At 35.1% G+C, this 72,089-nt stretch overlaps 3 protein-coding genes and 1 long non-coding RNA gene across 4 annotated transcripts; 2 read left to right on the forward strand and 2 right to left on the reverse strand.

The window, feature by feature from the left end:
- Nucleotides 1-4,477: 4,477 nt before the first annotated feature.
- LOC108344267 (uncharacterized) lies at nucleotides 4,478-6,321 on the reverse strand. Its single transcript, XM_017582731.1, has 2 exons — nucleotides 6,138-6,321; nucleotides 4,478-5,052 (listed from the first exon to the last, which is right to left on the reverse strand). Exons 1-2 carry the CDS (start codon nucleotides 6,319-6,321, stop codon nucleotides 4,478-4,480), a joined length of 759 nt encoding a protein of 252 aa, XP_017438220.1.
- Nucleotides 6,322-9,961: 3,640 nt separating this feature from the next.
- On the forward strand, nucleotides 9,962-12,783 carry LOC108343934 (trihelix transcription factor DF1). The gene is made up of 2 exons (XM_052867267.1): nucleotides 9,962-10,345; nucleotides 11,099-12,783. Exons 1-2 carry the CDS (start codon nucleotides 10,047-10,049, stop codon nucleotides 12,597-12,599), a joined length of 1,800 nt encoding a protein of 599 aa, XP_052723227.1. The 5' UTR covers nucleotides 9,962-10,046; the 3' UTR covers nucleotides 12,600-12,783.
- Nucleotides 12,784-28,434: 15,651 nt separating this feature from the next.
- On the reverse strand, nucleotides 28,435-30,186 carry LOC108344266 (uncharacterized). Its single transcript, XM_052867843.1, has 2 exons — nucleotides 30,103-30,186; nucleotides 28,435-29,973 (listed from the first exon to the last, which is right to left on the reverse strand). The coding sequence occupies exons 1-2, from the start codon at nucleotides 30,184-30,186 to the stop codon at nucleotides 28,435-28,437; spliced, it is 1,623 nt and encodes a 540-aa protein (XP_052723803.1).
- Nucleotides 30,187-38,653: 8,467 nt separating this feature from the next.
- LOC128193447 (uncharacterized) lies at nucleotides 38,654-39,217 on the forward strand. Its single transcript, XR_008244670.1, has 3 exons — nucleotides 38,654-38,759; nucleotides 38,826-38,901; nucleotides 38,990-39,217. It is a non-coding gene; the product is annotated as an uncharacterized LOC128193447 (long non-coding RNA).
- Nucleotides 39,218-72,089: the final 32,872 nt, after the last annotated feature.

Here is a 72,089-nt window from a genome sequence, read left to right on the forward strand (position 1 = left end):
ATTGTATTTTTAAAAGTGCTGTTATTACTGCCTGAATGTGCAATTATTGTAAACCTTGTTGGGTATGTGCTGATTTTAGCATTGTAGATAACCTTATTGGAATATTTTGAACTGTCGACTGGTATTTGATATAAATTGTGATTCTACTACATGGTCAAAAACTGTATAACAGACCTATAATTTAAGCGTTAGGTTCATCTTCTTGCATGAACTTTGTTTGTTTCTTTGTATGAAAATGGTTTTTAATTTCTATCTCTGGGTTTCTCTCTTGTGTTGGTTGGTTCCATTCCCTTTGTTGAGCAGGGACTGTCTATAATAGCCCTCCTTAATAAACTTTCAAAAACAGAGTGTGTGAGACCTAATCACAATAGCACATTTAAAATAAGTCTTATTTTTTGATCAAAAAACACATAATACTAAAGTAGCCTAAGAAACTCCAAAGACACTGTTCTAACAAGTTTAGAATGGTAAAACCTAGCTAATAAAAAAATGACACTACCAAAAGTACCTAAAACTCAAAATATGACAACCTGGAACCTAAAACTACTAAGTAGAATATGCTAAAAGTGCTAACAATGAAAACTGTTTTGAAACTGTCAAATAACTATCTAAACACGTTTTAAAAGATAAAAGAAAGATAAATATGAAGTAACAATTCCAAAATAACAACAAAAGCATAATTTGAGTATTGCTCACTTTAAAAAGTCTACAAAAGAGGTAAGAAATTGGTAATTCACCTAAAGTAGACTAACAATAAGTAATGTTAATATCCTAATAAGTCTAAAGTAGTGAAATGAAAGTAGGAAACTACTCAAATTAGAACAACTACCTTAAACTCAATGTTTGAGTACTTAGAACCTAAAAAAGTCTACTAAAACCTCAAAAGGTCTACTAGAAATGCACTAGACTGGTCAAATTTTACAAAGTTGATAACAGTTGAAAAACTGTTATTTTTACTCTTAATTTTGACCTTAAAGACAACCTTTATGATTTAGAAACTAGCTTCTAATCATGCTTTTGCTTATGTTTTGGAAATAAGATGGTTTCCCTTGTTTTTGTAGGTTTTAAGATGAATTGAATGGAAGAAGTGAAGTAGCCATAAGTTGGAGTCAGAAAAGGAAGAAAAAGTGCATAAAAGAAGAGTCGCAAGTACCGCTCAGCAGAAATTACCACTGAGCGGCACTCTAAAGACCCGCAGTCACCGCTGAGGGGCAAAACTACAACTGAGCGTCAAATAGAAGAATCGCACTTACCGCTGAGCGGAAATTACCGTTGAGCGGCCTTTTAATGGGCCTTGGGCCACTTTTCTGTAATCTTTAAGAGTCTATATAAGGTTTTAGTCGACCTAGGGTTAGTATCTTTTGGCAGAACGAAGCAAAATCACACTTTCTTCACCCCTTGGAGGAGGATTTTGGATGCTCAAGCTCCACTCTTCAAATTCTAGGGTTTTATATTTCATTCTTTCATTATTTTTCATCTAGTTTCACCATGATTATGGTAAACTAAACCTTTATTGTTGTTGGGGAATCAATGTAATCCTTTGAAACTCTCATGTATTGAATTGGTTCTTTAATTCATATGCTTTCTTTCATTAATTGTTAGGGTTTTTCTTCTATACTCTATGCATGCTTTGTTTAACTCATTCAATTGCATGATCATTGATTTTATTTTTATGGACACATATAGATAAATCTAGACATGAAGAAATTCTCCCAATAGTAATATTGCCTAGACATAGGGATAGGAGGATTGGTTGCCTTTAAGCTTCTGTGCGAATGTAATGCATGAATAATTGCTAGGGAGACAAGACATTGTAAACTAGTGATTAGGAGTAGGCTTTCTTCACCAAGACATTGGCTTTAAGGTAAATTAGAAAGTGACATTAACATTAATGAAGAAGATGAATTCTTGAATACATGAGAGTGGATAGGATGAATTGACAACCCCCAACAACATTATCATCATATATTTCAATCACGTTTTGCTTCTTTTGATCCAATTGATCAACACATGCATTCATATTTACTTTTCGGTATTTGCATATAAACCTACAAGAATTTGTTTTATAAGTCTTATTTAATCAACAAATCACATAATTGTTTAGGCCGTGAGTCCTTTGGGAAAGGATACTTGGTCTTACCATTTAATATTACTTGATACGATTCGGTTACACTTGTCGAGGGTTAACAAAAGTGCACTAAACTAGCCTAAGAAACTTCAAAGAAATTGTCCTAACAAGTTTAGAATTGTAAAACAATGCTAATTAGAAACTCACACTACAAAAACAACCTAGAACTCAAAATATGACACCCTAGAACCTAAAACTAGTTACTAAAATAGGGTAAAAGTGGTCATAATGCATAGTGTATTAAAGTACTAAGCAAAACATTAAAACAACTATCTACACAAGTTTTAAAACATAAAAGAAAGATAAAAATGAGGGCACAATTCAAAAATACAAAGAAATACAAGATTTGACTATTTTTGGACCTAAAATTACACTACAACATGGTAAATGTGGTAAGAATGAAGATGTGCAATCTATAAAAGACACCTAAAAGTATTTACACAAGTTGTTACCTCCTAGAAATGACTATGAATGGATTAAAGAATTGATTCCTAACACAATTTCTTGAAATCACAACTAAAACCTCAGAAGGTCTACTAGAAATGCACTAGAATGGTCAAATTTTGCAAACTACACTAAACTAGCCTAAGAAACTTCAAAGAAACTGTTCTAACATGTTTAGAATGGTAAAACAATGCTAATTAGATACTCAAACTACAAAAAAAAACCTAGAACTCAAAATATTACACCCTAGAACCTAAAACTAGTTATAGAATAGGCTAAAAGTGGTCATAATGCATAGTGTATTAAAGTACTAACCAAAACAGTAAAAAAATTATCTACACAAGTTTTAAAACATAAAAGAAAGATAAAAATGAGGTCATAATTCGAAAATACAAAGAAATACAAGATTTGACTATTGAGGACCTAAAATTACACTACTTAAAACCTAAAAAGTGTACTAAATAGGTGACAATTTCGAAATTGACCTAAAGAAACCTAAGACTGTGTTTTGTTCTTATCCTAACAAGTTAAAAGTACTTAAATAAAGCTAAGAAAAACGTCAAATTGGATCAAGTGGGCTAAATCTCAAAATTTGGCTACTTAAACCTAAAAAGTGTACTAAATAGGTGAGAAAATGGGAATTCACCTAAAGTATCCTAAGAATGTGTAATCTTGTCCTATCAAGTTTAAAGTACTTAAATGAAGCTAAGAAAGATGTCAAATTGGAACAAGTTGCTAAATCTCAAAATTTGGCTACTTGAAACCTAAAAAAGTGTACTAAATAGGTGAGAAAATGGGAATTGACCTAAAGTAATCTAAGAGTGTGTATTCTACACATCCTAACAAGTTTAAAGTTGTTAAATGAAGCTAAGAAACATGTCAAAATAGATGAAGTAGCTAAATCTCAAAGTTTGCCTACCTGAAACCTAAAAAAGTAGATGAAGTAGCTTAAAATCATTACTCAAACCTAAAAAAAGGTGTACTACAATTGCATACTGCACTAAACTAGGAAAAGAAACTATCCGCTCAGTTTAGGACGAGAGTGAGAGTTCACGAAGAACGTTCCGCACCGGTCGATTATTTGACCTAGGAATTCGTTTTGGAACTACCTAGTGGACGAGAGTGTCAGTCCTTGGGGACGTCCAACACCGCTTAGTTTAGGACGAGAGTGAGAGTGAGTTTTCGTGAAGAACGTTCCTCACCACTCGGTTTTTCTACCTAAGAATTTGTTTTGGAACTTCCTAGTGGACGAGAGTGTCAGTCCTCGGGGACATCAAACACCGCTCGGTTTAGGATGAGAGTGAGAGTTCGCGAAGAACATTCCTCACCGCTCGGTTTTTCGACCTAGGAGTTTGTTTTGGAACTTCCTGGTGGATGAGAGTGTCAATCCTCAAGAACGTCAAACACCGCTCGGTTTAGGACGAGAGTGAGAGTTCGCGAAGAACGTTCCTCACCGCTCGATTTTTCGACCTAGGAGTTCGTTTTGGAACTTCCTAGTGGACGAAAGTGTCCCTTGGTTTTGTGGAGTGGCCCGAACGGTAAGTTCCCGATTTGCCTAGTGATTCTTGTGCATGATCCTATCATCTGCACTGTGAGGCCATGGATGGCCGAGCAGTTGAGGCCGAATGGCCAATAACTTTGAAGCCGAAAGGCTGATCATGTATGATTTAAAGGGAACCATCCGACTTTATTCATACCAAAAGTTTAAACACGTAAGTCTTGTCAAAAGAATCTAATCGAAATAAAACATAACTTCAAAATTCAACTAAAGTAAACTTGAGATGAGTCGCATTCCCAGTGTTAGGAAGGACTTTTCATTATATCTTCTAGTCAATACGCCCCCGAATTGTTCGGTCAGAGCTATGACTGCAGCTGCGACTTCGCCTATATTTCCGCTCCTCCTTTCTACAGGGTCGTTCGGTACTTCATTGTGGAGACCTTGATGATCTTCTTATCCGTGGTATGTCCAAGGTTCTGATGGTTTTGGCAGTGCCTTCCTCCATCGGCATTTTTAGGTGAATGAAGTTTCCTAACCAAAAGAAGTTCAGTACTAAGAGCTTCCTCGAGGATTTTTGCTCTGGGTGCATTAATAGCTGTGTAATGACGAAACTCAGGCATTCGGGGCAAATCCTTTGGTCGAGACCCTCCTCCCCTGTCGTTGTCGCTGAACGTTTGTTTGTTGTCCCTTCTCTTTCCACCTACATCATCTTCATGTTGTTGATTTCTTTGTGAGATTCGCATTTCCTCCATACAGATGAATTCAGCTGCTCTTTCCTGAAGTTCATCCATTGTTTTTGGTGGTCGCGCATATAATTTTTCAGCAAAATATCCTGGCCTTAGGCATGAAGGCAGGTTGCTGATGATAAAAGTGTGATTAACATCTTTAACTCGTCGTGCGACTTCATTATACCTTTTCATAAAGGCTTTCAAAGTTTCGTCCTTTTCTTGTTTGGTGTTAACCAATTCCTTGGGTGTTATCTCTGATAAGTGTGAAAAAACAGATGTTTTGACACTTATAAAGGATCTCAATTTTGTAATTATTCATGTTATTACTCAGTGAAAAGTCGTAATAGGAAGTAGATTGTGTTGTAAATTATTGTACAGGAAAGGATGTATAATTGGAACTCTGTCAGCCAGTTCTCGCATAGCGCAAGCCAAAACTCGCACTGCCAGGATATATAAATTCGCATAGCGCACCATCACATGTGCGCTATGCGAATAACGTCAGTTGAGAGGCAGCAATTAAGTGAAATTCGCATAGCGCACACACACATGTGCGCTATGCGAATTAATGAAGTTATTGGTTTTTAAAGACGTGACAGAAAGGCAAAAGGATGCTCTGACACGAAAATAGAAAAAAAAGACTGGAGAACTGCTCTGGAGAACGAGGAGACCTCTCTGAAGACATCAAGACTGCACATCATGCAAGGAATTACGGAAATGAGTATGTTTGTGATGTCTAGGATAGGCTAAACTTTCATTCGTTGGAATTGACTGTAATGGCTGACATTTGATGTAATATTTCATGTTCAATATAAATTGTGTTCATATGCTTTTCTTGTTTACTTTTTATTTTATTTTACGGAAGTAAAATATACTTGTTTTTATATTCAAATTGTACTGGGAAGTAAATTTGAGTATTGACGCAAGAAAAGCAACCAGAAGGAGAGATGCTAGGAATAGTTTCAATTCTCCTGGTCATCAATAACATCAGTCTTAATGCAAAGTTTATGTTTAATTACTTAAGGAATTAATAATTGAACATAATTCTTTAGAACTTGTTTTAAGGAATTAAACCAAGATACTGTGATGTTGATGTTTGAACGCAAGTTATATTGCTCAGAATAGTTACTGTAATGTGGTCATGAAGTCAATTCCAATGAAGCTTTCTTTAAATTTTAATTTCAATTTTAAATTGTCATCTAGTTTGAAACTATTAATTCACTTATATTTTGTTGTTCAATTGATTTTGATAAATAAATTTTAATTGAATAACGTAACACAAATTCCCTGAGGAGAACGATACTTTACTTATCACTGTATTACTTGTAACGATTTGGTATACTTGCCAAAAAGTTATCAAGTTTGTCTCCGATTGGTTGCGAATTGTCTCCTATGAGGGTCTCTATAGTGGCGAAGCAATCCACTGTGTTGGGAGGAAGAGTGGTATACCATTCCAATGCCTTTTCCTTGAGTGATAATGAGAAGGCTCTACACATGACCAGGTCGTTGTTTGTATAGAATGCCATTGCGTTACCGAACGTCCTTAGGTGATTGTCCGGATCAATTGAACCATCATACTTATCCAATGCGGGAGGAGTTTTTTCTGGCATTGGAGTTTGCATGATGGTAGCCGTAAAAGGGAGTAAACTGGTAGGCCGAACAGTATAGGGGTGTTGGTTCCCTTCTACCTCGACCGTTCGTGTTGGTGTGATTATGGGTTGCTTCATTGTCATTCTCTCGATTTGATGCGGACCGCTCAGGAGGGACCAGTTTGGCCCTTAGCGCCGCAATCTCCTCTGCATGCCTCCGTTGCATCTCTTGTTCTGCTTGCGCCTACGCTTATATGGTCTACGTCTGTGCTTCAATCTGGACTTGTAACTCTTTGATTAGATCTCTGGTGCTCTGCTCTTCCATGTTTCTTATGGTCACCATTTGGGCTTCTTCTACTTGCTCTCGGCCCCACGATACTTATAAATATAAGGTTAACGTAAAAAAGCTAGGAACGTTCGACTAGATCTCAAATACTCAATTGTGATAAACAATTCACTAAACTACCCCTAACTTTAGCATCAAAGTGCCTTTTGCAGGTACTTCCCCCCCCCCCCCCCTCCCCCTCCCCCGGTTAAGAGTACAATCGAGCGATACAGGCAACTTAGGCATCAGAAGACAGAAAGATTACGTCAGAAAAGTACATCTCTCAGCTCCACACGTATCCCTACCAAAATACTAAAGAACAAATAAAAATAATAAAAATGAATCGAAACGATGAAGCGTGTTTAATTAGATGAAATTAGATATCCATTTATTGAAATATAATACATTATTTGAAAAAGTAACTTAAATATATGAATGATCTTGAATATTTATCCTTATAGTTATATCCATTTAATACTTAATAAATTATAAATATTTTCGTAATTTAAAACAAAAACAAATATTTGACGAATATAAATAGATATTATTCTCATTTCGTAATATTATATATACTTATAATAATATCCTAGTAATACAAATAATTGTCGTTAAAGACAATAATTGAGTCAATATCGACATTTTCAGATTTATGTGTTATGATAAGTATAAGTACGATTATAGCCAAAAGTAATTTTAATTAAAGCATAATATTAAAAGCATACCAAAATTTGTGTTTATATTTTGACCATACAAAAGGGGAGTAAATGAACTGGCAGGAGCCAACCATCGATCGCTCTTATAGACCGAAAACAATCCCATACCAATCTTTGAAAATTTCGAACTATTTTCAATATGAATTAAATACTCATTCCTCTAAAAATATCTCCCTAATCAGTAACTTTTTTTTGTCAGAATAGATAACTACAAAATAATCTCCAAGTTTTCATTCAAACGAGAAGTAATTAGAATGAAAATGAATCGCATAACTAAAGGGTAAGAACCACATGATTTATTACATGACTGTTTGGATTTAATAAATATTTAGATATGTAGTGTAAGTTAAGGTCTGTATCATTTATATACTTTAAATTAATTTTGTAAGGATTGATCTCATAATAACAGCGAATGGAACAATATGTTTAACAAATAACAAATATTAAAATAGATTCTAATATGATTATAATATCATGTAAAAAATTAAATTTTAAACTTAATTCAATTCTACAAAATCGTCTAATAAGATGAGTTTTGCATTCATTTATATATTTTAAATTAATTTCTTATTTTTAGTTTATATAAGACTTACAACCAGATCTAACATTAATTTAAATTTTATTTTAAAATTTATAAATAAAGATTTGAGATATTATGGAAAATGAATTACATTTGAAACGTATTTACTATTTGATTGTCGAATTTCGTTGATTTTAGAATCGAAATAACTTTCTAATATAACCAAACGAAATTAAAATCAAACGGTAAGAGAAGTTAAACGAACGAAATTTATTGCCATCTTCTGCAAAGGTAAAGAAAAAGGAAAAAGAAAATCAAGGAAATGCAGAAAGAGTCATGTGAATGGTATAAAAAGTAAGAAAAAATAAACTAAGCTAAAATAAAATCTGAAAGCCATGTTGTGTTCTTTTTCTCTGGTAAAGGGCATATAAACAATAATAATATTATTGGTTGATAAAGTCCATCACGTTGAAGCACGTTGTGGGGTCACTAAAAATAAATGGAATTCTTGAATTCAGAGTACAAAATAAGAAAAACGAAAGGCAACTTTATCAGTTTCTCCTCTTCCACATGTAATTGGAAAATTATTTGATATTTACACTGAGAAAATAAAACAGAAAAACCGACTCAATAACTCATTGTAAATTGTACTAGCATGTTATTCATCGGCAAGTCACTTCATTACCCACACTATTGCAAAATGGTCCCTAATAAAAATTCAAATAATTGGTCATCATAAAGCCTTAGAAGGTTGTTAGCCATCAAAATATTCATTCTATTTATTATGTTAGGTCGAATATAACTGAATTTGTCACCGGTTACTTCCATTTCATAAATAGACTTTGCCTATGCATAGTGACCTATATCTAACAAAAAAACCCATTAATTCATCATTATCAACAAATTAGGTTCAAATTATTATTTTCATAACCAAGCTTCAAACTCTACTTTCTCACACCACGTGCTCTCATCATCACCCAAATTTCCTCCAATTTATTATCCAAACTATATATATGTGCGCTTACATTACACCATTTCATTTTTATAACATCGTATAATCTTTAAACTAATTAAATTATGAATCCATATAGTTTTTTTAACTACTATATTTTAATTAATTTATGAAGAATTGGTTGAGAATATGTAAAAATGTGAAACTAATGTTAAATAAAATTTTGAAGGATTAAAAAAAATGCTTTCCACGGTCACATATATTGGAAAAGTCTTTAAAATCGGAATCCCCTTGATAGAATGAGTTCCACGAATTTATTAGAAGGCAATGATAATTGATATCAACCCTAGGGGCAAATTAGTAATTCCACAACGGCATTTGTGAAAACGGCCACTGAAATCCAAAATCCGCAAACGCAAAAGCTGACCTACAACAATGGGCCACAACTTATTATCTCCATCGTCGCTTCTGCGGTCTATTTCCCACTACAACTGTTAATTTCCTTTTTCTAAAATATTTATCGCAAAAAACAAAAATAAAAAAATAAAAATCTTTACGTTTTTTTTATATATTTTTTTCTATAATCATATATATAATATCTCATACTTTATTACTTTCATTTTTCTTTTCCTGGCACTTACGTGTGACACACAGATACGAGAACAAAGCGACTTTTCTGTCGTTTTTATTTTTAACCCAATAAAAAAAAAGTGAAGATTCCATGTCCTAATAATGAACGAGTTTAATTTATTTATTATATTATATATATTGTCCGAAAATGTAATTTTATTAAACATATAATGAAAAATTACTTTTTTTTTATGATATTAACAAAGTGGCACTATTCATCAAATATCTGTTTTAAAAGATTTCATAGGTGTGTATTAATTAAACTCATAATAAAATTAAAAAGATAAACAACACCCATGTACATCACATGGAATGAAAGTTGCTTCACCTTAATTAAAGTCTATTTTTTTTTTCTCTGCTACGAAATAGAAATAAATTAAACTCCACAAAATAAATAAACATATAATAACCTCAAGCATCCCATACTCATAAAAACCCTTATATAGTATTCACCTTGTCTTCTATAATTCATTTTTTTGCTCTAGCTGTAATTGCATAGGGACACAATATCTCTGTAGCTATATGCAGCTAGGAGACTCAAGTGTGTTGGAGATCTCCTCCCATAGCGAGCCCGAGATGGCGGTGGCGGCGGCGGCGGAAGGAGCGGCTCACGGCGGCGAGGATGACGGTGGTGATGATGAGATGATTGGGGTGGATGTGGATGGAAATTCAGTTGAAGGAAATGAAGGTAATAAGATGAGCTTTGGAGGGAACCGGTGGCCCCGCCAAGAAACTTTGGCTCTCTTGAAGATAAGGTCGGATATGGATGCAGTGTTTCGTGATTCAAGTCTTAAAGGTCCACTATGGGAAGAAGTTTCAAGGTAGATAAAACTATATATAATAAATATACTTTATATATATATATATATATAACTCAATTTCAATACATCTTTTCTCTCTATTCATCTCTTTCATTTTTTTCTTTTTCAAGTCACTTCATTCTTTCTTTCATTGCTTCTGAAGAGACTACAAAGTTCAATATATCCCTACAGATCATGCATGCAGATCTGTGAATTGGTTTTCAATTGGCAGTTCAATCAATTAAATATCACTTCCTTTTATTCCAAAACTTTTGTATATTCGAACTGTCGAGATTTTTTATTTTCTTTCATGCACCAAATCGTATCCCAGTATCAGTGAGATAGTAAATACTCTATATGAACTTGGTCTGCATAATTGACCTCAGTTTTTCATATCTAAGTTTCAGGTTTTGTTTAAAGGTAAAGGCATCTGTAAAATGGATCCGTGTTTGAAATGAATCATTCTGTGATTTGCTCTAGCTTTTAGGTCACTCTTCAATCAATCTAGTTTTTTTGTCTTATTTGTTAGATTCATTTAGGTAATATTGAACCATCTCTTCTGTTGTTAATTTAGTACATCGAGGCAAGTACATTTCGTTGTCTGAGATTCTACCTTGTTTATTTGAAAGCATTTGTTCATTATTTTTATTATTTATATATGATTTTATTTATCCGAAGCATTTTTTTTTGTATTGGATAATGTTGAATTTTGGTTTTTCTTTCTCTTTCTACATATATCTGTGTCTAATTTTATGCATAAATGAATGCACGCAGGAAACTGGCGGGGCTTGGATATCATCGAAATGCAAAGAAATGCAAGGAAAAGTTTGAGAACGTGTACAAGTACAACAAGAGAACCAAAGAAAACAAAAGTGGGAAATCACATGGAAAAACCTATAAATTCTTTGATCAATTACAAGCCCTTGAGAATCATCAGTTCACGATCTCTTACCCAACAAAGCCACAACCTACTTTGGCAACAACAAACACATTGACGTTGCCAGCTAGACAAAGTGATCATGGTAACAACAATGTTATCTCTTACGTCACACCTTTTCCTTCCACAAACCCTACACACATTTCTCCTTCACCACAAACCAATACCGACACCAACACAAACACCACCACAGTATCCACAACCAACCCTAGAGACACATCACCACCACAAACCACCACCGCCAACAACACCAACAACGACAATGTCACGTATTCTTTGCCAAACATGAACACCCCTTTCTCAACCACCACCACCACCTCCACCTCTTCTTCCACAGCATCTGATGAAGACTTGGAAGAGAGGTACCGGAGGAAGAGAAAGTGGAAGGACTACTTCAGGAGGCTCACTAGGAAGGTCCTCTTGAAGCAAGAGGAAATGCAGAAGAAGTTCTTGGAAGCCATGGACAAAAGGGAGAGGGAAAGAGTGGCGCAACAAGACAATTGGAGGATCCAAGAAATGGCAAGGATTAACAGGGAACATGAGATTCTTGTTCAGGAGAGATCAACAGCAGCAGCCAAAGATGCTGCAGTCATTGCATTATTGCAGAAGATGTACGGCCAGCAAAACACCACACAACATGTTCAAGTACAGCCACCAGAACAACAGAATCAAACAACGCTACAATCACAGCTTCCAACACCAATGCCAAACAATAACTTTGAGATCAAGAAATTGAATAATGGTCATCACAGTGCTACCAGTACTAGCACTGTCACTACTTCTCCCGCGACTTCTTCTTCTTCTAGATGGCCAAAGGCTGAAGTTCATGCTTTGATAAGGTTGAGGACAAGTCTGGACACCAAGTATCAAGAAAATGGACCAAAAGCTCCATTGTGGGAAGATATATCGATCGCAATGCAGAGGCTTGGTTACAACCGGAGTGCAAAGAGATGCAAGGAAAAGTGGGAGAACATCAACAAGTACTTCAAAAAAATGAGGGACAATAACAAAGAAAGGCGTGAAAATAGCAAAACATGTCCTTATTTTCACGAGCTTGATGCTATATACAAGGAAAGGAGCTTATCCCAGAACCCCTTTGGCGTGTTCCAGAACATGAAGCCGAACGAGATGATGATGATGGAGCCATTGATGGTGCAACCGGAGCAGCAATGGAGGCCTCCACCTCAATCGTTGGAAGAGGGTATAGAGAAGAACTCTAGCGATGAATATGAAGAAAAAGAAGAAGAAAACGATGGTGATGATGATGATCACGTTGGTGTTGAAGAAGATGAAGATGGTGTGGAAGATGAAGCGTGTGAGACTGGGACAAATGATTAAACTGCTTCAGTGGACACAGTTGAAGGAGACAAGATAAAGAATTTTCTGAATGGAGAAATATTACGTGTTTGTTCAATGTACTTTTACTTATAGCCTTTATTTTTTATCATTTTTTTTGAAACTTGAAAATGTGATTACTTATTGAGGAAACAATTCTTGGGTATAGTGATTCAATTTATATTTTTCTGATGGGGTTGTAACATGTTACTGATAAGAAACAGAAATTGTCATAGATTGTTGATATTAAAAGCATGACACAAACACCTGTGCCAGAAAATTCAATTCTTCAATCATGAACCATGAGCTATCTAAAGGCATGGGGCTTCAGTGGCTTCACATAACATACCCTATCTGAGAGACTTTTCCTGAGCATGGGGTATCATAAAAGGTGATGATTGGGGTAGTGGGTCAGACTTCTGCCACCATGAACTAGATTCAGAGATTTAACTCAAAAACACCCACATGGGCCAGCAAAGCAGCTGTAGTGGGTGTGTGCAATGTGGTTTTGGATTGATAAATTATCAATAATGCTTTCTTTTTAAATTCTTATATATATTTACATCTTTTTTCACTAACCCTTTTCTTGTTCTTACTTTTCCTATATCTTTTGTTCTCTTTTATCTTCAATTAAACATATAATATGGTCCAACATGAACTTTTAATTTAGTCATTGTACTGAAAAATATTACTACTTTGATACTTTTTGCCATTACTTTGATAGGTAGAAACCTATTAAATTAGTCCTTATATGATCTATTTTTACAAAGATCAAAATGAGAAAAGAAAAAATGGTATAGGAGTCAAATTAAGAATGTGTTATGTAAAGAATAATATACTACACAGATAAATTAGACTAGAAGTTTTAACATTTAATTATAAAATTTGGTATAATTTTTTCTGTCAGAATTTTTACATATTGAGTTTTTTTTTTAAAGATAATTATTCATAAATTATTAGTAAAATTAATGTCACATGCATTCTTGTAGTGTTGTACTTTTCATTTTCCCATGTTTGTTGGCTATATATGGGAGCTATCAGAGAGTCACTGTTGTACTTTCATATTTTTCCTGTGTTTTTGGAGGTTTTGATTGCGTGTGAGAAGGGAAAACTTGGCTAATTTTCCACCATTGACTTCACATGCCGCCAGATTTGAGAAGATAATTTATATTATTTTAACCCTGAGATAACTGAGAATGCATTTAACATTATGTATGATTAATTTATCTTTAATTATGTTTATCTTTCTCCTGAATTTAAAAACATGTACCAGAAAACTTAGTTGGGTCGAGAATCAAACTACCAGATAAGTTTATAGCTGGTCTCACTTAAACAAATATTATTAAAATTGCAAGTCTTAAAAGATCATCCCAAACAGAGTGTGTTGACAAAATATATATAAAATAATTATATATCTTATTATGAAAGAAAAAGAAGTATTAGTAATTAAAAGTAATAACAATGTAATTTTTTTTATGGTTTAATATGAAGAATAGTAGTTAAATAAGTTTGTCAACTAATTTTTTTTTGTCTCATTAACGCAATTTTTTCTTGAATAAAACATGTTATTAGTTGGAAACTTATGTAAAAAAAGATTTATTTTCTTTAAATTGTATTATAGTTGTTTTTAGATTTGTCCAACATGTATCTAACCGTTAATAACTCTCATGAGATGAATGAGATAACATAGTCATAGGAGGAAGGTGAATAAGATGAAAAGGAAGAAAAACGTTTATTATGAAACAATTATTTGTTTTCTAAAGACGGTATTTATTTTATTAGGTAGTCGAAAATAACATGTTTATAATCTAAACATTTAAACCATCAAATTAAACTTGTTTTTTTTAGAAAAATAAGTAGTGTTAAGAGTATAAGACCTTTATAACAAACTAGAAAATGTATTTTAGAGAATTTCGAAGGACTTAACTATGTTGGATTTTATTTTGATAGCATTATGAATGTTACACATACATAAACATTCAGGCACCCACAAATGCACGCGCACTCACACAAGCCCACACATCCACACACACTCGCACACACACAAATCCACATGTATGCCCCGCACACACACAATCATATGTACATGCATACACACACGTACAAGTACGCACAGGGACACATACACATATGTATAAAAAGAAGTTAGAAACCTAGCCATTGTTTCATCAAGAACTTAATTATTTGTTGGTTTTTAACATGATAATTTCATGACCTTATAGTATCTATATGGACACTTTGTAACTCTTAATGAAGTTGTTGGAGCATTAAGTGTACCTCCTTCTAAATCTCTCATTTGTGTTGTTTTTAAGTTCATACCAAGATTTGTAAGTATTTTCATGTCTCTCCCATATTCCAAAGATACTTTTGTTCCACCATGACATATCATAATCCTCAAGCTTTAAGCTAACTAAATTGATCATAACGGTGTAATCTAAAACATATATTATATATTTGTTCTCCTTTATTTCTCACTCCAAGTGTTATTTAGGTCACTACTTCTATAGATTTTTGAGATCTTGTTGTCTGGCTTGGTGATCTTTGGTGGATAGTATAGAAAACATTGCCTTATATGCCTTTGGATTCTCAATTCATTTTCTTCTTCATCCTAACTTCCATAGGAGGGAAATGCCCTTGATGCCCCTCTTGTGACTTCTAAGTTCCTTCTTTCATCTTTTGGTCGTCTCTTATTTCTTCAAGTCTTTTCATTATTTTGTTTTCGATTATTTTTCTTTCTTAATTAAACTTTCTTCTTCTTTTTCAAACTTTTCTTTTCTCTTCTTCATTTTTTTTGTTATATCTTTTTCCATTTTCAATTCTTCAAGTTGTGTCAGAAACACTGTAGTATTACATAGATAAAAATAAATAGGTATATCACTTTAATTAACTCAAGTTTTTTTTAGAAAGTGATTAATATTCTTATGAGCACATTACCTAATTTAAAGTCTCAAATGAAAGAGAAAAAAGTTCAACCTAAAGATGTAAGATAGTAAGGAAAGACAAAACTTATCACTAGTGCAGAATTGGCCTTTAATGTCACCTAATAGACATCCGTCCATAAAAACACGAACTTAAATAATTGACCGGTGGCATATCCGTAAATAAGTTGGACCTTAAACGTCCGTTGTTGGGGGGGGGGGGGACGTCTACAATATTATAGACATCGGGGCTCCTCCAACCACTACAATAAAAACGCGTATTACCGAAGGCTTATTACCGACGGTCTTCAGGCCTTTGGTAATATATTGGTGAAATTAAATACCGAGGGCTTTTACCCTTCGATAATATCTGGGATGCTTAAGTTCAAAATTGGAGTATTTGTTCCTCAAATTTCCCAAATTTTCCAACCCTCCCTCCTGTTCGTCGATGTCAGTCCTTGATTTAGGGTCGCGACTTTGGTGGCGATCAGCCGGTTCGACGCTACGGTTTCACGACACGAGTTTGGTGGTGTGGACGCTGACAGAGGTTTATTGCTGGGTGGCCCTCTTCCATTCCCTACTTTTTTCAAAGCGGTTCGTTAGTTTGAAGCGTGAGGTTGTCGCCCTAAGGCGGTTTGAAGCGATTGCTGTTGCGGACGCTGACGGCGGTTCGATGGTGGCTGGTTTGCGCTAGTGTTCGTGTTTTGGTCCTTGTGATGTTGCGACAGGGGTAGGGGTTGTTGTGGGTTGGCGTGTCGAGGGTGTTGTAGTGAAGTGGTGTTGGTTTGGCGAGTTGTTTAGGGATTGGGCCGCAGTTGTTGTTGTCGGAGATGTCAAGGCGGAGAAGGAGGCAGAGGGAGGACATTTGCTACAGAATCTCGTCGGAGAAGTCATTGAGGGAGAGATAGAGGAGGATAGCAACTGGAAATATTTGGAGGAGTAAGGGTTAGTAGGTTGTAGGGAGTATATTAGGTTTAAATCAAGGAGAAAAGAGGGCACTGCTGTGTGAATTGGGAGATACCCTAGAAGGTAAATTTCTATTTCAAATCACAGAGTGAAGACTTACTCCTTATCCACCCACTGTGAGTGTGCATCGTGTGGAAAAGAGACACCGTGAGGACCTTGGATGGTTTTCTTGGTGGTTGGTTCTACCGCTACAGCGAGGGAAGGAAGAGGTCTTCAAAGCTTTGCTGAGAACAGAGTCTTACGCCTTGGTTGGAGTTGGTAGTAATCCGAGAACGAGTGGAAATTGGCTGGGAAACGAGGTAAGGGGAGCTGACATTGGTTTGTTGTTGTGGTTGGTTATGATTCTGTAAATTATGGGAATTGATATATGTGTAAGGGGAGTAACCCGAAATTTGTGGTTGTTTGGAGTGTTGGGCATAGTTTCATGGGTTGGTTGTTGTTATGTATGTATGTTCTTTGTGTTTTTTGTGAATAAATTACCTACCAGAGGTTTCGAAGAGAGAAACCATGAGAATTCTAGATTGCTACAGTGGGAGAAAACAAGAGAGGAAGGGATTTTTCGAAAGTAGGAAGTAATGGAAGAAACCTTAGAAATATTCTGTGAAAATATGAGATTGTATTTGTATATCTGGATGTTTATTTTTGTTCTGGGGGTTGTTTGCTGCAAGATAATTGATGTATATTGTGATGTTATGAATATTTGCTTATGGTTGGATATGTATGTATGTCGCATACCATGCTTTACTTTAAATGATTAATCTACAGGGAATTTTTGTCGTGAAAAATTTCACAAGTTATACAATATAGTTCAAAGATTTGTGCTTGATATATTTAGTTCTGTAAAAACCTTTGTTCAACACAGATTAGGTGTAGTGTTTTATGGGATGTGTTTCTCCTTTATAATTGTTTTTCTATTACAGTAAAAATTTTAGGATTGATATTAGTATAATTCTTTTATTATAATAATGGTGGTTCAGTGATTAAGTTGGAAAAGACATGTGCAGGTTTATGTTTCCAAATGCAAAGTCCAGTGGTGCATGACGGGACAAGGTTCAGAACGCCCTTCGGTAATTACCGAAGGCTTTTGGCCCTCGGTAATTACCGAAGGGCGGAAGCCCTCGGTAAATGTTAGCGACAAGGGATTTACCGAGGGCTCTTTGGCCGTCGATAAGCCGTCTGTAATTACCTTTTACCGACGGTTTCAGGCTGTTTCTGAGGGCTTCTGGCCTTCGGTAATGCCCTTCTTTTTTGTAGTGAACGGACGTTTAAGAGACCGAAGCAATTAACTCTTCAACTACCCTGTCAGCCACTTAAACGTCCGTTGTGGGGGAGGGGGCAGACATCTATAATATTATACACGTCGGGGCCCCTCCAACGGACGTTTAAGAGGCTGAAAAAAACATGATATAAGAGTAAGATAATGCATTTAAAAGAAGAACTTAATATAAAAACATGATAACTTATTATAAAAATTATCAAATCATATTTCTTAAATAAAATTAGTTCTTAGCTTAGTCTTTCTTAGTTTTACTTTACTACCACTATAATACGTGTACAACGTACAATCCCTATAAAAACCAGTTTCACTATATTCTTATTCCAATTCAATCATTCCATTATAGTCCTCAAGGCTTAAACAAACTCTTAGGTTATTTAATTCAATGAACATTCTCAATAAAAATTAACCCAAAAGCATACAACAATTAACATTCATAAAATATAACTATCCAACATTAGCCCACATGACTCTATCCAAAGTCCCAAGTGCACTCTACCTAAACTTGTGCAAAACAAAGAAATACATCTAGACACTATTTCAAAAAGACTAGTGTCATGCTTTCTTACAATTCCTCCATTAATGTTTCAACACACAGGATCAATGTCCCCAAACCAAGCCATGATAGGGTTAACCCCACTAACTCCCTAAGTATGATCTTTTTTCATCATACAGTACGCCATGTTTAGCCCTCATCCCTTCTTCCTCAAAGTCCCCTTCAATACACCTTGACACACACAAAATTAACATTTCCCCATGGAAATAGCTAAGATGACTAGTTGTTACCACAATTGCAACATTATTAGGTATACATATCATTATAATGGCATAAAAGAGATAAGAATGTATCATATCATGATTTCACTCAAAAACAAATTTGTCATTCCAAAGATTTTACAATTTTCCAATTTAAGTTGCTTGAATTTAAGAAGACAATACTTTCATTTTTATCCATAGATTACCTAAATAATCTATAAAACACTCATTCCAAACCATACAAAGTATATTCTTCTTAGGAAGAACAAATCCCCACCTTTTTATCACATACAACTTTCCTAAGTATAATTAATAGTAACTTAACAACACATGTACAACCATTTGGGATTTTTTTTAAAAAAATCACAACTTCCACAAAACTCCAAAAATTATTTTCTTTTATTCAAATTAAAGATAATTGAAGAAAAAATGCAATGGAAAAGCAATCCACCCAATTGGGTAACTATTGAAAAAGTTACACACCAAACAAGAAACAAAGGTCAAAGTTGTGAACTACCTGAACTATTGGAATCATATGTGAAAAACTACTATAACTAAAGAACTTCAATAAAAAATCCTAATAGTCAAACTACAGAATTACAATGTCTAAGATCCACTATCAAAATTCTAGGTCAATTTGACCATTAACAAAACAAGAATCCCAATTTTTCCAACATAACATAATGCTTCATATTTTAGTTGACTTCTATAATACTACTAATGCATATAAAAAGATCACATTTTCATTCTCATATAAGTGTTTCTATTTCAATTTGACAACCATATCCATTCAAGCTTATGTTTTAATCTAAAGTTTAAATAATCTATCAAGTAATCATTACCAACAATTTCAAGTAGCATAACACTTAATCTTCCTTCTCAAAATCCAGACTACCACCTTTCTCTCTAAAATTCACCATATCAAAAAAATCATTTTTAGTTCACAATTATAGGCCATTATTACATTAATTCCAAACATTTGCATTCCAAATCAGTATTGCATTCAAATACATAGTTTCGTTTAAACTATTACCATTTTGACATATCATCAACCCTTCTTCCATATAAAAGAAAATATTCATAACTTTAAACATTGTTCATTAGATTTTCATTTTTCATAGAAAATTTCTCAAAATTAATCATATGAATATCATATACTTCAATAGTAAAACATTCAATTTGAAAAAGGAAATTAATTTCTACTTCCTAATCTACAATTTATAACAATTACATATACTACAATAAAAAATGTCGGCATTATGCAACATTCCATACTACATTATCAAATGCATTTTCACAACTCTATTCTTACAATCCCAAAGACTTGTAAATTCAACCATATCTCCACATCAAACAAAGTTTAAATTATAGGTTCTAACCAAGAAATCCATATTGAAATAATGTGCCAAGTAATGTCCTATTCCTTTTACTTTAACTGCTCACATCCACAAATTTCATGTTTCTTATCAACCACATTTTATACCAATATTTACTACATCCAATGTTTAAAAAAAAAATTTGTAAAGAAAAATTTAACTTCCTTTACCTTGAGATAGATTTGTAACACTACTATTCACTTACACAGCTTTGAAGCCTAAAATAGTTCTATTCTACATAAAGAAGAGTTTGATCAACAATCAAATCATGATTTTATGATCTCTAAGAGATAAAGATCTACCTAGAGTGTACCGAAAAAGACCACATGCGAAAAAGGAAAACTAGACTACTTAAAAAAGTTAGAAATTTAACTTACTCTAATTCAAAATCCAATCAGTCTAAAATGATATTTAATCCTACCTAGGGGTGTCATCAATTTTTGATATGAATAAGCATAGAGAAAGAAATTCAGAAAAGAAAATTGGAAATTAGAATTTGGATGAGAATAGAGCTTGAAAGAAAAAGAACACACTAGTACAAAAATGGTTTTTTATACCTCTTTAAAAAGGTTTTTTATACGTATCTTTTAGTAGGTATAGAAACAAGGGATATAGAAAGTTTACGATTTTTGATACCTATTTTTGAATCGGTGTAGAAAGTTTTACTTTTTATACCTGTGTTATTCATAATGGGTATAAAAGTCTTATATTTACACCTAATACTGTGGGAGCAGGTATAAAAAGTCCTGAGAAAAAATTTTCTTTTCATACCTACTGGTGCTATAATAGGTGTAAAAAGTGACGTTTTTTTTAAAAATATTTTATTTGTATGTACTACTATCCATATTCAGACCTGCATAAGATTCAATCCCAAAATACATTTTAAATAATCAATAACAAGTAAAATAATCAATATTGTTTTCATCAACACATCAAAATGTAATATCTCCCTAACAAACTTCCTAACTATATTTACCTAACATAGTTACTTAACATATTACACATAAAATAGTTCCTAAACTCAAAATGTAATATTGAAACATCCAATTATTTACAAATGGTTAAAAGAAATGCAGCCCATTGCTCCCGAACATCCTTTATGACATGTTGTTCCATTGGAGACGTGTCATCAAATATCTTCACAATGAATAGTTTGAGTAAAGTTATAATATTAATGACTTAAGATCTTAGTTATAAAATGTTCACGTTACCAATTTTCATGAGTCAACGACATTTGCGAATATAATTTTCTGCATGTGCCTCATAGCATAATATCCGCACTCAAAGCTTCCCGGTTGACGTGAGCACTACAAGTTAAATTTATAAAGTATCATAAAATTTATAATTGTATTTATAGTTTGAAAGATTAACTACTTACAGTTGGTGCAATGAACTGCAACTTCTTTATAGAGATGATATGTGTTCCCTGCAACCTTGAATATGCCTCAACCACTCTATAAACTTAAATGTACATTAAAATGAGTCCTAAGGAACTTAGTAAAATCAGATATGTCTACACTACAAATAAATTATTAAAAACTTACAATATTAGTGTATTTTTAATTGCCAAAGTGTGAGGTTTTTTGTGCAATGAGCATAAGAGAACTACAAGAAACTGTTGAGGAAGAATTAGTAACAATTGCCAGTGACCCCTGTAGATTCAAACAATAATAGTGTTAAATAACATTTACATAAATAAAATTTTATTAATAAAAATTATATACTTATTGTTGCAAATAAGGTGCTAAGTACACTTGCTTTTTTCCGTTTACAAAAGCCTCTAAGAGGTAGTTTTGGACCTCTTCACCTTTATTCCCAACTCCTTGAATGGCAACAGGGTCAATAAAACCATAAATGTGATCATTCTTCTTTTTAATGGTCAACCGATGTAAATACCTTAAACATTGAAAATGAATAATGTTAGAATAAAATATTGAATATATTTAAACTTCATAAATGTAAAAATTTACTTACAACAACCAAAGTTGTAGTACTGATATACATAACATATCAGTGCCAGAGAGAATTTCAAAAATATCCCTTTGACATATGAAGAAAGAGAGTGAAGATGTTCTGTTTGTGACTTCAGGAGGCATTTGTAACTCTATAGGAGAAAGGGAGATCTTCACTGCCAACACACCAAGTTGTTCTAGAATTATGTGTTGTGGCGGTTGCAACTGTTGTTGCAGTGATTCATTCATATCTTCCTGCCCTTGTGCTTCAACCTGGTATACATATTTAAAAACTTACAAAATATTAATATTACTAATAAAAACAACAAAGTGCATAATTAAAACAATTACCTTCTTTACAATTGCTCTTGATAATCTAAGGGGCCAAAGGATAAAATTTCCAAGGGCCTGTCCCATTGTCTGAACATCCTCAGTGGGCACAGGGACTCGAGCTGTAGCATTTCGTACGTCTACAACCACCACTCTCATCATATCAGCTGTAATGGTTTCATGGTGTATGGTTGACCCCAATGTATACATTTTACCTAAGTTATCCAAATAATATTCGTAAAATATATCAAAGAATATGATTCAACAAACAAGTACATCTAGACAATATAATTAGATAAGTTACCTAAGGCCACCAAGCACTGTAGGGCATCATCACTAAACAACTCGTAGTCTGCATCAATAGTGGGAGAAGCATTTTGAGGAGAAACATCACAACTCTCCTTTGTGCTTATACAAAGATGAGAAGGTTGAGGAAGATTCCTAGGTTGGCTTGAGGAGGCTAATTCTGCTCGCACATCTGCTAACAATTGTGCCCGCATATCAGAGTACTCCTTCTTCAATTGTGCTCTCATATCACCGTACTCTTTCTTCATCTCACTGATCTCCTCCCTCATCTCCTGTCTAATTTCTTCTCTTATACCCTTGAGGACCTCCTCACTGACATGGGCTTTACTATGATGACTTGTTGGAGGACCGAAGAATTGACGGATGCCAATAAATTTACCAACACCTCGAACACGTCCAGAATGCTCTGGACGACCAATGGCAACTGCCAATATGTCCTCACGGCCCTGGGGAGTGAATGTACCTTGTGTGCTCTGCTTGACCAACTCATCCTACAACCAAATATTTAAAGTTAAGTTAATCACATATGGGAGATCATATGTTGTTATTATATGAACTTACAATGCGCCTAGCTATGCTCGCAGTTTCCTCATATGTGTACTCCCCAGATGGTCTTTGACGAGCTCTCTTCCATGTAACATGGCGTGGAAGACGAGTTATGGTACTCGTATCGGAGGCCCCAATAGGATTAGAGGCAGATGCCTCTTTCATCAACTTCTGCTCCAATTTCTCATAACCCCCACGAGACAATATATGAGGGTGGACATTTTTTTTTACAATCTCTTGTGCAACTCTCCTCTTAGCCTAGTGTATAGATAATTAATTATGTTAGCAATATGTTAACATAAATAGTTAAACTATGATATAAAATGAATTTACCTGAAAGACAAGATCTAATCGCTTCAACTTAAAGGCTTGACATGTTTCCTCATCAAGAAATTGATACTTTTCACAAGGGCTTTTATCAGTTTTGGAACCATAAATATAATGACTTGTAAGCATAGTCTTGAAATTCTTCCATCTTTCCCCGACATATGAAATCCATTTCGTCCTCAATAGATTAGTGTTTGGGACGTCATATGTGACCTGTGCAATAAGAATGAATGACATGTTAAATATGAGTTATATATGTTAATGATACATTATATCAAAGTTAAGATTTCATACCAGGATGCTCTGCCATATCTGGTTCTTCACATTCTCTGGAACATGATCCCAATCATCACAAAGAATGGATGTCTTACTTCTACTGAGCAAGGCCACATAACTAATGAATTTCGTGCTATTTTCTCCCAAGGGTTTACATGTCTGCTTATCAAAACGAATGGGAAGCCTATGAACAGCGTTGCGGGTGGCTACCAACTCTCTCAACCTTGTCCCAGACCTACCTTTTTTTCGGGTAGGCGTATGAATGTCATCCGTACCTTGTGAAGGTGGGAGGTCATCAGATGGTGCATCACTAGACATTTCCCTACATAAATCATTAAGTGTTAATAATAATTAATAGATATAATAACAAAGCAAAATATATAATACATCTAAAATTTCAGTTTATACATTGTCAAGTTGCAATGTTCTCCCACAACCCTTCGTGATGATCATCACGTATGGCATGGACGTCGTCTACTTCATTATCGACATTCAAGGTTGGCATATTTGATGAGAAAGATGGAGTTTCACTAATATCAAGAACGACTTCATTATTGTCATCAGCATAATGCATTGGTCTACCTTGGAGCACCACTGACCATCTATTGTCTTCGGGATCAGTGACATAAAACACTTGTTTTGCCTGAGACGCCATGATAAATGGCTCTTCAGTATAACCTTCCTTTTCTAGGTCAACCAATGTAAAACCTAGATCATCGGTCCTCACGCCAGTATTACCATCAACCCACTTACATTTAAAAATAGGTACTCTGAAACTTGTGTAATCTATCACCCAAATATCTTTAATTACACCAAAGTAGCACATGGATGCCATCACAGGATTTTTGTCCTTTGAACTCGAGAAATGCATTGACTCGACCACAACCATTACTCCACTATTTTGAGTGGTGCTTTTTTCATCTTCTTTTTGTGTATGAAATGTGTAGTTATTTATATCATACCCACACCAACATATGACATCAAAGTTTGGCTCACTTGATAGCCAATTTAATGTATCAGAAGTTGTACGGTCAGCTTGAACTTGTTGTTTGAACCACTTTAAAAAGGTTCTGTTGTGTTCATTAATGACCCACTTTTGAGGCATTCGTGGATTATTTCTCTTAACTATATCTTTATGAGCACTTAAGTAGGGGATGACTTCTTTAGTGTTATTCAATATATACATATGTGCTCGTAGAATTTCAGCTCTATTCAGGGTGACAACTTTTGCACTTCTAGTACCCTTACCGACACCTCTTCCATGGTAACGAGACCTAGGTACCCGTATAGCTTCAACATCTGATAAGTAGTCTGTACAGAACTCGATAGCTTCCTCAGCAATATATCTTTCAATGATTGATGCTTCAGGACGATATTGGTTCTTTACATAACCTTTTAATATCTTCATGTATCGCTCAATAGGGTACATCCATCGTAAGAATACTGGACCACAAATTCTAACTTCTCTTACTAGATGAATAATTAAGTGGACCATAATATCAAAGAATGATGGAGGAAAGTACATCTCCAACTGACACAATATGACCACAACCTCATTTTCTAGTTGATCCAACTTCTCAATGTCAATAACTTTACTACATATTGCATTGAAAAAGAAGCACAATCTTGTTAATGTTGATGTGATCATAAATGGGGCAACAATGAAGAGTTTTCAAAGTGACAACAAGCATAAAAAAGAGTAGAATAGGTTTCCTTTGGGCGTGTATTTGCCTTTTGATTTCGTTCTCTTAGTTCTTGTGAATAATTGCTTATAAACTCTTCTTTCTCTTTAAGAGCAAGCAATGTGGGACTATCCATGGCTTGATCTTAAAAAGAAGAGAAGAGAAAGTGAGCATTCTAGGCGTGTAGGAGTTAGTAGCGTAGCTAGTTTTCATATTTTGAACTATAGGAGAACTAGTTGCCTTATAAACCCTTTGAAGTGGAGAGAATTGAGCAATGTGGGACTCAAAAGTCCCTAGAAGACCTGCAGCAGCTGCTGGACGGACTACACCCTCAAAAGTCCCACATCTCCTAGATCTTGCATCTTAGTTCACTCCAAAGGTTATATAAGAAGGCTTAGGGGTCTCCTTTTTGTACACCTTACCTTGATTCAATGAATTTGAGTTGATTTGCACTTTTGCAATCCTCTTTGAGATAGAATTCTGTCTCTAAAGTCCCAAATTTGGGTAGACCTTATCTTGTTCAAGCAAGTGGCGGTCCTCCTCTTGATGCTTATCTTGGAAGCTTGTTCAAGTGGCGCATCTTCAAGTCCTAAGTTTCCTTTTCCTTAATCTCTTCCACTTTTAATTTCTTTCCCATTCTCTTAAATGTCATTTAGTATATTCTCTCTAGGTATGCACTTCCCCATCATGTGGTATCATGAGCCTTAGGTTTTTGATCTCTTAGGAATTGCATGCTAGAGTAGAATAGCTTAGATATGTTCATTTTCGCTGAGCCTTTTTCTGTCTCGCCCAGCCTCTGCGTGAAAATACAGTCAACTTGTATGATTTAGTTTAGCTTCATTTCTAGTCCGTTTTCCATGAAATGTTTTTTCAAAGTTTCGTCTGGATGTCTAGTTTCATGTACAATTTTTACTTTGTTCAAATTCGTTCTGTGATGTTCCCAGTAAATTGTTTTCTCCACTATGTCAGTCCAGTGCTTACTGTTGTGTGACTTCTAATCTGTTTGCATTGTTTGCTTACTGTTTGGTACTTGTGATGGCTGAATTTGATCTGTGGACGGTGCTAAGGCCTACCAATACTCTTAAGCAAGGATTCAACACTTCATATCACAGTTTGGAGGTGAGTCCCGTGGCTGTCCAGAGCCTTATCCATGCTGACGTTTCTTCAAACAGCAACAATGCTATTGGAAGTCTTCAACAAGTAGGTGTCCTTATTCCTTTTTGCTTGCTGTTCCAGCTTTAATTTCTTGTCTTGGCTGGATTGTATGTGTCTTTTCTTGCTTGTTTAGCTTTGATTTTGAGTCATGTGTTTCCTGCTTAGGAGTTTTCTAGCAAATAATTCTTGAAATTGCACTTCTTAAGAGTCTTGTTGCATCTTGGTTCTTGTATGCTGAATTGAGTTTGATCAACCTAGGATTTAAGTGTGTAGACTTTGCTTGTATGTTCTGTATTAGTAGAGGCATTACTTACATCCAATTTTAGCTTTATTCAAATACACATACTCAATTAAATCCTCCTTGGCCGAGACTAGTGATATCAATTCTGTATGATTAAAATAAAAATCAAACCAACACCAAATTTGGTTGTTGTTTTGTGCTAGTCTGGCTGAGAAGTTTGCCCACTGTTTTGGTGTGTTTGATAGCTAATTCTGCAGCCTCTTTTGTCATAAAATTACAGAATATATAGGTTTGAAGTTTGCCAAATTAATTCCATCCATTGCTAGATCTTACTCTTCATGTATGCATAGAATTTTGGTGTGACTTGTTTCTTAGTTGTGTCAATTTTTCTTTGCTGTCTTGTTCATTTGTGCCACTGTTTTGCCTCCATTTTTCTTGCTTTTTTGTCTTCATAAAATCATTAGATTGCTGCCTCCTTATTGTGTGCCAAGTTTCTTGATTTTTAGGTTCCATTTCCATCATTTGTCTTGTAGTTTTCATTCATTCTTTGGCTTCTACCATGTGCTGTCTTGATTTGGCTTCTTTGCATTGAGGGTGGATTGTACATCTTTCCATTTGCTTTGGACTTGAGTTGGTGCTCTCAAAATGGACTTGTGAGACATTACTATTTTGAAAGAAGAGTGCATGTGAGTAGAGTGATCTTGCTTTGTTTCACTAAAACTGTGAGTCTTGAGCCTAAATTTTTGGTGCTATTGGAGTGAACCTTGGCTACTGTTTGCGCGACTTTTGTTGTGGTTTTAATATTGTTTCTAACTTGTTTTGTTTTGAAAGTGTTGTTGCTGTTTGCATTAGAAACACCATGTCTGCAGGTTCAAGCAATTCTTCTTCCACTAGAAGTAGCCATCAAGAAAGTGCCTCTAGCAAACTTGACTGGATAAAGGCCTTTCAACAAATGCAACATCAACTTGACTCCATTAGTAAACGGCTGGACAAGGACGCGAAAGCAAAAAGGGAGCAACCTCATGGTCATGATCATGGTTTCTACAAGAAGAAGCAAGAAGCTAGAACCGTAAATGTATACCTTCCTTCGCCAAAGAAGCATCCAGAAGATAAAGCTATGGACCAAGGCCTTACACTACCAAAGTTGAACTTGCCTACTTTCAAAGGGGAAGCCGAACCGTCCATTTTTCTAGATTGGATAGCTAAAATTGACCAAATTTTTGATTTGTATAGTGTAAATGGACCTTTGCGTGTAAAGTTAGCTTGTTTAGCTTTAGAGGGATACGCCAAACAATGGCTAAATAGGAGATACTTAACCATGGCCTCACCCGCGAGTACATGGGAACATTGCAGGGACATTTTGTACCAACGTTTCGTACCTCCATACTACCATAGGGACCTCTTGATTAAGCTCCAACGGCTTACTCAAGGTAGACGAAGTGTGGAGGAGTATGCTCGTGAGCTCGAAGTGCTCCTACATCATACTAACGTTAAAGAAAATGATCATGCAAAAATAGTTAGATTTATTAGTGGACTTAATAGCAACATCCAAGATATAATTGAATTCCATGATGATGAGACTTTAGATGTAGTGGTTCATAGAGCCTCTTGATGCTTATCTTGGAAGCTTGTTCAAGTGGCGCATCTTCAAGTCCTAAGTTTCCTTTTCCTTAATCTCTTCCACTTTTAATTTCTTTCCCATTCTCTTAAATGTCATTTAGTATATTCTCTCTAGGTATGCACTTCCCCATCAAATGTGTATCTAACATTCTTAGGCAATATGCCCCGAATAGCTACTGGTAGTAGTTGTTGCATCAATACATGACAATCATGAGATTTTAACCCAAGTAATTTATGATCTTTTATGGATACAACTCGTTTAAAATTAGAAGAGTAACCCAGTGGAACTTTCACACCTTGTAAAAATTCACAAAAACTTCTTTTTTCTTGTTTACACAATGTGTGACATGCTGGAGGCAAGTATGTTCGCTTACCATGTGATATTGGAGCTAATTTTTCTCTTATACCTATTTCAACCAGGTCCAACCGAGCATTGAGTCCATCTTTCATTTTCCCTTGAATATTGAGGAGCGTTCCGATAATACTATCACAAACATTTTTCTCTACATGCATAACATCTAAACAATGTCTGACATCAAGCACCCTCCAATATGGGAGATCAAAGAAAATTGACCTTTTCTTCCATATGTTGCTTGAAGTGCCTTTTTTTTGTGTCTTTCCAAGAACAACCCCAATGTCCTTCACACGGTCATATACTTGTGATCCACTTAAAGCCATTAGAGCTAATTCATTTTCTTGACACCCATCAAATGCTTTCTTTAATTTACGATATGGATGGTTTGTACTAAGAAACCTTCGATGTCCAAGGTATACTGTTTTCCTTCCATGCTGTAATTGAAGATGACATGTGCCTTCTTCACATATAAGGCATGCTTTATGACCCTTAGTGCTATAGCCACTTAAATTACCATAAGTTGGAAAGTCGTTGATAGTACAAAATACCATGGCATGCAACTTGAATGAATCACCAGTGTACCCATCAAACATATCAACACCTTCCTCCCATAACATCTTTAAATCTTCAACTAATGGGGCTAAATAAACATCAATGTCGTTTCCTGGTTGTCTTGGACCCGAGATCATCAAGGATAACATCACATATTTGCGTTTCATACACAACCATGGAGGTAAATTGTAAATCACTAACATCACAGGCCACGAGCTATGTTTACTGCTCAAGTTTCCATATGGATTCATTCCATCTGTAGCAAGTCCAAACCTAATGTTTCTTGAATCTTTACAAAAATTAGGGAACATGGAATCAAAATTCTTCCACTGCATTGCATCTGCTGAATGCCTCAAATTCCCATCTTTTATACGTCCATCTGCATGCCATCTCATGAGTTTTGCATCATTTGAGTTACTGAACAAGCGTTTCAATCGTGGAACAAGAGGAAGATACCATAAGACTTTTGCAGGAGGACCCTTACTATCACATTCAAACTCACCCTCTTTTTGTTTGTATCGTGATACCCCACATTGTGGACATTGATGTAACTTGGCAAACTCGCTCTTGTACAAAATACAATCATTTGGGCATGCATGAATTTTTTTATACTCCATACCCATGGGACACAATATCTTCTTCGCATCATAATTGCGTGTTGGCAATGTGTTACCTTCAGGAAGCATGTCACTCAACAACTCAAGCAACTCTGTGAAGCTTTTATCAGTCCACCCATTTCTTGCCTTCACATTGAACAATTTTAACACAGCTGACAATCGAGTCTACTTAGTGCATTCTGGATATAAAGGTTTTTCTGCGTCACTGCACAAGTTGTCATACATATGAGCATGTTGGAAGGAATCATGTCCGACATCACATATCATGTCCTCTAACCGATCACCCATCTCTAAATCAACTTCTTCTACTTCTACTTGAGAGTCACTTACACTTGGCATGTCTATTAATTCACCATGCCATGTCCACTTTGTGTAGCTCTTTAGGAATCCATCACATAGAACATGCTCTCGAATAACTTCAGTTGGTAGTTTTCTTATCTTCTTATCTTCTTATCTTCTTATCTTCTTATCTTCTTATCTTCTTATCTTCTTATCTTCTTATCTTCTTATCTTCTTATCTTCTTATCTTCTTATCTTCTTATCTTCTTATCTTCTTATCTTCTTATCTTCTTATCTTCTTATCTTCTTATCTTCTTATCTTCTTATCATTTTATCTTTTTATCGTTTTATCACTAGTAAAAAATACAGATTTTGACGCTCAATATACGCTTCGGTTATACCAAAACCGAAGCGTACAACGTTATATACATCGGTGCTTATTCAACCCGTTTTGGAACATACCTATTGCCTCGGTTCAGACAAAACCGAGGCCTATACAACTTGTTGCTGCTTAGTCTGAAAGCACTGGAGAGTCAGACAACATGCTACTGCCTCGGTTCGCCCAGAAACCGAGGCCTATTCGCCTGCTGCTGCTCAGTCTGATAAGACTGCAAAGTCTGACCATAAGCTACTGCCTCGGTTCGCCCAGAAACCGAAGCCTAAACGATAGCCTATTGCTTCGGTTAGTTGGAAACCGGTGCCTAAAGCGTAGCCTATTGCCTCGGTCTGCAGGCGAACCGAGGCCCAAACCACCTGCCACAACTGCTGCTGCTATGCCTGTCTGCTACGCCTGTCCAACTGCTGTTACGCGCCTGTTGAACTGCTGCAACGCCTAGGGCCTCGGTTGAACACTAAACCTAGGTCGATTCTCCACATATTCTACACCGTTGATGCTTTTAACCGAAGCCTATAAGCCTTTGCTGGTCACCTGAAAAGTCTGAACCATATCCTATTGCCTCGGTTCAGTGGCGAACCGAGGCCAAAACCACCTGCCACAACTGCTGCTACGCCTGTCCAACTGTTGTTACGCGCCTGTTCAACTGCTGCTACGCCTAGGGCCTCGGTTGAACACTGAACCGAGGTCGATTCTCCACATATTCTACACCGTTGATGCTTTTAACCGATGTTGTATGATATTACCTCGGTTGTAGGAGTAACTGAGGTAGTATCTCAATTTCATATTTTCAAATCGCGACACCTTCTTCTTCTTCCTCGTACCTGTTTTTTCTTCACTTTCCTCGCCGCAGAACCTCCATTGGCTACCAGTTTTCTTGTCGCGCCACCGCTTTGCTACCAGTTTTCTCATCGGTTTTCGTCCTTGTAGTGCCACTACTCGTCGTCGTTTTTGGGCGCGCCTCCTCCCTTCATCGTCACTCCATTGGTGCCTCGTCGGTGTACCTCCGCTACTGCTGCTGCCACGCCGGTGTACCTCCGCTACTGCTGCTGCCAGTGCTCGCGCATTCAGTGCTGCTCGTCCTCGTTGTTGGCCGCGCCTCCTCCCTTCACCTACGCGCCACCGTTGACCTGCCGGTGCTTCCTCCGCCACTGCTACCTCCGCCGGTACTGCCTCCAACGCTGTTTCATTCTTCCTGTCTATATTGAGGTTAGTTGATTGTGTTTTTGCTGATAATAATTGTTGTTTCTTGCTGATAATAATTGTTGTTTCTGGAGGAGAATCAAATTGTATGTATTGGTTGAGTTGATTTTTTTAATTTTGTTGGCAGTGTTTGTATTGGTTGTATGTATTGGCTGTTTGTTGTTGGCAGTGTATTGGCTGTTTGGGAGTTGGATTGTTAGGATAAGTAGTGTGTTACACACTATTCCAAGTTAATTTAGAAATGTATAGTGTAGTGATTGACACATTGAATTGTAGATTGTTTAGTTTAGATAAATAAAAGCTGAGTTTCAACAAACGTTGAAGGCTGGAAATTTGGGATGATTTATTGGTTCTAAGCCTAACACTTATTTATTTTTCAAGGAATTGATTCAAAGAGTGTAACTCAAGGTAGTTAACAAAATATAAGACATAAAAAAATAACAAGATTGATAGATTTTGAGACCAATTGAACGCATTTGCTGTAGATAAAAATTATGAAAAGTAGACAAAAAAGAGAGAGTTAAGGTTTGGTAAGTTTAGTTTAGAATAAATAACAAGAAAGAAATTTAAAAAAAAGACTTGTTGGGTTTTAGATGGAAGGAAGGGAGATACGTTAATTTAAACAATATTCAAATAAGGTTTGAGAAACATGTTGTAAACAAGTGAAATAAACTCAAGTATCTAAACCCTAAAGTTAATTGAAATGACATTATTTACTCTTGGTTGAATATATTGTTTGGTTGAATATATTACATGTTGTGTATGTAATTATTTGTTTGCTTGAATATATATTGATGTTGTGAATTAGCCTTAGTTTCCCGTTTGAGATTCAATATAAAAATTATTTACTATCTCCAGATTTTTTGAACAAACATACTTTTTACAAATGAAAATAAAGGAGATGGTAATAATAATTTACAGTATTGAATCTTGAATTGTCCGGTTGGACAGTTTAAGAAGAGTAATAACTTTTTCATAGTTTATTATAACATATGAATTTTAATATACATTTCTTAAATTTCACGAAAATTTGTAAGTGTGTTTTGTATTGATCTTCGGGTGCATATTTGATTGTGATTTATAATCACTTTCATTTCGTGTAACCTGAAGACCAATGCGAAATGCTGGCAAAATTTCGTGAAATATGAGATATGTTGTTTAAAATTGATATGTTTAATAAACTAAAAAAAGTGAATCTTCTTGAATGGGAGGTCACACCTTGAATACAAACACGATCAAAGTGATCATTCAAGATTATTGAAATTGTGTAAACAATTTCAGTAAAGATGCGTACGGATAGAGGGTGGATTAATTTACCACGCATCAACACTGAGTACGAGAGAGGGGTAGAAGAATTTATAGAGTTTGCGCAACGTAATGCAAGTACAAGTGGTGATAATGAAGTGAAGTTCAGATGTCCCTGTGTGAACTGTTTGAATGGGAGGAAGTTGAACGCAAGTGATTTAGGGAACATCTTATCTGTGATGGTTTCATACGAAGTTATACAACATGGATATGGCATGGCGAATTAACAGACTTTCCAACTGTCTCTCCAACTGAAAATGTTTATGATTCCACAATGGATATGGAAGATCAAGCAAAAGAAGACAACTTAGAGGACATGATCCGCGATGTTGGTGCAGAAGCTTTTGCCCAAGCACATGTGTATGAAACGATGTCCACTGATGCGGAGACTCCTTTGTATGCGGGTTCAACTAAGTTCACACGGTTGTCAGCGGTGTTAAGGCTCATGAATTTAAAGGCGAGCAATGGATGAAGTGATAAGAGTTTTACAGAATTGTTGTCGTTGTTGAATGAAATGCTGCCAGATGGAAATACGTTACCCAATCGTAATTATGATGCAAAAAAAATTCTTTGTCCGATGGGTATGAAATATAAACGGATACATGCATGTCCGAATGATTGCATATCATATAGGAATGAGAATGAAGTTTTGATAAAGTGTCCAAAGTGTGGGTTATCACGATACAAGTCAAAAAACAACGGTGAAGATGGTGGTCACACAGAAAAGAATGGTTCTGCTTTGAAAGTAGTTTGGTACCTTCCACTAGTTGCCAGACTTAAGCGTTTGTTCGTGAATCCCAAAGACGCTAAAAACCTAAGATGGCATGCAGATGAGAGAACAACTGATGGGCTGCTTCGTCATCCAGCTGATTCAAAGCAATGGAAAATTATTGATCAAGAATTCCCCCAATTTGGTGAAGAATGTAGAAATCTTAGGTTTGGCTTAGCTACTGATGGAATGAATCAATTTGGTAATTTAAGTACCAATCACAGTTGTTGGCCCGTTATACAGATAATTTACAACTTATCTCCTGGATTGTGCATGAAAAGAAAGTACATGATGTTGTCAATGTTGATATCTGGTCCAAAGCAGCCTGGAAATGACATCGATGTTTATCTAAGGCCACTAGTTGAAGACTTGAAGTTGTTGTGGGTTGATGGGGTTGAAATATTTGATGCCTTTGCTTCAGAAACTTTCATGATGCATGCCATGTTATTTTGCACCATTAATGACTTCCCAGCTTACGGTAATTTGTCGGGGTACAGTGTGAAGGGTCATAAAGCATGTCCTATATGTGAAGAAAACACTGCAGCTCAACAATTAAAACACGGAAGGAAGACAGTGTATATGCGTCATCGACGATTTTTACAATCTAATCATCCGTATCGAAGGTTAAAGAAAGCATTCAATGGAGAACAAGAGAAAGACAATGCACCCAGTCCACTTACTGGACTTGAAGTTGCTGAGAAAGTTAATACAGTACATCATATATTTGGGAAAACGTCGAAGAAGTCTTTTGTAACGACCCCTTGGAAGAAGAAATCAATATTCTTCGATCTTCCATATTGGTCAAAGTTAGATGTTAGACATTGCATAGATGTCACGCATGTTGAGAAAAATGTCTGTGATAGCTTGATTGGTACACTACTAAACATCCAGGGAAAAACAAAAGATGGAGTGAATCCGCGTTTGGATTTGGTTGACATGAAGATCCGAGAAGAGTTGGCACCAAGAGAGATTGGTAAACGTACTTATTTGCCCCCTACATGTTACACAATGTCCAAACAAGAGAAGATAAGTTTTTGTCTTTGTTTAAAGAGTATCAAGGTACCACAAGGATACTCTTCAAATTTCAAGAGCTTAGTGTCAATGCAGGACTTAAAGCTTGTTGGACTGAAGTCTCACGATTGCCACGTCTTAATGCAACAGTTGTTACCAGTGGCAATTCGTGGAATTTTGCCCAAAAAAGTTAGGCTGACCATAACTCGATTGTGCTCATTTTTCTCGACAATTTGTAGTAAAGTCATCGATCCTACAAAGTTAGATGAACTTCAAAGTGAAATTATCATCATCTTGTGTCAACTAGAAATGTTTTTCCCTCCATCCTTTTTTGACATCATGGTGCATTTACTTGTTCATTTGGTCAGAGAAATAAAGTTGTGTGGACCAGTATACTTAAAATGGATGTACCCTATTGAGCGTTATATGAAGATTTTGAAAGGGTACGTCAAAAATCAATATCGTCCAAAAGGTTCGATGATTGAAAGATATATTGCTGAAGAAAGTATTGAGTTTTGCTCTGAGTATATGACTAAAGCAAATCCGATAGGAGTCCCTCGGACATCATGGTTGAGTAGATATTCTACAAGTAAAAGCATCCGAGGTGTGAATGTGGTGACGAAAAGTCGTGAAGAATTGATGCAAGCACATCTGTACATATTAAATAACACAGATGAAGTGATCCCATTTTTGGAAGCACACAAAGCCTTTGTAAGGGACAACTATCCACAACAATCAGAGAAATGGCAGTTGATGGAGCATAACAGAACATTCTTGTCCTGGTTCAAATCTGAAGTTTCGAAAGAATCACGGTCCTCTGAGACTTTGTTGTGGTTAGCAAATGGCTTGAAGTTTGATGTTGTATGTTGTACAGGCTACAAAATTAATAATTGCACATTCTGTACAAAGACTTTGGATGATAAAAGCACAGTACAAAATAGTGGTGTTAGTCTCGAAGCTGAGTCGCTACAGTTTTCCACATCCAAAGATCAAAATCCTATAGTTGGATCCATGAGATACTATGGTAGAATTGAAGAGATATTTGAAGTTGATTACACTAAGTTTTTCGTTGCACTCTTCAAATGTAAGTGGGTAGACAATAAGAGTGGTGTCAAAATAGATGAATCTGGTATGACACTTGTTGATTTTCGAAAGGTTGGTTATAGAGACGAATCGTTCATCATGGCATATCAAGCAAGTCAGGTTTTTTATGTCAAAGATCCTACGTCTGACCATTGGTATGTTACTCTCCAAGGAAAAAGGCAAATTGAAGATAAAGAAGAGAATATAAGTAATCTTCATATCGCTGACATCCATCCATTTAAAACGACAATAAATTTGGATGACGACCCTCTAATTGATGATATACAAGCAATATGAGAAGATCACAATGAGGGAATATATATATGACCAATCCATATGATTATGTATGAATTTCATGTTTGTGTAAATATTTATGGCTTTTGTTAAATAATATATGTTATTTTATAAGTGCTTTATTTATATTTCATCTTATTTATTGTGACATATATATGGCTGAGTCACCTCATTCGTCAGGCGATGAAGTCCCCACCACTTCTAGACGGATGAGAGGAGCAACGAGGTTACGACAGCTTATACTTAGAAGAAATGCAGGTGAGAGGACACCTGTCATTATTGACGTGGTCACTGGAGTTGCATCTGGCCCAAATGCAGATGTATTTAGGTCTTACCTTGGAGTATTGGCACGTGATCGTATCTCTATACTTACTCCATCCTTTGACCATGTTTCTGAGGCTGATCGGAATCTCATCTGGCAAGATCTATTGGTAAGTTAAGCAATATTGCTCCATCTTCTATATTCATTATATTGATAAATTTGTATTGATATAAGGTTATTACTTTCTTTGTTGCAGATAACATTTGATATGCCAAACGTCGAGAGCTTAAGGAATAAGTGTTTATCTACAATTGCAGAAAGATTTCGAGGGTTTAAGACAAAATTGACGTCTAGATATATATTTGGACCAAAAAGTAATGAAAATCCATGTTCCAAATATTCAGCAATTGACGAAGCAACATGGCGTCAGTTTGTAGAGCTTCGTTCATCTGAGGCGTGGCATGTAAGTACAGTAAAATCATTCAATTCATCATTCATAATTCTATACTATGACAATTGTTTCATATTGTCACAGGAAAAAAGGTCAAAAGCACAGGGAATAAGCGCTCAGAATAAAAATCCACACCTACTGTCTCGTGGTGGATATAGGAAGCTTGAAGAAAAAATAATGAAGCAGAAGTCAGATAGCAGACTTCCACTTTCTGAGGGTGGTGACCCTCCTCCTCCTCCTTCACCACCATCTCGGCACGAGAAGTGGAAGTTAGCCCGTATAAGACCATCGGGCTCCTACACTTCCGAGTCTGCCAGAGAAATATCTAAAAGAATTGTAAGATGTCATTCCTTATATTTTTACATTAATTTTGTTATATATATTACATAGATTTTTCTAATGATTTTGAACTTTTGTTATGTGACAGGACTCCTTGGTTGAGCAGAGCTCCCAAGGTCAATTCACACAAGAAGGTCGTCAAGATATTCTTGCAACAACTATTGGACGACCTGAGCACCCAGGACGGGTGCGTGGTACTGGGACTAGCATAGGCATACAACAGTTTTTTGGGTCTTCCTCGCGTCCATATTCATACGAAAAGATGAAGGAGGAAATAAGAAAAGAGATGACGCAGGAGATCACAAAGAAGCTTCGAGCAGAGTTGTATGATGAAGTTGCTGAAATGGTTGCGCACCAATTCCAGCAACATTATGAGGATTATGGCAATCGTCCTCCGCCATCTCCTGTAGCGGAACATGTTGTGCCCCCTACAGGTAAACTTATTTATTTTTGGTAACTAATTTACTTTTTGCATAACCTAACATTTAATTTGACAGGTAGAAGCGGTAAAGGAAGTTGTTCAACTTCCGATGCCCCAGGGGACGACATGGATGAAACTCGTCCATGCCAGTTATATATTCTTTCTGATACTGGGACTGTGCTAGTGGCTCGTGGTACAGTTTATGAGACAGCCACTGTAGTGCATAGTGTACAACTTTCAGAAGATGAGGTTAAGGTCACGGTAGATGAAGTTGTCATAGTGGATGTCGTTCTTCCTGTGCCTACAGATGAGTTCTTCACTGTGGAAGAAGCATTTAAGTCCTTTGTCGCCTGGCCTAGACATTTGGTTGGTGATGTATCTAATCCCCCGGTAAACACTCGTACTATATACTTCTCAATTTTAATATTTACTTCTAATTGACGTTATAACATAACCATTTTTGCATTTAACAGCAGATAGGTAAAGAGGGAAGTCCTCCACCGAAGAAGACTCATTTATCTGAGGATGACCCTCTTGGTGCGTTAGACGAGCTTGCTAAAATCATTTCAGATGTGCCGATGAATGTACACTGGGATCCCATTGTGCTTGCATCATCAAGATGTTAGGGAGCTTGCGTGGGGTAGAGAAGAAATTAATATTACACTCATTCAGCTGTGGATGATGTAAGTCTATGAAAACTTTTTTATACAATTCTATTTTATCAACTTACTTATATCATATTATTTCTTCATTTTAGGTATATGTTTGATGTTAGTAACAAGAAGGGGTTCAACGATGTATATGGGTTCATTGACCCCTCTATGACTCATGAAAGAAATAAATTTGATGATATCCAGACATACATCACCACCTGCTTTGGAATGGGGAAGGAGATATATTTTCTCCCTTATATACATGGGTAAGTGAAGTTTGTTAACTTCAACACATTCATTTATTAATTTTGGTATATGATTCATAAGTTATTACCAATTTCAGGTGTCATTGGCAGCTACTTGTGATCTCCATACCGGAGAACATTGCTGTCTGGTTTTGTTCATTGCAGAAGTCTCCTCCCAGCCCTCTTAGACATGTAGTAGATTGGTAAGAATCTCAATGTTTCGACTTTTTTTATATATAAATGTATGCTAAAGGAATTGCTTTTAATAGTTCCCTTGCAACACATATGATGTTATCTGGGAGATCTACTGCTACAGCTAAAAAGCTTGCATGGGTTGCCCTTAAGGTTTGGTATTTTAGTCCATACTTTGTTACATTTGGTTCCATTCAATTGATGTTACTTAACATTTTATAATTATGATGATATATTGTAGTGTAATATACAAACGGGGTCATATGAATGTGGTTACTACGTCATGTTTTGGATGATGACCATTATTCGTGCACATTACACCAGTGGATGGGAAACGGTATTATTTAGGTTTCAATTTTATTTTCCCTATAGTTTAGATTTCAAATACACTAAGTTAAATCATTGTATTTTATGCAGAGATTCAATAGGACTGCTCCAATTCCAGAGAAGTCACTTCAACTTGTGAGGAAAGCACTGGCTAAATATGTAATTCATTTATATAATAGTATATACTAGATATTAGGATATACTAAGTTCTAAGTTTATGTTTCTAAGTTGTTTGATGTTTTTCTACATTATTATTAGTTTAACATTGTACATTCAGTTTGATTTATGCTTCAAACTTGATTTATGATTATAATTTGATTGATTTATGCTTATAAGAAGTTGATTTATGATTCAAATGTATTTATGTTTTATTATAATTTTCATTCAAAATATACGTTTCTGGATTATTCTCGACTGTTCTGGCTGTAAATATATATGCAGGTCTGTTTCTGTTGTTGGGAATGTTGCAGAAACAGACCTCATTTAAAAAAAACAAGGATATATGCCTCGGTTAGTGTCAAAATCGAGGTAGAAAAGCAACTTATGATCTCGGTTATGACCACAACAGAGGCCGAAAGTACTACGAAAAAAAAAGACCTCTACTGCCTCGGTTCAGACTACAACCGAGGCAGTAGAGTGGAACATACGGCCTCGGTTCCCCTAACCCGAGGCATATAGTCCTTCGGAAAAAAAAAAGAAAAAAATCCAAAAACTTTATTGCCTCGGTTGTGGATGAACCGATGTCAAATCGCCTCCCTTTATGCCTCGGTTCAAGCCGAGGCCAAAAGTAGTACACTTTTTGCCTCGCCTACGTATGCCTCGGTTCGAGAACCGGTGCCTATAACGAAAAACAACCGTTGTCGTTTCGCCTGCCTGTACTAGTGTATCTTTTTATCTTTTTATCTTTTCATTTTTTTATTTTTTTGTGCTAATTGGGTGCTCTAGTGTTTTGTTCTCTAGTGTATGCAGGGTAGAATTCGACTAGAAGCACAAAAGTTTTTGAACCTCTTCTTGTAGGTTGGGACGTGAGTAGAAGAAAAAGGAGAAACAGGACGTCCAGAGAACTTTTCCCTTCTCCTGAGACTCTTTTACAGCCTTCACCTAAAAGATCTGACCAGGAAACTAAAAATATGGCCGAAGAATAAAATGGTAGACGTACCCTGACAAATTATGCAACAGTTATTGGCCCTCATCATTTTAATAACATTGCAAGGCCGAGGGTTAATGCTGCAAATATGGAGATGAAGCCTGCATTGATTCAATTGGTAAAGAGCAACCAATTCAATGGATTGTCACATGAAAATCCATATGAGCATCTAACCACATTCAATGAAATATGCAATATTGTGAAGATCAATGGAGTGCCAGATGAAGCTATTAGATTGAGCTTGTTTCCTTTCTCTTGGAGGCAATGCTAAGATGTGGTTGAACTCTTTTCCATAAAACAGTTTTACTGAGTGGGAAGTCGTGGTTGCAAAGTTTATAAACAAATACTTCCCACAATCAAAAGTAAATAAAGGTATACAAGAAATTTCTTCTTTCAGGCGGGGCACGGATGAGACATTAGGACAAGCGTGAGACAGATTTAAAGGCTTGTTGAGGAAGATGCCCACACATGGCTTTGATGAATCTACAGTAGTCATTCTATTCCTTGGAGGTCTAAGATCACAAACTAAATTGATGCTAGATGCCTCAGCTGGAGATAATATCAAGTGCAAGACTCTAGAGGAAGCTTATGATTTGATAATGAGATGCATAGTGAAAGAACTCATCTTCAACAAAAAGGAGTTCTACAATTACAATCTCAAGATGCTTTGCTAGCACATAATAAGATTATAACTCAACAATTGGAGACTCTAATTGCCAAGGGAGTTGCAGAACGTTTCTCAAGTTCAACAACAACTTTGTGAGTTGTGTGGTGGTGATCGTATTAATGGTCAATGTGCTATGCCGGAAGTTATCCAAGAGGAAGTCAATTTTATGGGTCAAGGCAATCAATTTCGTCCAGGTAGTTAACACCAAGGATGGAAACCTCACCCAAGCATGGGTTAAGGGCAAGCTGGGCAATACAATAGACTACAACAACAACAACAACAGTGGCAACAACAACCTTCACTATATGAAAGAACTGCAAAGTTAGAAGAGACACTGCAACAATTTATGCAAGTGTCAATCTCTAACCATAAAAGCACTGAAGTTGCCATTAGAAATTTGGAGATGTAGGTTGGTCAACTAGCTAAGAAGTTGGAGGAGATGCCTAACAGGAGTTTTGGGGCTAATACTGAAGTTAACCCTAAGGAGGAGTGCAATGCCATTATCAATAGAAGTGGCACGTTGCTAGATGAGAGAAAAATAGAGAAGAAGAAAAAGTTGAGTTGAGTGAAAAAGAAGAAGAAGTTGAAGAGAGAGAAATTGAGGTTGAGAGGTAGGAAAAGAAGAAAGAAAAGGGGAAAAGAAAAGAAGAAGAAGAAGAAGAAGGCGAGAGAAAAGAGAGAAAAATTGAGAAGTCACTTCCTTATCCAAAAAGCTTTTCAAAGACTGAAAAAGAGAAACAATTTAGGCGTTTCATGGAGATCTTTAAGAAATTGGTGATTATTATACTCTTGACTGAAGCACTGTAGCAAATTCCTGCTTACACTAAGCACCTGAAGCAATTCCTCAGCAAAAAGAAGAAATATTTAGATGACAAAACAATTGAAGTGCAGGGAAATTGTAGTGCCATTATGTAGAAGACTCTGCCTCCAAAATTCAAAGATCCGGGAAGTTTCAATATCCCTTGTACCATTAGGAATCATGATATAAGGAAGACTCTAGTTGACTCAGGGGCTAGCATCAACCTGATGCCCCTATCTTTGCTCAAAAAGATTGGTGGTCTGGAAGTCAAACCCACAAGAATGGTGTTGCAAATGGCGGACAGGTCCATCAAGAATCCTTATAGTGTAGTGGAAGATGTTGTGGTTCAGATAGATAAACTCCAATTCCCAGTTGATTTTGTAGTGATGGAGATGGGGGAAAATGCAGAGATACCGCTCATCTTTGGAAGACCATTCATGAAGACAACCAAGGTCGTAATTCATGTAGATGATGGAGTTTTAACTTTGAAAGATCAAGATGAAGAGGTGACTTTCAATGTCTTCAATGAGGTGCAGCCAATTCAAGCAAAACAGGCTAGACCTAAAGCACTAGATGAAGTTTGCTCAGTAACTGGTCTATCTGATCAAGCTGCAAAGTTGGTCAAGAGGAATCATAATTGTTTCTCTCCAAAACTGAAGGAAGAGGATAGAGATAAAGAAGGACTAGTTCACCAATACTCTGTGCTGGAAAGTAATGAACCCAAACATGGCCAACCAATGAAACTCAAGAACAGGTTATGGGTTATCAAGGATATTAAAGCAAAGAGATTTTTTGAGATTGAGGATCCTTACTCTAGGAGAGTCAAGTTGGTGACTAGGAATTTGTTGAGATTTTGTTGGTGTCATGAAAGAAAGAGGAACGCCAACATCAAAGATCCAGATTGAGCTTAATGGTGTCAGGCTCGTGACGTTAAACAAGTGCTTATTGGGAGGCAACACAATTTCTGATTTTTTCTTTTTAATTAATTATATGTGTGGTTTGGATTTGATTTTGCATTACAGGAATAACAGCATCTACTGATGGATACTAGACAGCATCTACTGAGGGATGCTAAGAGGACTCAGATGATAGCATCTACTAATAGATGCTAGGATGAGTTAGATGAGAGCATCCACTGATGGGTGTTACTAGATTAAGCATCTACTAATGGATGCTATATGATTAAGCATCTATTGATGGATGCTACTGGCAACATCTACTGATGGATGCCGATGAAGATGAGAAAGATCAGCATCTACTGATGGATGCTGATGAGAAGGATTCGCATCTACTGATGGATGCTGGAAGATTCAGATGAAAGCATCTACTGATGGATGCTGCTGGATTAGGATTTTTATATTTTTTCTTTATTTTATGCTTATTTGAATTTTGTTTATTTTGTTTTTATTTTAGCTTGCTTATGTAATTAGTTTAATGAATTGTGCTTCAATGGTTTGGTATGATGTGATAAACTGTTGTTTGTTATGAGTAATATTCTTGTGTTTGCTATATTGTTTATGATGCATGTTGAGTTAATGATTGGTGAGGCTTTTAAGCATAGATGGTGGTTGCTCATAGTTTTGTTAAAAACATATGCATGATTTCAATTGTGATTAATGTGTTGGGCAGAATGTTATTACATTGTGGAACTTGATTTAGCCTGTGAAAGATTGGGCTCTAGAGTTTTTGATTGATTGAATGCTATTTATTTGGAAGCATGATTGATTTTGCCTAATTTTCTATGTTTGAACCACTTGTTTGCTTGTTACACATCATCAAGGCCTTGTTTTCTTTTCCCTTAGAGTCAAGGCCAATAGGCGAACCTAACAAAGAACAATGTTTCTCTTTACCCATTGAACCTTGAGCCTAAATTTGAAATTTGAAAAAAACCCTTTTGGAATCCTTGCCTTGAGTTGAGTAGAGTATGTGTAAATGGTAATGGAGAATAGTTCAAGTTTGGGGTTGTGAGAAACCGGAAAGAACTTTGTGAAATTCATTGAAAAGCATTGAGCAAAAGCAAAAAGCAAAAGAAAAAGAAAAAGAAAAAGCAAAAGAAAAGGTTAAGCTTAATGCAAGTAAAGTTGGGAATAAGTTAAAAATTGGTTTCTCACATAAAAGAAGAAAGAGAGTTGAGTTGTTATGAGAATAAATGAATTGTGCACTTTCTTAACTCAAGGATTTTGTTGTCTTGAAAAACCAATTTTCTTCTTAGCTCGGCCATGTTACAAGCCTTGAAAAGTCCTTGTGATGATAACTTGCTTGTGAGCGTGTTTGATTTGTGGTTAAATGAAAGATAAAGTTGATTCATGTGACGTTGTGATGGTAGGGTGTAAGAGTGTCACCTCACTATACACCTTTGAGTTTGAGTGAAATACTTTTGAGTGCTTAAGTGAAACACTTTTGAATGCTTGAGTGAAACACTATCTTTGGTGAGGAATAGTTCCATGCCTATAGGGTAACATTCTTGCTTGGTTGTTGATTATTCATGAGGTTTACATCTGTTGTGTATGTCTTGATTATGTGAGCACCACACTTGAAGCTTGATTGGCTAAAGCATCATTATATCTTGACTAATCTTCCTATGATGAGCCTTCATGAGTGATTTACTTGTCTAAAAAGAAAATGCTTTTTGATATGGTTGACCATTGTAGTATGCTTATTTTGTTTAAGCCAAGTTATATTTTGCTTGAGGACAAACAAAGTTTCAAGTTTGGGGTTGTGATAACGGTTGAAAATATTGTTATCTGTGATTATTTTGATACTAAACGCACCCTTTTTGACTTAGAAACTTGCTCGAACTCATGTTTTTGCTTTAGTTTTGCGAATAAGTGAGTAGAGGTTATACTTTATGATTTTATCACTAAATTCCCTTTATTTTGTAGCTAATAATGTGCCTGAAAGAATCTCCAACAATATATAGAGTTGTCTAGAGTTGAATCAACCAGAAAAGTAAGCAAAACAGCAAAAAAAGTGAGTTTTGGAATGCTACCGCCAGGGCTAAGCGCCCCCGAGGGGCGCTGAGCGCCAGTTTTTTTCCCACACCATGCCTGGGCGCCCTTCTAGGGAAGTTGAGCGCCAGGTTTCTCGTAGTTTCGCCCGGGCGCCCTGCTTAGGACATTGAGAGCTAATGACGTGGACTTGGACCCGTTTTCTATTATTTTTCTATTCTGTTTAAGGACTTGGATGTCCTAGGGATTGTATCTTTTGATGGCTTGAGCACAGAAACACATTTTTCACCCCTGAAGGCAGATTTGGGGATGTGGGAGCTCTCCTATTCAATTTCTAGGGTTTTTCTATCTCTTTCATTCCATTGTTCATCTAGTTTCTCCATGTTAATGGGGAACTAAATTCTATTTGTTGTTGGGGAATGATGTAACCTTGTGAACTCTCATGTATTTGAATTGATTATTAATTACATATGCTTCTTTCATTAATTGTTAGGGTAATTCTTCTTCGCTCAATGCTTGTTATGTTTAACTCATTCATGGCATGATGTATGATTTGCATGAGTACCGAGAGGTATCTTTCAATTCATGTTCTGGAGAATTGCTTCCAAAAGCAGTATTGCTCAGGGATGGGGATATGAGTTTTGGTCGTCTTAAGCTTCTAATCGTAATGCAGAATTAATTATTAGGGATGCAAGGGATTGTGCTCTAGTAATTAAGGATAGGCTTTCTTCGCCGAGGGATCGGGTTTTAAGTACTTTAGAAAATGACGTTAACAATTTAATGAAGAAGATGAATTTTTATATGCATGAGAGTAAACTAGGTGAAATTTAAACCCCAACAACATACTCATCTCATATTTTCAACTTCATCCATTCATTCTAGTATTTAGCCTCAATTGATCAATTTGCATTTATATTTACTTTTTTCTTTTGCATTCAAAACCCTAAAATTGTTCTTCAAAGTCCTAATTAGTTAAGTAATTACATGACTGTCCAATGTCGTAAGTATCTTGGGAAACGATACTTGGTCTTACCATTTATTATTACTTGATACGATTCGGTACGCTTCCCGACATCTTAACACTAGGCAGACCAAAAATTTGCTCGGGAGTGTTGTGTTGCGGGATTGAAGGTTGAACCCTCAACTTCGCGACAAAAAATCAAGCGGTCAGATGTGGCGATGGTAGATTTAGATCCAAGAGCCAACACAGAGGACCAAATAGAGCCGCTGGTTGAAACAAGGTCGTTCGGCCTGAGGTGCAAGGAGGACTAGGTCACTTCTATTGGAAGTGAATTGATGGAGGAATAAGCCAAGCTAATCGGCAGAGAACTGAAGCAAAATAGTGATTTGTTTGCTTGGACCATAGCCGACATGCTGGGTATACACCCAAAGGTCATGTCTCATAAATTGGCCCTGTTCAAGAAGGCCCGCCTGGTAGCTCAGAAGAAAAGGAGGCTAGGGGAGAAGAGCTCGATAGGGGATGTTGAAGTGAAGAAGCTCTTGGAAGCAAACTTCATTTGTGAAGTCAAGTACACTACTTGGCTGCGAATGTTGTGATGGTGAAGAAATCGAATGGCAATGGAGGATGTGTATAGACTTCACGGACTTAAACAAGGCTTGCTCTAAAGATTCCTACCCCCTTTCGAGCATTGATGCCTTGGTTGACGGGGCTTTAGGTTTCAAAGTTTTAAGTTTTTTGGATGCCTATATGGGGTATTACCAAATCCCCATGTACCCTCTGATAGCGATAAAACAACTTTTATCACCGAGCAGTCAAATTACTGTTATGAGGTAATGTCGTTTGGCCTGAAGAATGTAGGGGCTACTTATCAGCGTTTAATGGACAAGGTTTTTTGTCATCTAATTGGAAGGTGCTTGGAGGTTTACGGTGATGACATGGTCGTGCACAGCAGGCCAATAGAGGGTCTTGTCAAAGATCTTGTTGAAATGTTCGGCCAGGTGCGCAAGTATGTAATGCAATTGAATTCGGCTAAGTGTACCTTCGGGATACCTGCTAGAAAGTTTTTGGGCTTTATGTTGACGGCCAGAGGGAAAGAGGCGAATCCTATTAAGTGCAAGGTGGTGCTAGAAATGAGAAGCCCCTAGAATCTTAAGGAGGTAAAGTGATTGGAGGGACGACTAACTTTGTTGTCCCTTTTTCATCCGAAGACTAGCAGAACGTATCAAGCTGATCGTGAAAGTGATGAAAAAGAGCGCTGAGACCAACTGGGACGATCGGTGCGAGGAGGCCTTCAGCGAGGTAAAGGGCATTCTTGCTAGCTCGCTCGTGATGGGTCGACTTGACCCAAAGCACAATTTGTAGTTGTTCTTAGCGGTATCCGAAGAAACTATCAGTGCGGCTTTGGTACAGGAAAACCTAGAGTTCAAACTCGTGTACTTCATCAACAAAACTTTGTAGGATGCAAAGACAAGTTATAACCAAGTTGAGAAGATTGCTTTAGCCTTTGTCTTAGCCACACAACGATTGAGACCTTACTTTCGGGCCATCAAGTGGTGGTAAGAACCGACCATCAAATTGCTAAGGTTTTGTGTAAGCCAGATTTAGCGAGCAGGATAGTAGGTTGGTCGGTGGAGTTATTCGAGTTTGGATTACAGTTTGAGCCACGCGGTCGGTACGAGGACAACACTTAGCTAATTTTGTAGCTGAGTTGCTTCTGTAGGGAGAAGAGCCTTCACGACCTTGGAAGCTCTTTGTAGATGGATCAACTGATAAATCGGGTGGAGGAGCGGCAGTTGTGCAGTCCATTCGTTGAACAATCCATTCTCTTTCGGTTCAAGATTATCAATAATCAGGCTGAGTATGAAGAAGTGATTGCGGGTCTTGAACTAGCCAAAGACTTGGGGACAACATTCGTTGAATGCTAGACAAACTCACAACTGGTGGTGGGACATCTGAACGGGAATTTTCAAATCAAAGACGATCATATGCTTCGTTAAAACAATCTAAGGACTTCATCAAACAATACCAAATGATTGAAGTTAAGCACGTACCCAGATAAGCATTGGGCCGAGTGTAATTAATTAATTTATTTATTAAATACATTATTTAATACTCTATAACATCTTTAAGATTTCATGATCAAATTTATTTTAATGTACCATTCTACGATTGTTTAGATTATAATAATTATGTTTTGATTGGAGAGTATATAGTAATACATATGTTTGAACTAGAGGCCCTACTTAGACATATTTTATTGGGTTGTTTATGAAAGACTTCATTACTAATGTTTTATTGTTACAAGCCGTGTATGAGTAATTTTAGTAGTACATGAATGTTATATGAATATATAAGTGTGTATGTTCAATTCGACTTTTTATTTTATTTTAGGGACGATAATAGAATCGATACATGAATATTTTATTTGATATTATATTTTCATTATAAATATATTCATTTAAAATGTTTAATTTATATACATATATTAGTATTATATTTTTTAAGTAGCATAAATAAATTACATTGAATAAGTATTATATCTAGTAATATTCTCAAAAATTAATTATATATTATATTAATAAATATGATAAAATACCAACTTTTGTAAAATGTTAAGTAAAATACTATATTAATAACAAAATTAAACAATACCTCGTCCTTAATTTTATTATATATATTGTTTTAAATTTGGTATTCTTAAGCATGTTTTGTGAAAGGTAATTAAAAAAAATCTTTAGATCGATAATTAAGTTTATAATGATTCATTATAGTTTAAAAATAATAGTTAAAGGTAAAATTAAGATAGAAACTGTATAACAATTTGTTTAGAAAGAAAAATATAAAGTTTAATAGTGTGAAACGATAGGTGTGAATGAGAGACAATTTTAGGTCAATGTAAATAATATGATTTATCTTCCTAAACTATCACAGTCCACCGGCCACTAAATGATAATTTTACAAAAGCCATTTGGGTCCGCTGTTAGGAACCCTGTATCTTCAAAAAATTATTCCATTTTATTACAATATTCTACCTATGCTCAATCTCTGTTGACTTTTGTACATAGCAATTATGTATATTGGTGTTCTCTAGATCAATAATCAATGACTTCATTATTGATGACGGAGAAGGTTGAAAACATTGACATTCCACCTTACTGCACAATCAACAATTAGCTATTTAAAGTAAATTATTTTTTTATATATAATTTTACATTTTTTTGGTATATTTTAGGAAGACATACTTGTATGCACGTTTGGTCACAAACACTTCCAATGTAGTGATCTTAAGTCATCAAAAACATTGATTCTTATATTATTAATTAATGTTTATAGAGTAGTTCACACCGGAAAGATCAATAACATTAGTGAGATCTAGGCTTAATTCACACGAGAAATTGATACCATCTCCAATTTAAAATCTTAGCAACTTTCATCTATATATTGTTCAATTTTTTCATATTTAATGTAAGACTTAGAATACTTGAATCCTAATATATATAGATTTGAAACATTAGAAATTGGAGTGAGAGTATTTTATATATATTAAAGAAAATAGAAAAACAATAATATATATAGAAAAAAGAATTGTAAACTTGTTTTCATATGAAAACTAATAAATCATTGGTGTTGAATCTTTAGACATTTTTATTTGTAAGAACAAACATGGAAACATATATTCAATTTCTTTTAATTTCTTGTATTGCATGTTATCCAATATAGTTTTATTTTTTATCTTTAGACTTATATACCCTTTGGAGGTTGTAGAATTAAGAGATGTGGGACTTAAATCAACCTTGAGAGTTGTTGTCCAGACTTCAAGGCCTCCAAGTCCCACATCCTTTAGTTTTCTCCATCTACTTCATCTCTTAACCTCTTGAAGGAATTGTTTCACCCATATAAGTTCACATGTTAGTGACACCATTGCCCTATACTCGGCTTCAGCGGTTGATCGAGCTACTACATTTTGTTTCTTACTTTTCCATGAAATAATGTTTCCTCCCAGAAAAACACAATATCCTGTAGTAGACCGTCTATCAATAGGTGAACCTGCCCAATCTGCATCACAATACCCAGAGACCTGAATGCTTCCTTTATCTTCATATAATAATCCTTGCCCAGGGGCCTTCTTTACATACCTTAGAATGTGAATGAGAGGATTCCAATGGTCAACACATGGAGCCTGCATGAACTGACTAACCACTCCAACTACAAAGGATAGATATGGCCTTGTAATAATGAGATAAATCAGTTTTCCAACTGGACTCCTATACCTCTCTGGATCAGAGAATAATTCACCTTCTTCTGTCTTTAATTTCTAGTTTGGGTCCATGGGACTGTCTATCGGTCTATAATCATGCATGTTTCTTGTAATATATCAAGAGCATACTTCCTTTGGGAGATTACAACTTCATCTTTTGATTGCACTACTTCAATGCCTAAGAAGTATTTGAGACTTCCAAGATCCTTGGTTTGAAAATATCTACACAAGTACTCTTTTAGTTGAGATATTCCAACAGCATCATTTCCTGTAATGACAATATCATCAACATATACTATTAAGTAAACACATTTCCCGAGAGAAGAATGACAGTAAAAAACTGAATGGTCTGCTTCACTGCGTTTTAGCCCAAATTTTTGAACAATAGAGCTAAATTTTCCAAACCAAGTACGTGGGGATTGGTTGAGGCCATATAAAGATCGATGCAATTTGCATACCATACCAAACTCCCCCTGAGAAACAAACCTAGGAGGTTGCTCCATATAAACTTCTTCCTCAAGATCACCATGTAAGAAGGCATTCTTGATATCCAATTGATGAAGTGGCCAGTGACAAATGGCTGTCATGGCAAAGAAGAGGCGAATAGTAGTCATCTTGGCTACAGGAGAGAAAGTGTCACAATAATCAAGACCATAAACCTAAGTGTAACCTTTTGCAATAAGCCGAGCTTTGAGCCGATCAATTTCACCATCAGGGCCAACTTTAACTGCATACACTCATCGACAGCCAACCGCCTTTTTGCTTGGGGGAAGGGGCACCAGATCCCAAGTATTATTGTGGTCAAGAGCCTGCATTTCTGCAATCATAGCTTGTCGCCATCCAAGATGATCAAGTGTTTCTTTCACACTCTTGGGTATAACAACAGAAGACATTGAGGATAAAAGAGAAAAATAGGAGGACGAAAATCGATGATAGCTTAGAAAATTATAAACGGGATGAGGGTTTCGAGTGGAACGAGTACCTTTTCTAAGGGCAATAGGCCATGCTGAATCATTTTCATCAGGAGGCGTGGGAAGAGGTGACGAGGGAGAAGAATCTGAAGTAGGAGATTCACCATTGTCTTGGGGAGGTGGACTATCCATTGGGGCCCTGTGTGGGATGATCTCAGTATGTGGAGAAACGGGTGTAGGAGGATTGTGATCAAGACTTGGATTGACAAAGACAGTGGAGCTATTTGACTCAGCCATTGGAATATGAAGGACCTGCTGAAGGATAGAAACATCCTGAACAGATGTAAGGAGTCTGTTCAAAGAATGTGACATTGGCAGCCATGTAATACTTCTTGGTTTCAGGAGAGTAACACCGATATCCTTTTTGAAGTCGAGAATAGCCTAAAAAGACACATTTGAGAGCGCGAGCGGAGAGTTTGTCTAGACCTGGAGACATGTCATGAACAAAACATACACAGCCAAACACTCGGGGAGATGTATGAAAGAGAGGATCATTGGGAAATAAAATGGAGAAAGGGACTTTATTATCAAGAGAGGAGGAGGGCATCCTATTAATAAGATAACATGCAGTTAAGATGGCATCCCCAGTGATGGACAGGAATATGGGCACCAAGCAAAAGGGTACGAGTAGTTTCAACCAAGTGTCTATTTTTTCGTTCTGCTATACCATTTTGTTGCGGTGTATGAGGACAAGTAGACTAATGTAAGATACCATGGGAACTCAAGATGGCAAAAAAGAAGGATGAAAAATACTCTTTTGCATTATCACTTCTTAATATTTTGATAACTTGACCAAATTGATTCTTGATTTCATTCAAAAAGGATGTAAAAGATAGCTAACAATTCAGAACGATTTTTCATAAGATAAACCCAAGTACATCTTGAATATTCATCAATAAAGGTAACAAAATATCTAAAACCAAAGGAGAAGATACAACGACTAGGTCCCCATATATCAGAATGAATGATGGAAAAACTAGAATTACATATTGATTGAGACCTTTTAAGAAAGGAAGATCTAACATGTTTTCCTAATTGACATAACTCACATTCTAAGGTTTGGAGACCACTAAGTTCAGGACACGTCTTTTTTAATTTGGACAAATGAGGATGACCAAGTCGATCATGTAGCACTTTAGGATTAGGAGCAGCAACACAGGACACCCTTGGACGAGATCCAAAATGGTATAATCCGCCAGCTTCATATCCTTCTCCAATCTGTCTCCCCGAACCACGCTCCTGTATAAAAGAAGATTTATGATCAAAGGTTATTGAACAATTTAACATTTTGGTCAACTGGCTAGGGAAATTAAATTAAAAGGACGATTAGGGACAAAAAGGACACAATTGAGATTGAGGGAGGGAAATAAAGAAACATGACTGACTCCTTTGGAGGAAGTTTTAGATCCATTTGCAAGGGTTATGAAATGAGGTTTTTCTCGAAAGGAAATAGATGAAAACAAAGAGGTATTACTACAAATGTGATCAGAAGCACCTGAGTCAATTACCCATGAATTTTGACCTTCCATAGATTGAGAAATGTAGGTTGTTGATGTACTGGGAGATTGAGATGGTGTTGCCAAGCTGTTAGACTTTAACCTTAAATACTCTTGATATTCATCCTCAGAAAACATAGAAGTGGAAGTTTCAGTCTTCGAAATATTGGCGGTTTTGGAAGGGAAACCATGTAAGGAGTAGCAATTCTCTTGAGTGTGACCCATCCTTTTACAGTATGTGCATTGAGGATGTTCCTGACCTCCTCGTCCTCCTCCTCTAGTGCCACGTCCTCCACTTCCTCGTGTGGCAACCATGACAGATAGTTCCACTAGTTCATGCGCTTCTTGAGTTTGAGGTACCGGGACACGCAGAAGGCGAGTGGTCAATGTGTCCATGGAGGGGACCTCATGACTAGTTAGAAGTTGATCTCTGAGATGATCAAAATCGGGATGTAGGGCACGAAGGATCAACACCATGTAAAATTTGTCTAGTTTCTTTTTGAAATCCTCTAATGGGTCCACCTCCAAAAATATCATGAGTTCTTCGAAAGCAGATTGGGCTTCAGCCATGAAGGACACCATATCATGGTCTGCCATTTTAAGAGATGCAAGCTTGTTCGTAGTGTCATAGAGACGTTGAATATCATTGGCATAAATGCTTTGGGCTTTCTTCCAAAATGAGTGACAAGTTTTGAAAGCCCTCAAAGATACAAGAAGTTTAAGTTCCACTGATTGCTATAACAGGGCACACAACTGGAAATCTGCTTGGTTCCACTGATCAGCTTTTTTAGTAGGCACATGGCTTCCATCTCGCTCAAGGTGGTCATAATGCCCTTGGCCAAGGAACCACATTTCAACGGCAACAGACCATGATAGATAATTTTTTCCATTTAGCTTCTCGGAGGTAATTGATGGACTTCCGGAGAAAGAAAGAGTACTGCCAGACGCCATTTTTAAAGAAGACGAATAGTACCGGCGAGGAACAAGAAAACCCTAAGGGTTTAGACGAACGGAACTGTGATAGCGATGGATGACGGTGGCCGGCAGCGACAGACTGTGGCGCCAAACAGATATTACGAGACAGAAACCAGAGCGGGATCGACCCACTCTGATACCAACTTGAGAATTAAACTGTAAAATAATTCTAGAGGACTTGATTGATCCCTCTCATGATCTTCTATTTATAAGAATAAATTGATACAAAAGTACATAATAAATAGGGTAACCCTATACACAATATAATCATGATAAATAGGATAATCATTGATAACAGTTGAAAAACTGTTATTTTCATGCTTAAATTTGATACTAAAAGCAACCTTTAACACTTAGAAACTAGCTTGAAATCATGTTTTTGGTCATATTTTCAGAAATAAGAGAGCTGGACAAGTTTATGCTTGATTTTAGTGTTTTATGCAGGTTTTAAGGTGAATTTGGTGAAAGAAGTGAAGAAGAACAGAAAGGGAATCAGAAAAGACATCAAAAAGTGTAAAAGGAGAAGTCGCAACCACCGCTCAGCGGCAGTTTACCGTTGAGCGGCACTCAGAAACCCACGTTAGCTCCGCTGAGGGGTGAAATAGCCGCTGAGGGGAAGAATCGAGCTCGCGCACTTACCGCTGAGCGGCACTTTTATGGGCTTAGGCCTAATTTTCTGTAATTTACGAATAATATATAAGCTTTAGGGTTTCCTAGGGTTTGTATCTTTGGCTGGGACGAAGCAAACACTCTCTTTTCCACCCCTTTGAAGGAAAATCTTGGATGCTCAGGCTACCTCTCTACCTTTCTAGGGTTTTATCTTTCATTCTTTCATTATTATTCATCTAGTTTCACCATGAATATGGTGAACTAAACCTTGTATTGTTGTTGGGGGATCAATGTAATCTTGTGAAACTCTCATATATGGAATTTGTGTTTAAACATCTTATTTGAGATACATGCTTTCTTTCATCAGTAGTTAGGGTTTTTCCTCTTTGCTCTAAGCATGCATAGTTCAACTCACTCAATGTCATGATTATTGATTTTGTCGATATGGGAACATACGGGGAAATCTAGATCCGGGGAATTTCTCCCAATAGCATATTGGTTGCCTTTAAGCTCCTGCACTTTAGAACTAACTACTAGGAATGCTAGGAATTGTATGAACTCGTAATTAAGGATAGGCCTTCTTGACAAGGTAATTTAGAGAGTGGCATTAACATTGATGAAAAGATTGATGAATTCTTAAAGTATATGAGAGTGGATAAGATGAAATTGATAACCCCAACAACATACTCATCCATATAATTCATCCCGTGTTTGTTTTACTCTATTTGCCATTGATCACATTCATGCATATATGTTTAATTACTGTCTTTTGCATTAAAAATCTACAATCAATCGTTCACAAGTCTTAAATAATCAACGAATCAATTATCTAACTAGGCCGTGAGTCCTTTGGGAGAACGATACTTGGTCTTACCGAGTTTATTACTTGATACGATTCGGTCACACTTCCCGAGGGTTAAACAAGTTTGTGGCGCCGTTTTCGATGTTCATAAATTTGTCATCAATCCTAGACACAATATAATCATGATACATAGGGTAACCTTTGACACAATATAATGATGATAAAATAGGATAAATATCCTAACAATCTCTAATTTTTTTATGTTAAAATCTTTTAAATCTAAGTGTGCTCTACTATAACAATGACATTTTATCCCTAAGGAGGGATTTCATCAAATAAGTTTGGACAAGATACTCATAAATAAAAACTACTTTGGAAATAAGAAAGGCTTGTTTAAAACCAACCTTCATCGATCAAGGATGTTTTCACCATGGTAAATCCCTCCTGTGATTATCTTTTTGCCCATGGGAACTTTCACCCTTACGAATCCCTCCTGAGAAACATATCATCCTTAACCACTTTTAAAGTAACCATGGTTTAAAGAAATTGATTAGTTACTTAAAGATCACTAAGACACGAAGCACATAATAAAAAATAAACATGAAAAATAAAAAAGCATAATCCTATTAATGATCTTAGAATCGGAATAAAGTACATAATAACATCCAAAACACACGTAATAAATGAAGTTACAAATTGACAAAATATACACAATAAAGGATTGCTACTCTAGAATGCAGATTACATTAAAGGTTTGCCACTACCTACTCTGGTAAAGCCACTATATCAGCTGTTAAAAAAGAATGACTCAATTTCTCACACTAAGAGGGGGTGAATTGGTGAAGTATAAAATTTAAAACATTCAAAATCTTTTTCACCAAAATTGATGCCTTTATGACTTTCTTGAAACGCAAGGTAAAAGATTTGTTTATACAGCTGAAATTAAATCGATTGAGTACAGTAAGAAGTCGACTGAATAAAAGAGTGTATAGAAAGATCAAACACTGAGTTTTTATATTTTGTAAGAAGTTGACTGAATAAAAGAGTGTATGAATAAAATATTGCAATGCAATCCCAATAACATTTAAACATAAGATTTACAACAAAAGCATCTTTTTCGAGCCTCACAAACTCATTCCTACTTTATTACTATATATTAGGTCCTCCACTGAATGCCTAAAATGAGGACATTATGTTTGTATTTATAACTGTGTAAGGCATGGCTACAACTCTAGCTTTTGGCACTTGAGCAATAAAGGATTTATTCTAGATTAAATCGCCTTTCTTAGGACTTAAGCTGTTGGGCTCAAGCTGTAAAAGTTATATTCTAGATCCTTCTAAAGGTGGTTTCTTGAGGTTTCCTTCCAAGGTGGGTTTCCTTTGTGGCTCAAGCCTTGCACTTTGTGTTGGAGCCCCTTGGTGACTTATAGGAGAAGGATTCTTCATGGATTCATCCTTAGGTCAGTGCTTGAAATTTCCCTTCAAAATGGGTTTCTTCGTGTGGCTCAAGCCTCAAGTTTCATATTGAAGCTACACCAAAGTCAGTTTTTGCCAGAAATTCCTTAAAATATTTTCCACTTTGACTTCTCTATTGATATCAAGAACTACAATAAAAAAATTAAATAGGAATGAATTAAGCATAATATAAACAACATTGAAACAAGATAAGTGTCATATCTTAAAATTTACTTAAACTACGCACGTATTAGTAACCAAAACCTTCTACCTGACCTTCTTTGGAAGCAGGGAAATTCTTCTTTATAGCATACTCTTCGATCGAATTAGAATTGACCATAAAACCTCTACTCCGTAACACCAATTGTTCCTAACCAAAGGACTTAAAACCTCCTTGGATAATGAATTAGAAACGCTTAAAACCATTTTTACCTTGTATATTGAACAAGTATATCTTGGTTCACAAAAATGAACAAGTATTCAGATAAGGCAAGCATTGTCATATCGTGATCACCCATCATTAACTGACATCATCTCATTTGTTGAACCTATCATCCCAAATCTGACTGACCTGTTAATTAAAGAGCCTAATAACCATTTAAGTGAAATTACCATTATTAATCAAGATTGTGATGCTAAGAAACTAGGCCAATAACAATTGGGCCTAGGAAGCCGGAAGGTGGAGAACCCATGGTAAGTAGTATAAATAGGGCATGCCTTACAGGAAAAAAAAACATTGAGTTTTGCAACATTTATTATCATCAAAGTAGTATAATCATTAAAAAAGAAGTTGAACTAGAATAATTGTCAAAAAATAATTAGTTTGATGAACATGACCTTGTTTTAAATAAACAAATACCACCTTATAAATACATATTAAAATAGTGAGAATATAAAGTTAAAAAAATTATGAAGATATATAATAAGATAAAAATGGTAAAAAGAAAACAAACAGTGTCCCTACAAATACTATTTAACAAAAATGTTAACTAACTAACCCAAAGATAATGTTTTTAGAAGTAAGGATACCGGTTAAGGAAATAAAAATAAAAAAGACGTATAAAAGAATCACATTTTAAAAACGTTTTCAATACACCCTTATATGATTTTAGATAAAGAAAAATCTTTTAATTCTTTTACGAGAGTGGTAAGCAGACGAAAAGCAAGATCATACTATTTGATGCATAATTGCAAATAACATGTCAAAGGCACGCGTGTGCTTATGGCTATCATTTGGTCAATCTAGCTTTAATTATTGCATAAAACATGCACCAGCTTTCAAAAATAGATAGTTTAAGTGTATAATAACGAACTCATTAAAAGTTAATCAATTCCTCAATCATAGTTTAGTGATGCACATCGTTTTCAATCTCAGATGCATCCCAAGTGGCAACACACATCAAGTGTTATTGGACTTTTTCTAAAAAATTAATAAACCCAGAATTTCTGGAGACACCCAACTTTGACCTAGTTTGGTCTCTCAGACAGTGAAAGAAAAGAGAACTGTTGTTGCAACAACCTAAATTCTATGTATGTCTTGTCTATAATCTGAACCTACATCCTCTGTATCTGTACCAGACCATCACTAAATTTGAAAGGACTCCATTTATCTATCTATTTCTATTTTTGCTATCTATCTAGATATCTAGATATATGCATAAAGGTATTAATGTTAACTCATCTATTATGCTTTCTGATGGATCTTATCGAATAATTCTGTTTTATTTATTGTGAAAAAAAAATTAAAGAAAGTAAGCTTAGTACGATATTAGTTCGAATTTTTCCCCGAGAAGTAAACATTAATATATTAATTTTGATTTGAGGCTTAAAAATTTAGGAATTGGACGTTTCTATTTTAAAATCCGGAACTAAAAGTGTAAATGGAAAAAATAGCTAGACCAAAAGATTTTTAGTTTCAGTAAGAAAACTAATTTACGTATAATTACATCTGCAGACACATAAATAGATAAATTTCGTTGTTATAATAGCTAAATAAAAAAAAATTAAATAACAATTACTCTACCCAAAATTAAGGATGCTTTGTATTCGGATCTTATTAATATGTGTTTTTTTTATGTTAAAAGGATTTAAACTATTTTTATATTTTTAATGAGAATAATTTTAAATTTTATTTTTATATTAAAAAGGTTGAATTAATTATATATCCTTATAGATAAAATTATCATAGTTTGTAAAATAATTCAAGATTATTCCTTACAAATTTATTTACCCATTTTACCTTTTACTCTTATACTATATAGCTCTCGTTTTTTTTTTTCAAAGTGCATGCGTTTACCCCTTCGCAGATTCGGATTTGTCTATGTCGGTATTTCTAGGGAACCTTGCAATAATTGCATAATTGTAATATTCTATTTTGCCTTTAACTATCGCTTACAATAATGCAATTTAGTTTTGATGTTTATGATTTGTTAGAGTGGGTTTCTTTGGGATAGGTGCAGGAGATAAGTCTTGCCACGCAAGCTTATCTCATTTTTTTCTTTATTTTTTATCATTTTTTAAATTGTTGATCACTTAATATTTCAAAAAATAATTAAAAATTTAAATTATTTAGAAATTATATAATATAATGTATTTACAAAAATTATATCATAAATGTTTTTAGATGTTACGTTTTGATTTTTAGTTTTGTATCTATTAAATATTTGATTTTCTCTTTCAATTCTAATATAATATTTATAATGATTTCATTTCAAATCACTTTTACTACAGAATTTATTTATGTCTCTATTGGCTATTTGATCTTTTTGTTTGTAATTTGTAGAAATTTCAAATGTAAGATTTTCCTATAAACATTATCATATGAGAAGCGTTAAAAAGATATTTTCATAATTGAAACACATGAAAATTAAATTGGAAAAGAAAATTGATAAATAATGACTTTTTTTTTTTTGAAAATTTGAGAATATCAATAAATTGATGAGTGAGTTATTTTTTTCATATTACTCTCTACGCATCAGTTGTTGGTGTGACATTCAAGAGTTTTGGATTTTTACTAAGAAAATTTAGTTTTTTTCACTAACATTAGTTTCTTGAGAATATGAGTAGAATAAATCAATGCTTTCTTTTCCACAATATTTTCAAATCATCGATCAATAGTTTCAGGTACATATCAATGTCATTTCTAGGTTGTCTAAGATCTGATATCATATATTTTTTTTTCATGCCCAATAAAGAAGATACATTGTAAATTATCAACAAAATTGGCCATGAGTTATATTTGTTAGTTAAGTTCCCATAAGAATTCATACCATTTGTAGCAAGTCCAAATCTTAAGTTCCCATGAGTTATACGCTACACCAAATTCTGAAAATGTTTCATCAATCTTCTCTCATTATGGAGAATCAGTTGGGTGTTGAAGAATATTATCACACTTTCTTCCATTAACGTATCATTTCAGATTCTTCACATCTTTTTTAATGGTAAACAATCATTTTAACCTATGGGTTATAGGTAAGTATCACACCACCTTAGTAGGTGAACCATTTTAGTCTTCATTACCATTGTTTCCATCAACTTTCGTTTTAAACAGTGATAAACCACATGTTGGACACATCTTCAGTGAAGCAAACTCGTCTCTGTATAGTACACAATCACTAGGGTATGCATGTATCTTTTGGTATTCTAAACCCATAAGACATTAAATTTTCTTCACCTCATAATTACGGATAGGTAATGTGTTATTTTCTGGATGCATCTCCTTTGGAAACTCCAACAATTATGTAAAACTTTTATTAGTCCATCAATTCTTTGCTTATAAACTGAACAATTTCAAAGTTTTAAACAATCGTGTAAAGTTAGAGCATCATGGGTACAACCCTTCCTTTGAATCGGACTTTAAAGAATCTTATAAACAAGCTCTTCTAAAATTTTCTACCATAAATGATCACTCATCCTATCCACATAATATGTTCCTCGTGATGTTGTAGGCTTGAGTAATACTTCTCTATGTCAAGTCCAAACTGTATAACTCTTTACTATACCAAAGATAAATAGATGATCATGCATGTTGCCTAAGTCCTGACATATTTGATTAAGACAACGAACACAAGAACAAAAATGTTTCATTCACAAAGATTGCATGATCTTGAACATAATGCAAGAAATTAGAAACTCCTTTTTCATACTCTTCACTGATGTGTTGTTCATTCATCCAGCTGTTTTGCTTTGTATTATATTTGTAACAAACATCATCAATCTCAAATTTTTAACTCATACAAGGTTATGCCCTACCTATTGGAAAAAAATATTTTTCTTAATTTGCTAACAAGTATATGAAGAAATCTAACATCATAAATTGAAAATTTTCGGTAACATTTCGGATTGGTCTCCAAAGTATACAAAATGAACGTGATCACTCATGACCACAATCAAGTATGCAACCGGAGAACAACACAAAATAGTCTCAATCAAAATTTTATCAAATTTATGGACAAACTTCAACGTACATGTTATACAAAATTATGAAAAATAACTTTTTCAAATTGTCCCATCAAAATATTCGAGATTTAATACAAATGATTAAAAATTTAATCATTTGTACTAAATCTCAAACGACAACTCATTTTCACTAAAAGTTTAACTAAAATTATAATAATGTTTTTTAAAAAAATTATTTATAAAAACATCTAATAAATCTAAAATTCATTAACTATCTAATATAAACAAAAAGTATAATTTAATCAATACCTATTAATTAATCAAACATCATTCGTATTTCTTATCTAAAATTCATTTTAAGACTCAAATAACACTAAATTTGGTAGTAAAATATTCTACAAATTTAAATGAAACAAACATGTCAACAAAACAAAAAAAATGGTGAGAAAAACATCTTCAAACAAAGCTCCTCAAATCTCAAACAAACTTTGGCCAAGATAAATAAAAAATGAAAAAATATGCATAATCAAAATCACATGCAAATAAAACAATGACTCATCCAAAGTTGAACGAAATAGACCAAGTTCAAGGTTCATTCAATATTTAATGTAGAAAACTAAATCTTGAAGGAAGTTGAAGGGTGATGCAGGAGTCATCGTTGTCGTTATGGAGGGGTCGTCGCTATGATGGAGAAAGGATAACTCATGCCACCGCACGATTGGATCTATAGTTGATCCGACGTCTAACGAGTGTAGAAAAATGGGCTTCTCGTGTAAGAAGAACTCATGCCACCGCACGATTGAAACTCAAACAAAATAGTCATCGTTGCGTACTAAACCCTTCAAGTAATAAAACCATGGTAAGACCAGATATCATTTTCCCAAAAGACTCATGTAATACTAATTAATTGTACAATTAGTAACTAATATAGATTAACGAATAGTTCATGAATTTACAACTACATGCAAGTAAATAAAGATTTACAAGAAAATTTGGACTTTGGTAATTAGAGGCACTTATGAGTGGGAAAGGGGTAGAAATGATATGGAATGAATACGATAGGGGTAGATTTCACCGGCTTCACTCTCTTGCACACACGAAATCATCTCATCTCTATCAAATACTAATGTCAACCCTTTAAAGCACTCAAACCCTAATTTCTTAGGTGAGAGAGCCTAGATTTTCTTACTAAGCGTCAATCTCTTGATCACTCAACAAGCGAACCCGCATTAGGAACTAGGGTTTTAGACAATTAATAGGTCATGTTCTATCTCTAGACACAAGTTTCCACTAGATTTCTTGTTTCAAGACTAAGGTTCACTAGATTTTTCCCAAAACCTAACGAAACTGCAAATCGAGCTAAGAACACACCCATTCTCGCAAGCATTTAGAGTAGAAACAAGAAATTAGCATTTCAGTGAAGATGTTTTTATACAATCAAATAATTTAAAGAGTACAAGAGAGTTCAAGAGCTACAAAATACCCCTAAATAAATAGGTTTGGCTCTCAATTTCCATGGAGAGCCTCAAGCTTACAAAATGGCCATGGAAGAAGAAAGAGAAACCAAGAGGAAGAAGGGAGTGTTCCCACGAGCCCTAGCAACCTTCCTAGGTCTCCTTTGAGTGAAGTCGCACCTCCAAAAAAACAAAGACCCCTTAAAACTTCAAGAAAGCTTGAATAAATAGGCAATTTGACACGTCAGTTGCGCCACCCTTCAACGGTAGGGCTCTGGCGCTCACCGCAAGCGTTCATGGTAGCTCTCTAGAAAAGTGGCGCTCAACGGTGGAAAGTGGCACTCAGCATCAATTGATCTTCTAAAACTCCACCTTTTGTTGATCTTCTTGCTTCTCTAGGTCCCTAAGGCTCTTCAATGTAATAGAGGATCTTCCTAGCATCAAAATAGATCAAAAAGAGGGGATTATAGTATTATTTACGTAATGTATCCCAAAATATAGATAAACACTAAAACAAGATAAAAGAGAGGATTTAGGCAAGTAAAAAGTTAAAGGAGAGCTGATTTTGTCTCTAAAATGAACCTCAGATAATGGTAAGAATTAATGTTATCAATAATGTCGTCAGTCCTCTTCGTATCTGACATCTAATGGGTACAAGAAAGGTATTTTCCAGTTATATTTTTATTGTATTAGATGTCAATCCTTCTATAATTCAACGTTTAATGGTGATATGACGTGAGTCCCCTTGAATCTGACATCAAACTCTTCATTTTATTTACATAATACTCACTAGTCATTTATTAAGTTGACTTTTTTTAGGCTAACATTGAATGAAAGACGTTATAAGTCTATTTTTCATTAGTGTTCAATAAAATTAAATCAGTCTACAGATACATTGATTGGACGAGTATGTCCATACACTAATTAAATGATTCTAGAACCAAACACTAGATAAGTATGTTTATACACTGATTAGAAAAATCTAGTAGTATACATTAGACAAATTTGTTTATACACAAAATAGATAAGTTTATTAATACATATGAGACGAGTTTTTTTACTCACTAATTAGACGAGTCTTGCAATGAATATACACTTATTAGACGAGTCTAATAATACACATTATATGAACGTACTGATTAAACAAGTCTAACAATACATATTAGGCGAGTTTGTCAACTCATTGATTAGATGAGTCTTTCCATACATGATTAGAAGAATATAGCAAAAAATATTATATAAGATTGTCTATACAATAATTAGACGAGTATAGCAAAAAAATATTACACAAGTAATTTTTATATTTTGGTTAGACGAGTATAACAAAAATTATTAGACAAGTCTGAAAATACATTTATTAGATAAAAAAACAAAAAACATTAGACTAAATATCGATGTATTTATCAAACAAGTTTAGCAATACACATTAGATGAGTCATTCATATGTTTATTAGATTATTCAAGCAATGTGCATTAGACAAGTATTGACACACACAAATTACATGAGTCTATTAATACACATTAGATAAATTTGGTCATTTAGTAAATATATGAATCTTGCAATACACATTAAATAAATCTATTCATACATTGATTTGATTATTGTAACAAAAAACATTTTACAAGTCTAACAATATACATTAAACGAATTTGTTCATATACTCATGTATATAACAATGTTAGATGAATAATTCTATACATGAATTAGATGAATATAATAATACATATTAAATAAATATATCTATACACATATCAAACAAGTTTTACAATACATATTAAACAAGTTTGTTTATATACTAACCATTGATTTACTAAATATGTTTATAACCTTTTTCAGTCTTTTAACTATTAATTTTGTCAATTGCTAAAACTTTCTTCTTTATTTTTTGTAATGAAAGATTAATTAATGCTAATTTTGAATTTGAAAACAAAACATAAATAAAAACACATATTTTAGAACCACAAAAAGAAAATAAAGAAGAGTTATTAGATATTTGTTAAAATATACTGCAATTTTTAAAAGAAAGTACAACAGAAAATCAAGAATGCACAGACAGATAAATTTGGCACATAAATCAAAGCTAACTACAATATTAAAAGTTAAAATACCTACTACAAATTTGGATCTTTACATTAAAGAAGAAAATGATGAACATGTACAATAAGCTCATTAAGGATGACAAATGGACAATAAACTTAAATAAAACGTACAACTTCTTGCCCGCCCCCAAAATATATTTTTTCGCTATCCACTTTGAATATATGTATTTATAAAAAGAGTTATTGTATATAAACCAATGGAAATACCTTTGGTAATACCTGCAATGTACAGCCATTAAAACTAAAGTAGGTGGACAGCATTGGATAACACTGAATATGTGTGTTTGCTCTCATGATTTTGTGTGGTTGTAACAAGATAATTATTTTTTTTTCATATTTTGATGCATAAGAAATTACAGGAATAAAAGCAATAAGAGGTAGTTTCACTGTGTGTTAGAAGTCCAAAGCTGAAATTGAGCATCAGCAGCATGGACCATCGACAACATCAATTCAATATTCTGTTCTGCTCTGCTTCAATCGCACACCCACTTTTTCAGATGACACAGAACTTTCATTTGGTCCAACCTTTTCCGCATATGCTTCTTTCAAGACAATCATTACATTACAAACAAATCAATTCAACCAAATAAATAAAAAGACCCATTTATCTCACCACCATTTGCTTTTTCTCATACCTCACTCTCTTCAAATAATACATTTTTAAGGTAGTCTTTCTGTTGTAATTATTAACATTCATTTTTCTTCCTATATGAATATCATCAATGTCATCGATATTAACAATCATAGGTTATACTTATATATGTCATGAATTTTCATAACTATAATGATCATATAAAGTGATAGAGAACTGATATTGAAAATTCAATACTTTTACTATATTATAAACAAGTCGCTTACAACAAATAGTATGCGAAAAATTATAAGAATGCACTCCACTAATTACACATAATCTATTTTTAATCAGATAATATAATCCTAAGAAATAATTACTACTACTTGAAAATGAAATTGTACAAATTTTTACATTTTGATGAAGAAAAAATCCACAAATTTTTACTAAAAAATAATCGACAGATTTCGTTCCTCATGAGATGAAGAAAATGTGGTGACAGTCATAGGTTTGAGATGTTGAATGGAGAGCAGATACAATGAAGTTTCAGTTACATTTTGATGAGAGTTTTCTTTGTCAGTGATAAGATTTTACATTGACAAAACGAAGAGGTGACAGTACGGTGGTGTTAGTTAGCCATGAACACTGGCCAATATAAAACTAAGGCTCTCATCATTTTCTTCCATGTCACCCTTTTCTTCAACATTTGCATTTTCAACAACTCACCTTCTGGATTTTCTTCTATGTACTATCCACCAAAATTTTATTCATTGTCTATCAAAGAAAGCTACCCTAATCACTTCCTACATACATACACATATATTATTATATTATTATATTATAGTGAGGTAATGTATATACTAGAATGATAATGATACTTTGAGAATAGTTTTTTAACAATATTTTAATATCATTTACTCGTCAACATTATCTTGTTGGAAGTTTCACATCGACAAGAAATAAGACCAAATTATAATATATAAGTGAGGTGCAAACCTCACTTTACAAGCCTGTGTTGGAAGTCTCACATCGACTATACATAACATCTTTTTTAAAGTTACTTTTTAAGATTGAGTTAAATTTAAAGTTTATTTTTTAATAATATATTAAAATTATTTGAACTATATATTTAGTAAAATTTATTGTTTGTTTAAACATTATATCACTTGTTTATTTTATCATTAATTATTCATTAATATCTAATGTTATATTCAAAAAATATATATATATTTTTAATGTGTTAAAAGATTTTATGTTAAGTAGAGTTAAGTCGAACTTACAAAATTACAATTTATTGTGGCAATTCGTCTTAAAGAGTCGTAACAACAAACATCACATGCCGTTAAAAACGATGTAATATACAAATCAATATATTTTGTAGTGGTATATTTATATATTCATAAAGAATATCCTTTTATTAGTAATATTTATGTACTTCTTTTGTTTATGCTTTTAAAAAGGAGTGATATGCACTCCAAAATTTCTATGTACCAAGAAAGACTGATATGTAGTCATTAATAAAAGCATAGCAAAGTTAATTATGTGTACAAATTTTAACCTTATACTGTTGGCACAAGGAAGAAAAAGAAAGGAAAACAAGAAAAGGAGACAGTAAAAGTACAATTTTAATTTCTCAATCTTATAATTTTGTTGGTATATATATACGTATAAAAAATGGAGAAAAAGCAATAAAGCTACTATTTTAATTTTTTACCGTGACCTTATAAAGAAATATATTATTAAATAATGTAAATGCTTGTGACGATTTAAATTGGTAAACAGTTACATGTAATATATGTAACTAAGTATTAGATATATGTTAATTTGGTAATTTCATATATGGTTTGTGATAGAGTTGGTGCTGTAGAGAGTTTCAGAGAAAGTAAACTGATAGCAAAGAGAAGTAATGCAGAGAATAGAGAAACGATGTATTTCTCATTAATGAAAAACCAATATATATACAAAGAAGTATAACTGTCATTATGACAGTTAAAGTAGTTAAGTAGTTTAGATTTACATTTCAACATTCCCCTTTAAAGCTAAACTACTCAAGGATCTAACTCCAAGTAATTCTCTCAGCCTTTCAAACCTGTTCTGACGCAAGGCCTTCGTAAAAATATCTGTTGTTTGATCATCTGTGTTGCAATATACCAGTTCTAGCTTTCCTTTACTGACTTGATCTCTGAGATAATGAAACTTGGTCTCTATGTGTTTGCTTCTGCCATGGGAGATTGGATTCTTGGATAAGTTGATAGCAGATTTATTGTCCACCATCAAGCGTGTTGGTTTGCGGTGCTCAATCTTCAGCTCTTGCAGAATGGCTTCCAACCAGGCACACTGACAAGCAGTTTCGGTAGAAGATATATACTCTGCTTCACAAGATGAGAGCGCAACAACGTTCTGTTTCTTTGAACACCACGATATGGAGGCCCCCATTAGCTTAAACACATACCCAAAAGTGCTCTTTCTGTCCACTTGATCGCCACTCCAGTCTGCATCACACCATGCTTCTAAAATATCGTTTGTACAGTCAGTTTTCCTGGGGAAATAGAGGCCATGATCTGTTGTTCCCTTCAAGTAACGTAGAATATGCTTGGCAGCAGCGAGATGAGACTGTCTAGGGTCGTGCATGAACCTGCTGAGGAGTCCGACTCCAAAACTGATATTCGGTCTGTTGTTGCATATGTAGCGGAGAGTTCCTACTATCTGCTTGAACAATGTTGCATCTACTTTGGCTTCTTCTTGCTGACTAGAGAGTTTCAAATTTACCATGACAGGGACAGATGTGCAGTTACAGTTCTTCAAGTTAAATCTTTCCAAGGTCTCTAAAATATACTTTCGTTGATGTATGAACATTCCATCTTCTGTCTGCATGAACTCCAGTCCGAGGAAGTACCCCAAGTTGCCAAGATCTGTCATTTCAAATTCAATCTTCATTTTTGCTTTGAATTCTTCAATCTCCTCTGTGGAGTTCCCAGTGACCAATAGGTCGTCTACGTACAAGCATACTACGAGAGTACCTAGCTGCTCAACAAATTTCACGTAAATTCCATATTCAACTGTACATTTTTTGAAACCATACCTGATAAGCAGTGCATCAATATGTTTGTTCCAGGCTCGTGGTGCTTGACGAAGACCGTATAGCGCTTTGTTTAGTCTGTACACTTTCAGCTCTTGTTCCCTTTTGACAAAGCCTGGTGGTTGATTTACGTAAACTTCTTCTTCGAGAGGGCCATTCAGGAATGCAGATTTAACGTCCATCTAGTGAATGGTCCAACCATTGAAGTTGGCTATAGCAACGATGAGCCTAACAGTCTCCAATCTTGCAACAGGGGCATAAACATCAGTGAAATCTATCCCGGGTTTCTGTAAAAAACCTTTTGCAACCAACCTAGCTTTTAACTTTGCAACACTTCCATCCGGTTTGTATTTAGTTTTAAACACCCATTTTACCTCTATGGCTCTCTTGTGCTCAGGCAATTCAACCAACTTCCATGTTCTATTTTTCTCAATAGCTGATAGTTCTTCCAACATAGCTTCCCTCCATTGTTTAATCTCAATGGCTTGTTCCCATGTGAGTGTTTCTGCACCTGCCAAGAAAACACAGTGAACCAAATCACCTGTATCTGTAATATCACTGTCATTAAACAGTTCATGATCTGCGAGTCTCGTGGAGGGGAATCGCGTTCTTTGTGATCTTCTGGCTTCAGCAACTTCATTAGTATCAGACTGTTTGGTCTCCTTGGTCTTATCCTCCTCCAGCCAGGTAGTCACCTCAGCACCCGATTGTTCCATTGGATTATTCTTTGCATCTGACCATCTAGGCGTAGCTGACTCATCTACTATCACATCCCTGCTGATTGCGATTTGTCTCTTCATCGGATCATATAGCCTGTATGCACCGGTTGGATGATATCCAACGCTAATGAGAGTTTCACTTCTGTTGTCCAGCTTCCTTCTTCTTTCATCTGGGATGTGCTTATAGCAAACTGAGCCAAAAACCTTCAGGTGACGGACATCAGGTTTCCTTCCTGACCAAACCTCTTCTGGCGTGCATGATGGTAGAGCTTTGGTGGGACTCCTATTCAGCAGGTAAGTAGCCATCGAGACAGCTTCTCCCCATAGGTAGTTTGGAAGACCTTTTCCTTTGATCATACATCTGGTCATATCCAAAAGCATGCGGTTTCTTCTTTCAGCTAATCCGTTGTGCTGGGGTGTGTAAGGTGCTGTAACCTCATGTATAATCCCTCTGTCAGTGCAAAATTTGTTCATTTCTCCAGAGTTGAACTCCCTCCACCATCAGTTCTGAGAATTCTAACTTGCTGACCCGATTGTCTCTCAGCCATGAAACAAAATTTAACAAAGTGTGTGTAAGTTTCTTTCTTTTCTCTTAGCAAGTATATCCAAAGTTTTCTGGAAAATTCATCTACAAAGAGTAAGAAATACTTGTTACCTCCTAGAGATGGCACGTCAAACGGGCCACATACATCTGCATGTACCACATTCAACAACTGTCTCGCTCTCTTGGGTGCGTAACGTTTGAATGATTTTCTGATTTGCTTTCCAGTAGCACAACCCTCACAAACTTTGTTTGGTATAACGATTGTAGGAATGCCTCTTACAGGATCTTTATCTTTCAGTTGACATAGGCTTCTAAAATTGAGGTGCCCATATCGAAAGTGCCACAACCACTCATTTTCTTCCTTAGCACTTGTCGCAGTCAAACATTGTATCTCTGTTGCATTCAGATTTACTCTAAATGTTCGATTTCGCGCAAGGGGAGCTTTGAGAACCATCCTCTGTCTTTCGTCGAATACCTCAATGTGTTTCTGTTGCATCTTCATGGTATAACCTTTTTCGAGAAGTTGGCCGAGACTGAGAAGATTGCTTTTCATTGCGGGTACATATAGCACATTGTGCATGAATACAGATCTTCCATCTTTGCGAGTGATTAACACTTTGCCTATGCCTTCAGCTTTGATTATGCTATTATCTGCAAACCGTGCTGTGCCCTTGACACTTGTATCCAGATCAAGCAACCATTTTCTATTACTTGTCATGTGGTTGGAGCAGCCCGTATCCAGATACCACGAGACTTCTTCCTCTGCATGGCTTGTTTTCCCAGTGAGTGACACGTACTCTATTTGGTCGGCTTTACCTTTGTCTGTTTTCCACTTACTGTAATTCTTATCATGTGCAGCAATACTCATCAACAGAACGTGATCTGAGTCTGATTCCAGTTCTTCTTTTACAAGATTTGCTTCATCGCTCTTCTCTTTCTTGTTGTTTTCATTATGCCAACACTCAGATGAGTAATGGCCATATTTACTACACGTGAAGCATTGCACATTTCGTTTGTCAATATTCTTTCTTCCTCCCTTACCTCTGAACTTTCCTCTAGCTTTATTATTTCCCTCTCTGTATTCGTTACTGTTGTCATCTTTGATTTGTTCAAAGGTATTCGTGAATCTTCCTCCATTTCGGCCTCCACGACCGCCACGTGATCTTCCTTTTCCTCTGCCAGTTCCACGGTTCTTGTAAGTTTGATTGCTTCTAGCCTGAAGCGCTTGATTTGTGTGTTGTGTTGCATTCTGTTCTGTTGTTCTTCTCTCAATCAGTCGTTGTTCGTGTGCTTCAAGAGAGTTTTGTAACTCTTCTACCTTCATTGTCTCCAGATCTTTGCTTTCCTCAATGGCCACGACAATATGATCGTACTGAGGCGTTAATGTTCTCAAGATCTTTTCAACTATCTTCTTATCTTTTACCACTTTATCACACGCTCGCATTGCATTAACAACCACCTGAATTCTGCCGATATACTCTTCGATGGTTTCTTGCTCTCCCATGCTCAAGAGTTCATATTGTCTCTGCAGTGATTGAAGTTTTACCTTCTTTATTCTTCCTGAGTTTCCATATCAGTCTTGTAATATGTCCCAGGCTTCTTTGGCTGTTACTGCCTTAGACACCTTCTGAAATATCGTTGCAGAAATACACTGGTGTAGAAGCATTCGTCCCTTGCAGTCCAGTTTCTTGCTTTCTTTGTAGATCTTTTTCATTTCTTCCGTGTCACCTTTTGTAGGTTCTTTAAACCCTTTCTTGACAATTTCATCAAGTTCATGGAAGCCCAGAATGGCATCCATCTTTACGCACCAATCATCGTAATTCTTCCCATCAAACACCGGCAAGCTGTTCTGGATCATTCCTGCCATCGCCCTTTCAACGTGAATCCTTCTTCACAAGACAATTCCTTTGTCTGTTCGATGCTCCACCAGGTTCAACAACCTGTAGCTCTGGATACCACTGATAGAGTTGGTGCTGTAGAGAGTTTCAGAGAAAGTAAACTGATAGCAAAGAGAAGTAATGCAGAGAATAGAGAAACGATGTATTTCTCATTAATGAAAAACCAATATATATACAAAGAAGTATAACTGTCATTATGACAGTTAAAGTAGTTAAGTAATTTAGATTTACATTTCAACAGTTTGGCTCTAAACAACTCAGAAAAATTAATAAGTTTAAAACTTTTTTTTAAAAAAGTTTACGAGATTAAAATATCTTTAAAAATCCTATGAGTTTTTGTAGAATAAAATATTCATTTTAAATATAAAAAAATGTTATTAATTTCTAGTTTGTTGTGAATTTAATATTTTAAATTGTCAAAAGAACTGTATACAAATAATCCTCTCGTACAACTTCAAATCTAGAAATGATACTTCAATATACATAAATTTTTTATATTTATTTAATATTATCATTCTTTACTTTTTTTTCTTTTTATAAAATATACAAATTTTCTATTTATAATTATCTTACCTTTATAATATGTCTCAATTTAATATAAATATATACGATTTTACTTCTCTAAATGTAAGAAATCTGAAACATCAATTAAAAAATCAACAAAAAACACAAATTCACACATTTTTTCAAAATAATTTTTTTTACAAAAGTTCTTGGTATATTTAATATAAGAAATGCACTTTATACATCGACGATAATTATAATATATAAAATTAATTTTGTGTTGGTGTCAATATAATTAACTAAAATAAATATATTAACATCAACATAAAAAGTTAATTAAAATAAATATTCATCAATATAAAACGCTAGTCAAAATAATTATTAAAGATAAATAATTTAATTAACTTTAATAAATACTAAAAATAAACCGTCAGTGTTAGTTTAAACATTAATTGAAATAAATATTGAAAATAAGTAAAGGTAGTAAGTAGAAATTACAAAGTCTATATGAAAATAAGATTATAAATCTCCAATATGGAGACTTGTATTGTTTTTTATTATTTTCTTTTTCTTATAAAAATAACATATAAAATGTTCTTTTTATAATTAGTCGTTCAGTGTGATCACAATATAAGATAAAAAAAGTTATATTTTATAAC

Source organism: Vigna angularis, chromosome 8 (genome assembly GCF_016808095.1).
Source record: "Vigna angularis cultivar LongXiaoDou No.4 chromosome 8, ASM1680809v1, whole genome shotgun sequence".
Lineage (NCBI taxonomy): Eukaryota > Viridiplantae > Streptophyta > Magnoliopsida > Fabales > Fabaceae > Vigna > Vigna angularis.

What these genes read in the sequence shown, in the direction of transcription:
- LOC108344267 (XM_017582731.1), bottom strand. Translation starts at nt 6,321, where the DNA reads ATGGCATTCTATACAAACAACGACCTGGTCATGTGTAGAGCCTTCTCA. An exon ending in ACTTGATAACTTTTTGGCAA is followed by an intron (nt 5,053 to 6,137) that starts GTATACCAAATC and finishes CACACTTATCAG; the next exon opens with AGATAACACCCAAGGAATTG.
- LOC108343934 (XM_052867267.1), top strand. Translation starts at nt 10,047, where the DNA reads ATGCAGCTAGGAGACTCAAGTGTGTTGGAGATCTCCTCCCATAGCGAG. An exon ending in CTATGGGAAGAAGTTTCAAG is followed by an intron (nt 10,346 to 11,098) that starts GTAGATAAAACT and finishes GAATGCACGCAG; the next exon opens with GAAACTGGCGGGGCTTGGAT.
- LOC108344266 (XM_052867843.1), bottom strand. Translation starts at nt 30,186, where the DNA reads ATGCCAAGTGTAAGTGACTCTCAAGTAGAAGTAGAAGAAGTTGATTTA. An exon ending in TAGAGGACATGATATGTGAT is followed by an intron (nt 29,974 to 30,102) that starts GTCGGACATGAT and finishes TTCAATGTGAAG; the next exon opens with GCAAGAAATGGGTGGACTGA.